Source organism: Lynx canadensis, chromosome X (assembly GCF_007474595.2).
Source record: "Lynx canadensis isolate LIC74 chromosome X, mLynCan4.pri.v2, whole genome shotgun sequence".
Lineage (NCBI taxonomy): Eukaryota > Metazoa > Chordata > Mammalia > Carnivora > Felidae > Lynx > Lynx canadensis.
The window spans coordinates 63,778,192-63,850,280 of record NC_044321.2 but is presented as its reverse complement, the minus strand read 5'-3'; the positions used below and the strand labels follow the sequence as shown (position 1 = coordinate 63,850,280).

At 37.8% G+C, this 72,089-nt stretch overlaps 1 protein-coding gene across 1 annotated transcript; it reads left to right on the top strand.

Moving 5' to 3' along the window:
* Positions 1 to 44,264: 44,264 nt before the first annotated feature.
* Positions 44,265 to 69,268, top strand: LOC115506808 (charged multivesicular body protein 1b-2-like; the record flags this gene model as incomplete). The annotated part of the gene is made up of 6 exons (XM_030304817.1): positions 44,265 to 44,375; positions 51,531 to 51,677; positions 52,050 to 52,118; positions 52,196 to 52,284; positions 59,471 to 59,597; positions 66,667 to 69,268. Coding segments are annotated over 5 exons (444 nt in total), but the record flags the coding sequence as incomplete, so codon positions are not given.
* Between the last annotated feature and the right edge of the window lie 2,821 nt (positions 69,269 to 72,089).

The window sequence follows — 72,089 nt, the reverse complement described above, 5'->3', positions numbered from 1 at the left end:
CAGGGTTTAGGGAATGGGAGAAGGGCAGGGGCTGGTGACCTTTTAGGTCTAGTTGTGGAAGGATGGGGGCACTGATGCTGGTTGATAGGCGCCTGTAACTTTTGTTTGTTGTTGCTGTTGTTTTCCTGGTAGCCGCCTTTATCCAGGAAGCGGGACTGCTTTGGCGAGAGTCAGAGGAGTAGGGGGACTGGCTTGAAATGATTCTTGAGCGTGAACCCTTGTCGTTCAGGGCTGCTGTCACCTGTCCTTTCAGTTACTTTATCTGCTTCTTAGAAATTGAGGGGGAGTTGTATGGAAAAAGGCAGCAGGAGTTTGCCAGAGGTTTAGAGCAGAGGTATAGGTTTTGAATGCAATACGAGGGCAAATAGTTTTTGTGGAATTTCTTCGTTTTTCTGGGTTTAGGTGACTGGTAATGAGGTGAAGTCCTTAATAGCGGCCCCGCAAACTAAATAGAGTGAGTGCTTGTTGTTAATAATTTGATTCAGCACATGAGGAAACTCATAGTTCCCCAAAGCTATAAAAGTTCATCAGTTGCACCTGTGTTTCCACTTAAGCACTAAGGTCAGGTGAGGGTTAGGAACCAAGCTGTGTGACACCCTGAATTGAAGGATGAAATCGTTTTTTACAACTGAAATACCATCACAGGATTTTCATTTCTCTGTAATTTCGCCTTCTTCCAGGAGTTGGCATTGTAGAAAATAGAGTAGCTTGGTATTCTGCCACTGAATGAAACTTGGCAAAATGACAAAATGTGGGTAATTGTTATTGTTTGATAGCTCATGTTAAAGCTCTTTTGTTTTCATTACTTTGTAAATCTGATAAAAAGGAAGACTTCTGCTGGGAGGATAAAAATATGTAAGCCAGACTGAGAATATTGATAACCTATTCTGTGCAGACTGATCAAGATAAACCAATAATAAAATGATCTATTTCATGAACAGAGTAGATAACAGAAAGGTCCAGTTATCACTGCAGTTTAAAGGATATGAGTTATGGAAGATGTGTTAGATGATTGTTTTTAAAAGCAGCATCATAAAGGAAAGAGCACGGGACTATGAGTCAGAAGATGAATTTCTAATCCCAGTTCTGTCTCTTAAGAAGTGAGTTAGGGCAAGTCATAAAGCCTCTGTAACACAACCTTTACTCATTTGTAAACATACTAACCTGCCAACCTTATAAAGCTACTGTGAAGGTAAAATGAAATGGAAGGGCTTATAAATTGTAAAGTTTTGAACATACAGTTAAGTATTATGAAATAGAGCACAAATTGCTATCTCTTTCCCCAGAACTTAGGGAAGGATTTGAGCTAAAAGCTCTAAAATTGCTTTTGTTTCCGACTCGAATAATACAAGTTATTTTTGCTCTTCCTAAGCCCACCTTATGTGATTTCCAATAACAAGATAATTAGTTACTAATTTTCTCTACTGAAAAGCATGTATGCCTGACTATAATTCAAATTAGTAATACTGTTATCAATAGTTTTATACCTAAAATGATCTATTAACTACCCTTCATTCTATCAAAAGAAGTGTAGAATCCAGACCTTTGCCTTATAGAGGAGTAAAATCACATGGACTCAGGCCTGTCTTCCATAAATAAAAGATTTGAGCTGAAACTTGAGTAACATTTGTCACCTATATAAAATGCAAAAATCTCATTACTACAGTATATAGGAAGACCAAATGTGCTAACAGTTGAATTAGCATGGTAATTGTGACTTCTGTTTTCTGTTAAACACACTGAATTTATCGTGGTGGACTAGATTAACTTTCACTTTAAAGAACTTGATGGAATGGCCAAATAATGTGTTGTTGTAAAGATAGTTGTTGTAATGTGTTTGTATAGGTGTTTTACAAGTGTAGAACTAAGAGCAATATGTGTGTAATATTAATACAGGTGTTTCAGTAGTGTTTGAATAACTTACAGGAATGAAAAAATAGAAGAGAAATTAAGGGATACTTCCTACTCCAAGCTGCCCCATTTTTTTTTCCCTTCCTTCTCTAAGTTTCTACCCCTTTTCTGGCATTTTGTTGTTTTTGTTGGACTTGGCTCAAGCATGCTTCATATCCAGGAAGCTTTTGATGTCATCTTAATTTCCTAACTCACCATCCTCAACAAACCTAAAAATCTGTGAGCACCAGTTCCTCTTCTGTACTCCTTTCCCCATCTGTTTTCTCCTCCACTTTAGCATTTTTCCCACTATTGTAATTATAGTTTTACCTATTTATCTCTTACATTGGACTGTGAGTTCCTTGAGGATTGGATCCTTGTCTTTCATCTTTGAATCCTCATTTTCTTGCACAGTATTTGGCTCATAATGGACACAAAATGGGTAAATGACCTTTTGTTAAGAATTAATTATTAACATATATTGAGTCAATACTATGTGCTGAGGAATGCACCCAGCTTTTGATACAGAGGATTGTAAGACTTATTCCTAACTTCTAGCACCTTTTTAAAATACTTACATATTTTGAGAGAGAAAGAGTGAGTGGGGGAGGGGAAGAGAAAGAAGGGGAGAGAGAATCCCTAGCAGGCTCCATGCTGTAAGTGCAGAGCCCAACTCAGGGCTGGAACTTATGAACCGTGAGATCAGAACCTGAGCCAAAATGAAGAGTCTGATGATTAACCTTAAGACAGAGCCATGCAGGAGCCCCTCTACCACCTTTTGATCTGAGTCAGGACCTACATGAGTGGGGATAAATATCAATACAAGGTAGCCCATGCTAACTGAGGTGAATGCCTGAACGGTGATTCTTGATCATATGTGTGCTAAACTTGAAACCGTATGTAAGATTTTCTATGTTAGTATGTGCCTTTTCCTGGGGGAAAATATATGTAGCTGACATCTGTTTTTCCAAGGGGTTCCAACCTGAAAAAGGTTGGTAAGTAATGAAGTAGATAATAGTTACTATAGACATTCTGAGAGTAGAGAAAAATAAGTGAACTGGGACTGGTATCATTGTCTCCTGTTGTAGTCACCCAGAAAGATGAGACTGTGTTACAGGCAAAGAATACCAGCTGCCTTAAGAATGCCTGTTTGCCATTATGAATGGCTTTATATCCTAAAGCAGAACTAATTACATATCAGAATCTCTTGAGGCTTTTATAGTATTGACAAATGTGTTGTGATATTTTTTGGGCTAAATATTAATAATACCTCAAATGTGCTTTGTAAATATCTTTACCTGACATTGGTCTCATAATTTACGGCCTTGCTAGCTAGTAGAATGTTGTGTCTTACAAGAAGTATTGCATGTAAGGATTACTTACGGCTAATCATTTGAGGCCATTTAAGGACCAATTCTGAGTAATTCACTCCGAAAGCTAAAATGCAAAGAGTGAAATAATGAGTTGTGCTGGATTTGGGTTCCTTATTGTTCTTTTATTCAGTAATTACTGCTCAATTATCTAGCTCTAGGCTTTAGTCTTCACATCTGTAACAAGAGGGAAGTTGACAAGTGATTTTTAGGGTTCCTTTCAATTCTGATGATCTCCCTGTATTTCTGGGATCCCAAACTCTACCTACCAGAAGTACACAAGGGATGATCAAAATGCTGGGAGCTGAAAAAGAGGAAAATTGGATTCATAATGCCACATCTTCTCATCAAATGTATGAATAAACAATCTATGGTATTGGTATTACTGCTTTGTTCTAGAGCAGGCAGGTGCTAGTGGAATATTTTTATTTCCTTCCTCTTACCTCCATTTTTTTCCCCATCCTTTACTTCTGTCTGCCCAAAGGACTACATAATCCTACCGTTAACACTTGGAATCAAATAGCTTTCTGCCTTACTGTGTTTGGATAATTTACTTTTACTTGGTGTTGCTCCGCCACTTCAGAGAGGCAGACAGGACGTGAGATTTCTACTATGAAATTCTTCTAGTAAACTGACCATAACAATTTTCTTGAGGTAGCAGATTGAAATCTTAAAGCAAGACTTCATTATGTATGCAAAATGAATATGTTGAACCCTAATGAATCTTATTTATTGAAATTTAAAGCAATAATATATTAAGACACAGTTGATTTTCATTCCTTGCCTGTCAGCAGTGTACTTGCAAATATATTAACTCACATAGAATGTTTTAAATTTTTTTTTTAACGTTTATTTATTTTTGAGACAGAGAGAGACAAAGCATGAACGGGGGAGGGTCAGAGAGAGGGAGACACAGAATCTGAAACAGGCTCCAGGCTCTGAGCTGTCAGCACAGAGCCCGACGCGGGGCTCGAACTCACGGACCGCGAGATCATGACCTGAGCCGAAGTCGGCCGCTTAACCGACTGAGCCACCCAGGTGCCCCTCACATAGAATGTTTTAAAGAGACAATGGAACTTTTTATTCCCTGAATAACCATATTGTCCAATTAAGATATGTGACTTAGTGAGGTGGTAATGAAAATTTATTGAACACCTATAATGTGCTAAATTTTGTGCTAGGGATTTTGTATATATTATCTTAGACTCTCAAAACAACACTGGAAGACAGGTGGTAGTATCATTTTATAGAAGAGGAAATTAAAGCTAAGAAAGCCACATTACTTATAAGCACAGTGTAAAGGATCTGGGCTGGACTCCAGTGTGTCTGTTGTGTTCACTTTAACATGGTACCTCCATATACAGCACAATTCAGTTATGTTTGATGGAATCCTAGGGTTATGCAGAGATACTTTTTCTATATAATGACATTCCACTTGAGATTTTGCTTTAAAAAGAGTTTGAGAGGGGCGCCTGGGTGGCTCAGTCGGTTAAGCGTCCGACTTCGGCTCAGGTCATGATCTCACGGTCCGTGAGTTCGAGCCCCGCGTCGGGCTCTGTGCTGACAGCTCAGAGCCTGGAGCCTGCTTCAGATTCTGCGTCTCCCTCTCTCTCTGCCCCTCCCCTGCTCATGCCCTGTCTCTCTGTCTCAAAAATAAATAAAAACATTAAAAAAAAACACCAAAATTTAATTAAAAATAAATAAATAAATAAATAAATAAATAAATAAATAAAAAGAGTTTGAGAAACCATGAATCTGCACAATTGCTTTAGAGAAGCCTAACCTAGATTGGTCTTGAGGACATATCCTAGTAAAAGATATACCTAGATGAGGTTATGTTTTACATTTTAATTTTGTAGAATTGGAAGGAGGAGAATTACTACTTTCTGAAACTTTGAAATTGAAATGTTGAGATGATTCAATCCCAAGGGCCACACGAGTTTGTTTTTTGTTTTTACATGGATTTAGGCGGTAGGAGGGAAACCTATTGCCATTAATGGAGTTCTTTGAGAACAGTTTCTCAGAGTCAGTGTTATTGTTTATGTTAGCCAAAAAGCAAGCAGGATGGTGTGTCTTAAACCTCATAGGAGTTAAGAGGAACAGGGTAGAAAGGGGAGGAAGAAGGGTAAACTAGGCAAAGGAATTGTATGTAAGGGCAGAGAGGTAACTGGTAACTGGTAGAGGCCAACATCCCTGAAGCACAAGGTGCTGGAGCCTGGGATTACCCAACATCTAGTTTAGGACCTTCTGCATCATTCTGTACACATTAATAAACACATTAATAAACGTTACTGTTCAATCTTTTTTTAAACTTTCAGTCCATTAAAAATAGAGTACTTCAGCCATTGTCTTTCCAGTGGGCAAAGAAAAATAAATGCCGTCTTAATAGCAACTACTTTGCCAAATTGAATTTATGATTAGTCAGTAAAGGAGATTATTCTGCCAATGTTGTTTTTCCAAATAGAAAAATACTCCAGGGATTTATAGTCAACTAAAATATCCGAAGTATTGCACAATATGTCAGCTGGTTCGTAGCTCAATTTAGTAGTTGAATTGATGCCGTTATTTTCCATATCAGCAATCAGTTTCCCCCACTCAATACAGAGGATGTTCACTTATTGTAGTATACACAGAGGGTGACTATTTGAATAGCAGACACCTGAATTTAAGGATCTCATACCCTGCCTGTAGAAAGTATCTAGGTGTTAGAGGCAAGGGATGACCCAGGGATGTCTTGATTTCCAGCCTTGGGCAAAAAGATTCATCATCAAGAAAACACTGGTGTTAAAAGTTGCCTGGGTTATGTAGACATATATGAATATATTTGGCAATGATGGCAGTCTAAGATACGTAGTTCTCTGTGGATTCATGTGCGTATATTTATATGTATTTAAAGTGTACGAAAACTATTGGTAGTCTTGTCTATCAGAGTATGATGTAAGACTGAGGTTAGGAAATTCATCTCCTTATTCATTTCTGAATGTATAGAACAATTTGGAATAAGAACTGGTAAAAATTCACATGCCCTAAATGTTAGCCTCATGTTAGTTAATGTTTTTTAAATTGAAATTTAAAATTTTTTAAATTGAAAAGAACTTGACTGTAGAATGTGTGTGTGTGTGTGTGTGTGTGTGTGTGTGTAGACACATGCATTTTCTGCTTTTGTGGGACAGAGTTGTTACTCTGAATTTACTAAAATAAGTAATGAAATAATAAGTAATAATTTAGTAATTGTTTATATAATTAATAGTCTCATGCTTTATTTTACTAGTCGTTGAATTGCATGAAGTAATTCTCATAGTTAAAATATTCCTCCTGACAACTAAAATTACTTTTTAAATTATTTGAGCTGTTTTAAAACTTGATTTATAAGTACTCAAGGATATAGACTATTTACTAAGCTCCATATGCTTTCAAAAACAAAATATTCCTGATAAGAATTAAAAATAATTTGATTATACAGGAAAATAACTCTTTACATAGAGTGCCTTTCCAAAAAGAAACATTTAAATATTGGCTTATGTCTCCTTAAGTACTTTTATGCTTTTAAAGTGTGAACATTTTATTTTTTTAACCTGATGCTTTTATTTATTTATTTTTTATATTAAATATAATTTATTGTCAAATTGGTTTCCATGTAACACCCAGTGCTCATCCCAACAGGTGACCTCCTCAATGCCCATCACCAACTTTCCCCTCTCCCCCACCCCACCCATCAATCCTCACTTTGTTCTTAGTATTTAAGAGCCTCTTATGGTTTGCCTCCCTCCCACTCTGTAACTTTTTTTTCCCCTTCCCCTCCCCCATGGTCTTCTGTTAAGTTTCTGAAGATCCACATAAGAGTGAAAACATATGGTATCTGTCTTCCTCTGTATGACTTATTTCACTTAGCATAATACCATCCAGTTCCATCCACACTGCTGCAAATGGCCAGATTTCATTCTTCCTCATTGCCAAGTAGTACTCCATTATATATATATAAACCACATCTTCTTTATCCATTTGTCAGTTGATGGACATTTAGGCTCTTTCCATAATTTGGCTATTGTTGAAAGTGCTGCTGTAAACATTGGGGTACAAGTGCCCCTATGCATCAGCACTGCTGTATCCCCTAGGTAAATTCCTAGCAGCGCTATTGCTGGGTCATAAGGTAGATCTATTTTTAACTTTTTGAGGAACCTCCACACTGTTTTCCAGAGAAGCTGCACCAGTTTGCATTCCCACCAACAGTGCAAGAGGATTCCCATTTCTCTACATCCTTGCCAGCATCTATAGTCTCCTGATGTGTTCATTTTAGCCACTCTGACCTGCGTGAGGTCGTATCTCAGTGTGGTTTTGATTTGTATTTCCCTCATGAGGAGTGATGTTGAGCATCTTTTCATGTGTCTGTTGGCCATCTGGTTGTCTTTGGAAAACTGTCTATTCATGTCTTCTGCCCATTTCTTCACTGTGTTATTTGTTTTTCGGGTGTGGAGTTGGTGAGCTCTTTATAGATTTTGGATACTAGCCCTTTGTCCGATGTGTCATTTTCAAGTATCTTTTCTCATTCCATCAGTTGCCTTTTAGTTTTGTTGATTGTTTCCTTTGCAGTGCAGAAGCTTTTTATCTTCATGAGGTCCCAATAGTTCATTTTTACTTTTTAATTCCCTTGCTTTTGGAGATGTGTCAAGTAAGAAATTGCTGTGGCTGAGGTCAAGGAGGTTTTTTTCCTGCTTTCTCCTCTAGGGTTTTAATGGTTTCCTGTCTCACATTCAGGTCCTTCATCCATTTTGAGTTTATTTTTCTGAATGGTGTAGGAAAGTGGTCTAATTTCATCCTTCTGCATGTTGCTGTCCAGTTCTAGCAGCACCATTTGTTAAAGAGACTGTCTTTTTTTTCCATTGGATACTCTTCCCTGCTTGTCAAAGATTAGTTGGTCATACATTTGTGGGTCCAATTATGGGGTCTCTATTCTATTCCATTGGTCTATGTGTCTGTTTTTGTGCCAATACCATACTGTCTTGATGATTACAGCCTTGTAGTGGAGGCTAAAGTCTGGGATTGTGATGCCTCCTGCTTTATTTATCTTCTTTATTCCTTTGGCTATTTGGGGTCTTTCGGGGTTCCATACAAATTTTAAAATTGCTTGTTCTAGCTTCGAGAAGAATGCTAGTGCAATTTTGATTGGGGTTGCATTGAATGTGTAGATTGCTTTGGGTAGTATTGACATTTTAACAATATTTATTCTTCCAATCCATGAGCATGGAATGTTTTTCCATTTCTTTGTATCTTCTTCAATTTCCCTCATAAGTTTTCTATAGTTTTCAGCATACAGATCTTTTACATCATTGGTTAGGTTTTGTCATTGGTGGTTTATGCTTCTTGGTGCAATTGTGAATGGGATCAGTTTCTTTACTTCTCTTTTTGTTGCTTCATTATTGGTGTATAAAAATGCAACCAATTTCTGTACATTGATTTTGTACCCTGTGACTTTGCTGAATTCATGTATCAGTTCTAGCAGACTTTGGTGAAGTCTGTCAGGTTTTACATATAGAGTATCATGTTGTCTGCGAAAAGTGAAAGCTTGACTTCATCTTTGCCAATTTTGATGCCTTTGATTTCCTTTTGTTGTCCCATTGCTGATGCTAGGACTTCCAACACTACGTTAAACGACAGCAGTGAGCGTGGACATCCCTGTCGTCTTCCTGATCTCGGGGGAAAGCTCTCAGTTTTTCCCCATTGAGGATGATATCAGCTGTGGCCTTTTCATAAATGGCTTCTATGAGGTTTAAGTATGTGCCTTCTATCCTGACTTTCTCGAGGGTTTTTATTAAGAAAGGATGCTATATTTTGTCAAATGCTTTTTCTGCATCCATTGGCGGGATCCTGTGGTTCTTATCTTTTCTTTTATTCATGTGATGTATCACGTTGATTGATTTGCGAATATTGAACCAGCTCTATAGCCCAGGAATGAATCCCACTTGATCCTAGTGAATAATTCTTTTTATATGGTATTGAATTCCATTTACTAGTATCTTGTTGAGAATTTTTGCTTCCATGTTCATCAGACATATTGGCCTGTAGTTCTCTTTTTTTGCTGGGTCTCTGTCTGGTTTAGGAATCAAAGTAATGCTGGCTTCATAGAATGAATCTGGAACTTTTCCTTCCCTTTCTATTTTTTGGAACAGCTTGAGAAGGATAGGTATTATCTCTGCTTTAAAGTATGGTAGAATTCCCCAGGGAAGCCATCTGGTCTAGGACTCTTATTTGTTGGGAGATTTTTGATAACTGATTCAATTTCTTCACTAGTTATGGGTCTGGTCAAATTTTCTATTTCTTCCTGTTTGAGTTTTGGTAGTGTGTGGGTGTTTAGGAATTTGTCCATATCTTCCAGGTTGTCCAGTTTGTTGGCATATAATTTTTCATAGTATTCCCTGATAATTGCTTGTATTTCTGAGGAATAGGTTATAATAATTGCATTGTCATTCATGATTTTATCTATATGGGTAATCTCCCTTTTCTTTTTGAGAAGCCTGGCTAGAGGTTTATCAATTTTGCTTATTTTTTCAAAAAACCAACTCTTAGTTTCATTGATCTGCTTTACTGTGGTTTTAGATTCTATATTGCTTATTTATGCTCTGATCTTTATTATTTCTCTTCTTCTGGGCTTGGGGTGTCTTTGCTGTTCTGCTTCTATTTCTTTAGGTGTGCTGTTAGATTTTGTATTTGGGATTTTTCTTGTTTCTTGAGATAGGCCTGGATTGCAATGTATTTTCCTCTTAGGACTGCCTTTGCTGCAACCAAAGGGTTTGAGTTGTTGTGTTTTCATTTTCATTTGTTTCCATATATTTTTTAATTTCTCTAATTGCCTGGTTGACCCATTCATTCTTTAGTAGGATGTTCTTTAACCTTCATGCTTTTGGAGGTTTTCCAGACTTTTTCCTGTGGTTGATTTCAAGTTTCATAGCAATGTGATCTGAAAGTGTGCATGGTATTATCTCAATTCTTTTCTATTTATTCAGGGCTGTTTTGTGACCCAGTATGTGATCTTTTTGGAGAGTTCCCTGTGCACTCACGAAGAAAGTATATTCTGTTGCTTTGGGATGCAGAGTTCTAAATATAACTGTCAAGTCCATTTGATCCAATGTATCATTCAGGGCCCTTGTTTCTTTATTGATTCTCTGTCTAGATGATCTATCCACTGTTGTAAATGGAGTATTAAAGTCCCTTGCAATTACCACATTCTTATCAATAAGGTTGCTTATGTTTGTGATTAATTGTTTTATATATTTGGGGGTTTCATATTCGGTGCATAGACATTTATAATTGGTAGCTCTTCCTGATGGACAGACCCTGTAATTATTATATAATGCCCTTCGTCACTTGTTACAGCCTTTAATTTAAACTCTAGTTTGTTTGCTATAAGTATGGCTACTCCAGCTTTCTTTTGACTTTCAGTAGCATGATAGATAGTTCTCCATTCCCTCACTTTCAATCTGAAGGTGTCCTCAGGTCTAAAATGAGTCTCTTATAGACAGCAAATAGATGGGTCTTGGTTTTTTTATCCATTACGATACCTTATGTCTTTTGACTGGAGCATTTAGTCCATTTACATTCAGTGTTACTATTGAAAGATATGGTTTTAGAAGTATTGTGTTATCAGTAGGTTTCATGGTTGTAGTGATGTCTCTGGAACTTTGTGGTCCTTGCAACATTTCACTCACAGAGTTCCCCTAGGGTCTCTTGTAGGGCTGGTTTAGTGGTGATGAATTCCTTCAGTTCTTGTTTGTTTGGGAAAACCTTTATCTCTCCTTCTATTCTGAATGACAGGTTTGCTGGATAAAGAGTTCTTGACTGCATATTTTTCCTGTTCATCACATTGAAGATTTCCTGCCATTCCTTTCTGGCCTGCCAGATTTCAGTAGATAGGTGTGCTACTACCCTTTTTTGTGTACCTTTGTAGGTTAAGGCCCGTTTATCCCTAGCAGCTTTCAGAACTCTCTATTTATCCTTGTATTTTGCCAGTTTCACTATGGTATGTTGTGCAGAAGATTGATTCACGTTACGTACTAAGGGAGTTCTCTGTGCCTCTTGGATTTCAATGCCTGTTTCCTTCCCCAGATCAGGGAAGTTGTCAGCTATGATTTGTTCAAGTGCACCTTCCACTCCTTTCTCTCCTCTCTTCTTCTTCTGGAACTCCTATGATACGGATATCATTCTATTTTTTTGAATCACTTAGTCCTCTAATTCTCCCCTCATGATCCAGAATTTTTTTTATCTCCCTTTTTCTCATCTTCATATTTTTCCATAATTTTATGTTCTAAATCACCTATTCTTCCCTCTGCCTCTTGATTCCATGCTGTGACTGGCTCCATTTTATTTTGCACCTCATTTATAGTATTTTTTCATTAATCATGACTATTTTATAGTTCTTTGCTCTCTGCAGGAATAGATTCTCTGCTGTCTTCTGTTTTTTTCAAGCCCAGTGATTAATCTTATGACTATTATTCAAAATCTTGTTCAGTTATATTACTTATTTCTGTTTGATCAGTTCTTTAGCTGTCACTTCCTGGAATTTCTTTTGAGGAAAATTCTTCCATTTCATCATTTTGGGTAGTTTCTTTCCTTTATGTGTTTTAAAAGCTTGTTACATACTCTGCACCTGCAAGCACTGCTATTTTCAAGGAGGGTCATACACCGTCCAGGGCCTGGCCCTTCAGCAGGTGTTTTTTTTGGAGAATGGTACTTGCTGTCTGGTGTTGTTACTTTGGTTATTTTATTTCCATACTTGTAGTGATGTTTTGGACCCCCACCAGGTGTGCTTTGCTTTGTTCCTTGTAGTAGCCCTGGAAAGGAAAATAGACAAACAGATAAGAAAACAAACAAACACATGAAAAAATTTTAAAAATGAAAAAAAAAACAAACTAAAAGGAAAAAAAACAGAAACACCAGCTACAAGTAAAGAGCAGGGTGGAGGCGGTGCTGATGGAATAGCACATACAAAGAGAGAAATGACAGGGGCAGGGAAAAAGAAAAAAATAAACATTGACCAGGCAGAGAGACTAAATGGCTTAATCCAGAGAAAGGAAAATGAAGAAGGAGGTAGGGAAAAAGAAAAGAATATAAAGTTGCCCAGGGAAACTTTGCAGCTTAATGATTACAGAGAGAGAGAAAGGAAAGTAAAGCAGGAGGTGTAGAACATGTATGAAGAGAATGGATTAATGTCTGCTTAAACAAACCAACAATCAGAGTAACCAGACTTGAGGAAGGAAGAGATAAGGAGGAGAAAAGGAAGGAGAAATATATCTATATAACATGAATTGTCTGAGAATTAATCCAGGCAATACACCAGCGCTGGTGTGGAGGAGGGGGCCCTCTGGTGCCTCAGTGTCTATCGGGCTCAGTAGGTATGCAGTTACCAGGTGTGGAGGGGTATGGCTTGGTGTAGGGGGTCCTGCCTCCACTGTGGGCCCAGGGGTCCCATCCCTGAGGCCTCACCTTGGTGGTGGTGGGGAGAAAAATGGCGACCCCCCCCCCAGTCTCTCCTCCACTGACCCGTGTCCCAAATCACTCTGTTCAAGCCATCCTCACTGTGCCACAGGCACAGGAGAGGCAGTCTGTTTCGCTCCACCGATTCCTGTTCCCCAATGCTTGGCTGGGATTCAAACTCCCACTCAGTTCACTCCAGTACGGGGGAAGCGCAGCTCTGCACCTGATATGTGGTCCTGGGCCAAGCTTTGTCCTGTCCCACACCACTCTAGGGAGGGGATCGCTTTCTCCTCTGCGTTGTGCCCCTGACCTAGCCACTGAGACTGGGGCTGGCTACCCTCCTCCCTAGGTCTGTGAACAGGCAGCCAGCCCGCCCCAGTCCAGTGAAAGCCCCGCAGTTAGAGATTGGATCTTTCTCCATCCGGGACCAAGGTTTTTCTCTTGTTCAGATACAGTCTTTTGCTTCCCCAGCCTCTCTTTCTCTTCCTTTTGTCTCTCCCCAGAAGGGGATTCCTCCTCTCCATTCATTTTATCTCTCCCAGTTCTCGATCACACACCTATGGCCCATCAGGTTGTCCTGGTATATCCCTGGTAGTGACTCAGTTTCTTTTCCTCCCAGACTCTTGGGGTTCAAAGTCCTTTGGCTTCAATACTTCTTTGAGAGAGGCAGGAACTTCTCCCTATGGTGGCTCCCTCCCCAAATACATCTCTTCACAATCTTTGTTTTAAAGTCTAGCATATTTGATATAAGTATTGCTACCCCAGCTTTCCTTTCACTTTCATTTGCATGATAAATGTTTTTCCATCCTTTCCTGTTCAATATGCATGTGTGATAGATCTGAAGTGAATCTTTTGTAGGCAGCATATAGATTGTCTATATTTTGTAGCCATTAAGTCATCCTGTAACTTTTGATTGGAGAATTGTACCCTTTTACATTGAAAGTAATTATTGATAGGTATGTAATTACTGCCATTTTGTCACTTGTTTTATGATTATATTTGTAGTTCACTGTTTCTTCCCTTGTGCTCTTTTCTAGTGTTTTTATGGCTTTCTTTAGTGATATACTTGGATTCCTTTCTCTTGATTTTTGCATATGTATTACAGGCATTTGATTTGTGGTTATCATTTTGTTTGTATATAACATCCTTTGCATGTAGCAGTCTATACTAAGTTGATGGTAACTTAATATTTGATCAGTTCTAGAATTCCTAGATGTTTACTCTCCCCATGCACATTTTACATACATGATGTCATACTTTACAACTTTTTATTTTGTGAATCCCTTGACTGATCTTAGTAGATGTAATTGGTTTTACTGTTTTTTTGTTTTTTGTTTTTTTCCTTTAATCTCCGTACTGGTTTTGTAATTAATTAAATTAGTACTTTAATTATGTTTGTATGTACCTGTGAATATTTTTTTTTTCATTGCTTATTTTCTTACTCCTAATTATGGCCTTTTCTTTCTACTCAAAAATTTGCATTAGTGTTTCTTAGAAGGTTTATTTAATGCAGATGAACTCATTTAACCTTTGGGAAATTCTCTGTTTCTCCTTCTGTTCTGAATGATAGCCTTGCTGGATAGAGTTTTCGTGGTTGCAGGTTTTTTTTTTTTTTTTTTTTCCTTTTGCACTTTGAATGTATCATGCCATTCCCTTCTGGCCTTCAACATTTTTGGTGAAAAATCAGCTGATAGCCTTATGGAATTTTCCTTGTATATAATTTCTTTCTTTTCTCTTGCTGCTTTTAAAATTCTGTGTCACTACTTTTTGCCATCTTAATATGTGTCTTTGTGTGGACTTCCTTGGGTTGATTTTGGGGGGGGGCTCTCTCTGCTTCCTGCATCTAGATGTCTGTTTGCTTCCCCAGATTTAGAAGTCATCAGCTATTATTTCTTCAAATACATTTTCTTCCCCCTTTTCTCTCTCTCCTTCTGAGATCCTTATAATGTGAATATTATTATTATTGATTTTGTTGCTGAGTTCCCTTAACCTATTTTCATTTGTTTTTTTTTTCTTTTTCCTATTCAGCTTGGTTGCATTCTGTCACTGTTTTCCAGATCACTAGTCTGTTCTTTTTATTCATTTACTCTTCTATTAATTTTTACATTAATGCCGGTATTATTAACATAGTGTTATATTAGTTTCATGTGTACAATATACTGATTCTATATGTTAGTGATCATCAAGATAAGTGTACTCCTTAATCCCCATTACCTATTTTGCCAATTCCCCATCCCACCTCTCCTCAGGCAACCATTATTTTGTTCTCTGTAGTTAAGAGTGTGTTGGGTTTCTCTCCCTCTCCCTCCCTTCCTCTACTGTTTTCCCCCTTAGCTCAGTTGTTTTGTTTCTTAAACTCCACATATGAGTGAAATCATATGGTGTTTGTTTTTCTCTGACTTATTTCCCTTAGTATTATATTCTTCAGCTCTATATTGTCAAAAATGGCAAGATTACATTCTTTCTTATGGATGAATAATGTTTAATTGTGTGTACATATACCACGTCTTTATACATTCATCAATTGATGGACACTTGGACTAATTCTATAATTTGGTTACTGTTGATAATGCTGCTATAAACATACAAATGTATGTATCCTGTTGGTAACCTAAATGTGTTTTTGTATTCTTTGGGCAAATACCCTGTAGTGTGATTGCTGGATCATGGGGTAGTTCTATTTTTAACTTTTTGAAGAATCTCCATATTCTTTTCCACAATGGCTGCATCAATGTGCATTCCCACCAACAGTGCAAAATGGTTGCTTTTTCTTGATTACATCTGTGCCAACACTTGTTTTTTGGTTTTGATTTTAGCCATTGTGACAGGGGTGAGGTGATATCTCACTGTAGTTTTGAGTTGCATTTCTCTAATGATGTGTGATGTTGAGCATCTTTCATGTGTCTGATGGCCATCTGGATGTTGTCTTTGGAGAAATGTCTGTTCATGTCTTCTGCCCAATTTTTAATTGGATTATTTTTTTTTTTGGACTTACAGTTGTATCACTTATTTATACATCTTTGATTCCAACCCTTTATTGAATAGGTCATTTGTAATATCTTCTCCCACTCATTAGGTTGCCTTTTAATTTTGTTGTTTCCTTTGCTGTACACAAACTATTTATATGTAGTCCCCATAGTTTACTTTTACTTTTATTTCCCTTGCCTCAGATGAAATATGTAGAATAATGTTGCCATGGCCAATGTCAGAGAAGTTACTGCCTGAGCTCTCTTCTATGATTTTGATGATTTCTAGTATTATATTTAGGTTTGTAATCCATTTTGAGTTTGCTTTTGTGTATGGTGTAAGGAAGTGGTCTACTTTCATTCTTTTGCATGTAACTGTCCAGTTTACTCAACACCATTTGTTGAAGAGACTGTATTTTTCCCCTTGCATATTCTTTCTTCCTTTGTTAAATATTAATTGATCATAAAATTGTGGGTTTATTTCTAGGTTTTCTCTTTTGTTCCATTTGATCTATTTATCTGTATTTGTGCCAGCACTGTACTGTTTTAATTACTATAGCTTTCTAATATAACTTGAAGTCTGGAATTATGATACTTGCAGTTTTGTTTTTCCTTGTCAAAAGTGCTTTGGCTATTGAGGATCTTTTCTGTTTCCATACAGATTTCAGGATTATTTCATGTAGTTCTGTGAAAATCCTGTTGGTGTTATGATAGGGATTACATTAAATCTGTTGATTGCTTTTCAGTAGTGTAGACATTTTAACAATATTTTTCCAATTCATGAACATGGAATGTCTTTCCATTTCTTTTTGTCATCTCATCTTGAATTTCTTTCATAAGTGTCTTAGAATTTTCAGAATTCTAAGAATTAACCTCTTTGCTTAAGTTCTTTGCTAGGTATCTTGTTATTCATTGTGCAAATGAATTTTTTTATTTAATTTAATTTTTTTTTAATTTTATTTTTTATTTAATTTTATTTTTTTAGAGAGATAACACGAATCGGTGAGGGCAGTAGAGGGGGGGAGAGAGACAGAGAGAGAGAGAGAGAGAGAGAGAGAGAATCTAAAGCAAGCTCCACGCTCAGTGTGGAGCCCAGCACTGGGCTCAATCCCACAATCCTGGGATCATGACCTGAGCCAAAATCAAGAGTTGGATGCTCAACCAATTGAGTCACCGAGGCACCCCTCATTGTGCAATTTTAAACAAGATTTTTTTTCTTAATTTCCCTTTCTGCTGCTTCATTATTAGTGTATAGAAATACAACAGATTTATCTTCATTGATTTTTGTATCCTGCAACTTTAGTGAATTCATTTATTGGTACTAGTAGTTTTTTGGTGGAGTCTTTAGGGTTTTCTAAATGTAGTATCATATCCTGGACTTTTGTTCTTTGGGAGCTTTTTGATTACTGATTCAATCTCCTTGCTTATTATCAGTCTATTTAAATTTTCTACCTCTTGCTGCTTCAGATTTTGGTAAATTTTATGTTGTAGGAATTTATCCTTTTCATCTAGGTCATGCAATTTTTGTCATATAGATTTTCATATTGTCTTACAATTGTATTTCTGGGGAGTTTGTTGTTATTTTTCCTTTTTCATTTGTAATTTCATTTATTTTAGTCCTTTCTCTTTGTTTGCTTTTTTTTTATTGAGTCTGGCTAGAGGTTTATTAATTTTGTTTTTTCAAACATAGGCTCCTGTTTTCATTTATCTGTTCTGTTTATTTAGTTTCTATATCATTTGTTTATAGTATAATCTTTGTTATTTCCTCCCTTCTTCTGGTTTTAGGTTTTGTTTGTTCTTTTTCTACCTCTCTTAGGTGTAAGGGTAGGTTGTTTATTTGAATTTTTTCTTGCTTCTCATAGTAGGTTTATATTGCTATGATCTTCCCTTTTAGAACCACTTTTGCTACATCTCCAAAATTTTGAAACATTATGTTTTCATTTGTTTCATGTTATTTTTGATTTCCTGTTTGATTTCTTGGTTGACCCATTCATTGTTTAGGATCATGTTATTTAGCCTCCATGTATATGTGTTCTTTCCAGATCTTTTTGTGGTTTATTTCTAGTTTTCATGTTATGTTTAGAAATGATGCATGGTATGACTTCAGTGTTTTTGAATTTGTTGAGACTTGTTTCCTGGCCTATGGGTGATCTGCTCTGGAGAATATTCCATGTGCATTTGACAAGAATCTTTATTTTTCTGTATTAGGAAGATATGTTGTGGGTTTATCTGTTAAATCCATCTGTTCCTATGTGTCATTCAAAGCCACCATTTCCTTGTTGATTTTCTGTTTGAATTATCTGTCCATTGATGTAAATGGAGTAGTAATGTTTCCTACTATTATCATGTTACTATTGATTATTTTATCATGTTTGTTTTAACTGCCTTATGTATTTGGGTCCTCCCATGTTGGGTGCATAAATATACAAGTGTTATTATATCTTCTTGTTGGAATGTCTCTTTTCTTATTATATAGTGTACTTCTTTGTCTCTTGTTACAGTCTTTATTTTAAAGTGTATTTTGTCTGCAATAAGTTTTGCTATCCTGAGTTTCTTTTGACCTCCGTTTGCCTGATAAATGTTTCTCCATCTCCTCACTTTCGACCTGCAGGTGTCTTTACATCTAAAATCACCTTTATTAAGCAGCATGTAGATCGAGCTTCGTTTTTATCTTCTCTGTCACCATATGTCTTTTGATTGGAGCATTTACTCCATTACGGTCAAATTAGTTGTCAATAGATATATATTCATTGCAATTTTCTTTCTTATTTTATGGTTGTTTTAAAGTTTTCTCTGATCATTCTATTGCTCTCATTCATGTTTTTTTTTAATTTAGTTTCTTTACTGATACACTACACTTGGATTCTTTTTTCTTTATTCTTTGCATATCATTGGTTTTTTATTTGTGGTTAACATTTGGTTTGTGTATAACACCTTCTGCATATAACAGTCTATGTTGATTGTCACTTAAGTTGGAATTCATTCTTTACTCCTCTCTTCCCTATATTTTAGGTGTGTGGTGTCAAATTTTACATCCTTTTAGTTTGTGAATCCCTTGGCTGATTTTTACAGATGTATGCATATTTTTACTGCTTTCATGATTCCTACTTTTCACACTCTTAACTCATGTTCTTTCCTTTCCACTCCAAATGTCCCCTTTAATATTTCTCTTTGGGCTAGTTTAGTGGACATTAATTCTTTCAGTTTATATTTGTCTGAGAAACTCTTTTTCTTTCCTTCTATTCTGAATAGTAGCCTTCCTGGACAGAGTATTTTTGGCTGCAGATTTTTCCCATTCAGTTCTTTGACTATATCATGCCACTTCCTTTCTTGTCTTCAAAGTTTCTGCTGAAAAATCCCCTGATAATATTAAGGGTTTTCCCTTTATGCAACTGGCTTCTTTGCTCTTGCTGCTTAAAATTTTTTTTTCTTTATCATGCTTTACAGAGAATTCCATCAGATACATTTCTGAACAATGTTGCCATGGTTGAGACATGCCAAGAGGCAGCCATAGGCCAGTGCATGCTCTAAATAAATATAAACTTTCGGATGACATATTAAAGGGTATAGAATTGTTAAGACAAGTGTATAATGAGCAGTTAATACAACTTATTAGGGCCTCAGAATCATTCCAAACTATCTGTCCTTTTAATAGTCCTTTTAATAGTACATATGGGAAAGGGACACAAGCCCGTATGTACCGGGTACTATTGACCGTGAAGGATAAAGTAGAAATATTGCTGGAGCTGTTTTTATAATATGTGCCCTTCCGGGTACATAAAGGGTGGAGGGCAGCAGTTAATTTTCATAAGTGCTTTTGTAACGGTCCTTGTTGTAAATGAGGACTAGGCACAGAAAATCCCCCACTGTGCCAAACAATTGAGCCATTAGCAGTGGTGCTTGATAGTATGATTATGAACACACCATCGTAGATTTTGTAACAAACGTTTAAGGCAAGCTGAGACCATAGAGCTCCAATAAATGATGCTTCCATAGGAAGTATTTAAAAGAACTCACCCTATCTCCCCTCTACATGCTTCCCAAGTCACCCATCCATCCCATTCTGACAATATCCGAGTAGCACAAGACAGAAGCATTGGAGGAGTGTCATTAATTGTAATATTGGAGCCAATCAGAGAATGGACTGATAGTAAGAAAATATGTTTGTGCTGGGTCCCATTTTTAATAATAGATAGCCATGCTTGAGGCTTACTTTTGAGGCAATGTTTCCCATAACCAAAACATATAGGAGGACCTTCAATCCCTATAGTATAATTATCCATAACAGTACCTTCTTCATTTGGTCTGTGTGGTCCTCTGCTGTCAAATGGCCCAGGTGTCTATTCAGTGTCATTTGTATATACCAGCATGGGGGAGTTATACCAGTTTATGCCCTGATTGAGAGGTGGATGAGGGATATAAGCCTAGTAAGTATAGTTATTGGCACTTACCATAATAGTGATAACCGCGAGCATCGCAAGGGAAAGGTGAGCAGGAGTTTGTGGGCTGCAAGTTCGCATCAATATTTTTTCAGCATCACGCGTCAGCCTCTTAACTTGTCCCCAGGTAGGAGGTTAAGTGGTCCTAGTGTGCCTCGGAATAGGGCGTGGCACATTGGGCACAATTATCTGTTTCTGGATGGACATTCTGTGAAACTCTTTGATTGGTGGGGTCATGTCGAACCGAGGTTGCTTGGATCGGCTCAAGCCTGGGTTTTGACCAGCGACTGGGTAACAACTGGTAGCCTTGATCTGTAGAGACATAAGCATACCCTTTGCCTCACACAACAACCTCTCCCTTTTCCCAGTGTCCCTTCTCATCTTTCCAATATACCAGCTGATGAACAGGGGTGACCTTTTGCTTGTGCCAGTGTACCTCAGCAGAAGAACATGTATGGGGACCTCATATGTCTAAGAAGTTTAAAGTATATAAAGCATGATGTAATTGTTCTCATGGTGTAGGTCTAAATCCTTATTTTCCCCCTTTTTGTTTAATTAACATGTTTTTAAGTACCTGATGAGTGTGTTCTACGATCCCTTGACCTTGATGGTTACAGGGAATGCCAGTAAGATAAGTAATTTTTTGGGTTGCAAAGAAGCGGGCTACCTTATGAGATATATATGCAGGGCCATTATCAGTTTTAATGTGTTGTGGGATACCTAGAGTTGCAAAGGTTTAAAGAAAATGAGCAATAACGTGCATAGCCTTTTCTCCAGTACATGTTGTGGCCAAGATATATCTGGAGAAGGTATCCACAGTAACATGCACATAAGAGAGCTTACCAAAAACAGGGATATGGGTAACATCATATTGCCAAAGTTCATTTGCCTGTAGTCCACGAGGATTCACTCCGGATGTGTATGGAGCCACAGTGAGGGGCTCGAAAGGACAGGCACTAACAATGTCTTTTGACTGAGTATGTGTTATATAGTGTGCTTATGGGCAAGTCCTCAAGCATTAGTATGGTGAAGCATATGTTCCTGTTGTGCCATTTGTAAGGTACCTTGTAATAAATCATCAGCAATGGAATTTCCTAAGGCTAATGGGCCAGAAAGGTTAGAATGACTGTGAATATGAGTGATATATAAAGGGTGTTGCCTATGCCATATTAATTTTTGTAAATCCAAAAACATGATGTAATTCATTTTGTGGAACAGTATGTGCGGTTTCAATATTTAGGACTGTGAACCAACCATACACATTGTGAATCTGTCACAATATTGAGGGAGGCAGGTACAATATGCAACAATTTTATAATGCAACATTATAATTTTATAATGGCCGCTAATTCAGCTTTTTGAGTAGATGTATAGGGTGTCTGCCAGGCCTTAGAAATAGTACCATGTATAGAAGCTTTACTATGACCATTTTCATCTGTAAAATATGTGTCAGCATCTGCCAAACGCCAGTCTCAAATTATTTGGCCAAATCCATGATGTAACCTTGAGAAATGACAAAATTTTGTCTCTCGGATAGTGATTGTCTAATTTTCCTACGTAATCGGATAAAGCTATTTGCCATTGTATATTAGTTTGGAAAGCCATATCAATTTGTTGATATGATAAGGGAATAATTATAGAGGAGGGATCATAACCATTAAGCATATGTAATTGGGATTGGCCTCTCTAAATTGTATTTCTAATTTTATCCAGATATATGGTAAGAATTTTAGTGTCCTTACTTGGTAAAAACAGCCATTAAATGATTCCCCCATCCTGCCATAAGACCACAGTTGGAGAATGTGGAGTAGGAAAAATCAATAATTGAATAGGAATATTAAGTTGAATACGAGTGAGCTGACAATTTTGAATATGATTTTTAATCCATTGTAATTTAGCTTTTGTCTCTTTTGTGAGGACCCTAGGGCTGTTAAGGTTGGGATCACTGGCTAATGTTTGGAAAAGATGAGATGAGGTATAAGTTGGGATTCCCAAAGCAGGTTGCAACCAATTTATATCTCTTAATAATTTCTGGAAATCATTTAAAGTTTTTAAATTATCTTAGCGAATCTGTCCTTTTTGGGGAATGATGGTTGCCTTGTGAATTTTTGCACCAAGATAAAGGAAGAGATCTTGGGTTTGTACTTTATCCTCTGTTATTATTAGGTCGTATTTGGGTAACAATAATCTAGTGGCCTGATAAAGATCTTCTACCTGTGTAGGCATTTCTGCAGCAAAAAGAATATCATCTATGTAATGGATAATCCGTGCCTGTGGGAACTAAATATGTAATTGTGACAGCAGCTGATTAACAGAATGCTGACACATAGTAGGGCTATTAAGCATATATACCTTGTGGAAGCATTTTCCATTGATAGCGTTGCACAGGAACCATATGATTGTATGAAGGTATAGAAAAAGCAAATTTTTCTCTATCCTCTGGCTGTAGGAGAATTGTGAAAAAAACAATCTTGTAAATCTATAATTAATGACCAGTTCTGAGGAAGCATAGTAGGAGATGGGAGCCTAGGTTGCAAAGGTCCCATAGGTTGTATAACCTCGTTTACCTTCCTTAAGTCAGTTAATATTCTCCATTTCCCAGATTTTTGCTTTATCACAAACACAGGAGAATTCCATGGACTGGTGGACATTTCTATATGACCTGCATCCAGTTGTTCTTGCACTAATAAAAGCCTCTAATTTCTCTTTCAGAAGGTGCCACTGTTCTACCCACACCGGGGCAGTTGTTAACCATTTTAATGGTAAGGCATAATGTTGTTCAGGAACAGTGGCCCTTACATTAAATTTGAATTCTGTACAGGATATCCAAGTCCCATATAAGGAGGCCGCATTTCAGCAGTAATTGGCTCCATATGTCCATTTTTTTGGTCGTCCAAGCCCTTTTAATGGATTATAATTTATTTTGGACATAATATTGATTGCAGCAGGAGAAACATAAGGAATATTAATATATGCTCCCCATTGACTTAATAGGTCTCTTTCCCACAGATTAATAGCTATACTAGTAACATAAGGCTAGATAGTGGCAGCCTGGCCTTCAGGCCCTTTACATAGAAAAAATTCAACACTCTGTTGGATATCAGTAGCTTTTCCTACACCTGTAAAGACTGCGGATACAGGTCGAAGTGGCCAATTCTTAGGCCAAAACTTAGAAGCAATGATGGTGACATGAGCTCCTGAGTCTGCCAGGCCAGTAAACAATTTTCCATTAATTTGTAAGGTCATCTCAGGCCTTCTGTCCTTTAGAAATGTTTGCCAAAGTACCTGTTTGCCAGTAGATCCAAACCCTCCCTGTCGTTTTATCAGTGGGGAACTTAAAGCAATGTAAGGCAACAACAATAGTTGAGCAATCCGATCTCCTGCCATGACATGGTAAGGAGAAGAAGTACTAATCATTATTAAAATTTTATGTTTAAAACCAGCATCTATGATTCCTAAGTGGACATGGTTCCCTGGCCGGGAATCAAAGCCAGGCCATGGCGGTGAGAGCACCGAATCCTAACCATTAGACCACCAGGGAGCTTGAGTTGTGACTATCTCTGGGCCATTAACCCAGGACCCTGTACATTTCCATTCCTCCAGTGGTGGGGATAGGGGCTCGGGCTCTGAGTCCTCATTATCCACAAGCTCATGATCACTTTCAGCCAGTGAGGGATTGTGAGGACCAATACCCCCTTCTTCCCCTGATTCTGACTGCAAGGGCTGTAAAGCTAGGGAAATTAAATTACATAAAGACCATACAGAGAGAGGGATTACTTCTCCTTGTTGATGAGCATGACACAAAGCATGTAAAACCAAATTCCATTGTTTCTAATTCAAAGAATTTTTGCCAGAGGGCGTAAACCAATGACAATGTTTCTTTACTAAATAAAACAAATTCTCAAATGCAGAATGTTTCACTTTTACCCCTGAGCTCTTTAATAAAGTCTGCAAGAGCTAAATATATGAGTTATAACTAGATGAGTTATAACTAGTTGAGTTATAACTAGAGGTGGAATTCTCCATACTTACCCTGCAGAAATCCCGAAGGATGAGCTTCCCCAGCTCTAAAGTTCCCTTCGGTTCCCTCGGCACTTCTTCAGCGGTGTTACACACTTCCACCTTCAAGTTCCTGTTTGGGCACCAGCTGTAGAGAGACAGGTCCTAAAGATGTGGGGACTAGAGAATTGGAAAGCAGGGGACAAAGACTCTCCAGGAGCTGAAGCATCGGTCCCCTGGCTCAGGCCTCTTTTATTTTTGCAAATTGTCTGATAACAGAAAGCACATACAACATATTATTTGGCATCTTGACAGGTCATGCACCTGCAGTGTATTTCAAACTGGATCATGAGTACATTTGGCGCCAGACAAAACAATCTTATCCCCAGGCCTGGAGCCCGTGTGATGTCCTTCTGGAGAGAACGAGCAGTCCTGGCAGCCTTCCGTCCTGGGAATGAAACTTCTTTTAGTTTCTTGCTGCTCTGTCCCTTTCCTTCAGGACATTCTTATGGTGCTTCCAGCTTCTTGTTCTCCAACACATTGCACATACCATCTGTTTTTCATATATGGCCTTTGTTATTTTGAGTTACATTTCCTCTAAACTTACTTGGTTGAGGGTTTTTATCAAGAATTGATGATGTACTTTGTCAAATGTTTTTTTCTGCATTTATTTGGAGGATCATATGGTTCTTATCCTTAATATAATGTGTCACATCGTTTTGTGAATATTGAACTACACTTGCAACTCAGGTGGTGGATGATGGTGGATTGATGGTGGTGGAAAATTTTTTAATGTATTGTTGGATTTGGTTTGCTAGTATTTTATTGAGAATATTTGCATCTATGTTCATCAGGGATATTGGCCTATGGTTCTGTTTTTTAGTGGATTCTTTTTTAGGTTTTTTTTTTTTATGTTTGTTTACTTTTGAGAGAGAGAGAGCATAAGCAGAGGCAGAGAGAGAGGGAGACACAGAATCTGAAGCAGGCTCCAGGCTCCGAGCTATCAGCACAGAGCCTGACATGGGGTTCAAACCCACAAACTGTGAGATCATGACCTGAGCTGAAGTTGGATGCCCAACCGACTGAGCCACCCAGGCACCCCTTTAGTGGATTCTTAATCTGGTTTTGGAATCAGGGTAATGCTGACTTCATAGAGTGAATTTGAAAATTTTCCTTCCTTTTCTATTTTGGAATACTTGGAGAAGCATAGCCAATAATTCTTCTTTCAATATTGGGCAGAATTCGCCTGTGAAGCCATCTGGTCCTACACTTTCTTTTGCTGGGAGTATTTTGAGTAATGATACAATATCTTTGCTGGTATTGGTGTATTTACATTTTCTATTTCTTCCTTTTTCAAATTTGGTGGTTTATATGTCTGTGCAAATTTATTCATTTATGCCAGGTTGTCCAATTTGTTGGCATATACTTTTTCATAATCTCATAATTTCAGTTCTGTCATTTTGCTTGTTATACTCATTTGTGATTTGTATTTATTTGGGTTTCTTTTCATTTGATAAGTTTGGATAGAGTTTTATCAATTTTGTTAAATTTTTAAAGAACCAGCTCCTTGTTTCATTTATCTGTTCTATTTTTTTAGTTTCTATGTAATTTATTTCTGCTCTAATCTTTCTTATTTCCTTCCTTCTATTGGCTTTAGACTTCATTTATATTCTTTTTCTAGCTCCTCTAGGTACAATGTTAGGCTGTTTATTTTAGATTTTTCTTCCTTCTTGATATAGGCCTGTATTGCTATATAATTTCCTCTTAGAACTGCTTTTGCTGAATCCTAAATATTTTGGTCCATTTTTTTTTAATTTTTTTTAATGTTTATTATTGACAGAGAGAGAGAGACAGAGCATAAGTGGGGGAGGGGCAGAGAGAGAGGGAGACACAGAATCTGAAACAGGCTTCAGGCTCTGAGCTGTCAGCACAGAGCCCGATGCGGGGCTCAGACTCATGGACAGCAAGATCATGACCTGAACCGAAGTCGGACGCTCAATCAACTGAGCCACCCAAGCGCCCCTTTTTTTGTTTTCATTTTCATTTATTTCCATGTATTCTTTTTATTTCTTCTTTGATTTCTTGTTTGACCCATTCGTTATTTGTTGTCATGATGTTTAACCTTCATGTATTTGTGGTCTTTCCAAATTTTTTTTTTCTGTGACTTCTAGTTTCATAGCGTTGTGGTTGGAAAATATACATGGTATGATCTCAGTTTTTTTTTTTTTGTATTTGCAGGGGCCTGATTTTTTATTTAATATATAATATATACTGGAAAATGTCCCATGTACTCTTGAAGAGAGTGTGTATTCTCCTGTTTTAGGATAGAATGTTCTGAATATAGCTGTTAAGTCCATATGGTCCAGTGTGTCATTCAAAATCATTGTTTCCTTATTTTCTATTTAGATGATCTATCCATTGATTTAACTGTGGTGTTAAAATCCCCTCATATTATTGTATTATTATCAGTTAGTCCCATTATGTTTGTCATTGTTTTATATATTTTGTTGCTCTATGTCAGGTACATATATATTTACAATTGTTATATCTTCATGTGGGATTGTCTCTTTTATTATGATATAGTTCCTTTTTTGTCTCTCTTTGTCTCTTGTCACAGTCTTTGTTTTATTTTTTATTTTTTTTCAAGTTTAATATCCTTTAATGCACAAAGGTTCTTAGTGAACTGTTAACAGAAAGGAACTTCTTTAATTTGACAAAGTGTATCTAAATATCCTACAACAAGCATTATGTTTTGTTTTTTTTCAATATATGAAGTTTATTGTCAAATTGGTTTCCATACAACACCCAGTGCTCATCCCAAAAGGTGCCCTCCTCAATACCCATCACCCACCCTCCCCTCCCTCCCAACCCCCCCATCAACCCTCAGTTCTCTGTTTTTAAGAGTCTCTTAGGCTTTGGCTCTCTTCCACTCTAACCTCTTTTTTTTTTTCCCTTCCCTTCCCCCATGGGTTTCTGTTAAGTTTCTCAGGATCCACATAAGAGTGAAAACATATGGTGTCTGTCTTTCTCTGTATGGTTTATTTCACTTAGCATAACACTCTCCAGTTCCATCCACGTTGCTACAAAGGGCCATATTTCATTCTTTCTCATTGCCACGTAGTACTCCATTGTGTATATAAACCACAATTTCTTTATCCATTCATCAGTTGATGGACATTTGGGCTCTTTCCATAATTTGGCTATTGTTGAGAGTGCTGCTATAATCATTGGGGTACAAGTGCCCCTATTCGTCAGTACTCCTGTATCCTTTGGGTAAATTTCCTAGCAGTGCTATTGCTGGGTCATAGGATAGGTCTATTTTTAATTTTTTGAGGAACCTCCACACTGCTTTCCAGAGTGGCTGCACCAGTTTGCATTCCCACCAAGAGTGCAAGAGGGTTCCCGTTTCTCCACATCCTCTCCAGCATCTATAGTCTCCTGATTTGTTCATTTTGGCCACTCTGACTGGCCATGAGGTGATATCTGAGTGTGGTTTTGATTTGTATTTCCCTGATGAGGAGCAACGTTGAACATCTTTTCATGTGCCTGTTGGCCATCCAGATGTCTTCTTTAGACAAGTGTCTATTTATGTTTTCTGCCCATTTCTTCACTGGGTTATTTGTTTTTCAGGTGTGGAGTTTGGTGAGCTCTTTATAGATTTTGGACACTAGCCCTTTGTCCGATATGTCATTTGCAAATATCTTTTCCCATTCCGTTGGTTGCCTTTTAGTTTTGTTGGTTGTTTCCTTTGCTGTGCAGAAGCTTCTTATCTTCATAAGGTCCCAGTAGTTCATTTTTGCTTTTAATTCCCTGGCCTTTGGGGATGTGTCAAGTAAGAAATTGCTACAGCTGAGGTCAGAGAGGTCTTTTCCTGCTTTCTCCTCTAGGGTTTTGATGGTTTCCCATCTCATATTCAGGTCCTTTATCCATTTTGAGTTTATTTTTGTGAATGGTGTGAGAAAGTGGTCTAGTTTCAATCTTCTGCATGTTGCTGTCCAGTTCTCCCAGCACCATTTGTTAAAGAGACTGTCTTTTTTCCATTGGATGTTCTTTCCTGCTTTGTCAAAGATGAGTTGGCCATACATTTGTGGGTCTAGTTCTGGGGTTTCTATTCTATTCCATTGGTCTATGTGTCTGTTTTTGTGCCAATACCATACTGTCTTGATGATTACAGCTTTGCAGTAGAGGCTAAAGTCTGTGATTGTGATGCCTCCTGCTTTGGTCTTCTTCAAAATTACTTTGGCTATTCGGGGCCTTTTGTGGTTCCATATGAATTTTAGGATGGCTTGTTCTAGTTTCGAGAAGCATGCTGGTGCAATTTTGATTGGGATTGCATTGAATGTGTAGATAGCTTTGGGTATTGTTGATATTTTAACAATATTTATTCTTCCAATCGATGAGCACGGAATGTTTTTCCATTTCTTTATATCTTCTTCAATTTCCTTCATAAGCTTTCTATAGTTTTCAGCATACAGATATTTTACATCTTTGGTTAGATTTATTCCTTGGTATTTTATGCTTCTTGGTGCAATTGTGAATGGGATCAGTTTCTTTATTTGTCTTTCTGTTGCTTCATTATTAGTGTATAAGAATGCAACTGATTTCTGTACATTGATTTTGTATCCTGCAACTTTGCTAAATTCATGTATCAGTTCTAGCAGACTTCTGGTGGAGTCTATCGGATTTTACATATATAGTATCATGTCATCTTCAAAAAGTGAAAGCTTAACTTTGCCAATTTGGATGCCTTTGATTTCCTTTTGTTTTCTGATTGCTGATGCTAGAACTTCCAACACTATGTTAAACAACAGTGGTGAGAGTGGACATCCCTGTCGTGTTCCTGATCTCAAGGAAAAAGCTCTCAGTTTTTCCCCATTGAGGATGATGTTAGCTGTGGGCTTTTCATAAATGGCTTTTATGATCTTTAAGTACGTTCCTTCTATCCCGACTTTCTCGAGGGTTTTTATTAAAAAAGATTGCTGAATTTTGTCAAAGGCCTTTTCTGCATCGATTGACAGGATCATATGGTTCTTATCTTTTCTTTTATTAATGTGATGTATCACATTGATTTGCGAATTTTGAACCAGCCCTGCATCTCAGGAATAAATCCCACTTGATCATGGTGAATAATTCTTTTTACATGCTGTTGAATTCCATTTGCTAGTATCTTATTGAGAATTTTTGCATCCATATTCATCAGGGATATTGGCCTGTAGTTCTCTTTCTTTACTGGGTCTCTGTCTGGTTTAGGAATCAAGTAATGCTGGCTTCATAGAATGAGTCTGGAAGTTTTCCTTCCCTTTCTATTTCTTGGAATAGCTTGAGAAGGATAGGTATTATCTCTGCTTTAAACGTCTGGTAGAACTCCCCTGGGAAGCCATCTGGTCCTGGACTCCTATTTGTTGGGAGATTTTTGATAACCGATTCAATTTCTTCGCTGGTTATGGGTCTGTTCAAGCTTTCTATTTCCTCCTGATTGAGTTTTGGAAGAGTGTGGGTGTTCAGGAATTTGTCCATTTCTTCCAGGTTGTCCAATTTGTTGGCATATAATTTTTCATAGTATTCCCTGATAATTGTTTGTATCTCTGAGGGATTGGTTGTCATAATTCCATTTTCATTCATGATTTTATATATTTTGGTCATATCCCTTTTCTTTTTGAGAAGCCTGGCTAGAGGTTTATCAATTTTGTTTATTTTTTCAAAAAACCAACTCTTGGTTTCGTTGATCTGCTCTACAGTTTTTTTAGATTCTATATTGTTTATTTCTGCTCTGATCTTTATTATTTCTCTTCTTCTGCTGGGTTTAGGCTGCCTTTGCTGTTCTGCTTCTAGTTCCTTTAGGTGTGCTGTTAGATTTTGTATTTGGGATTTTTCTTGTTTCTTGAGATCGGCCTGGATTGCAATGTATTTTCCTCTCAGGACTGTCTTCGCTGCATCCCAAAGTGTTTGGATTGTTGTGTTTTCATTTTCATTTGTTTCCATATATTTTTTAATTTCTTCTCTAATTGCTTGGTTGACCCACTCATTCTTTAGTAGGGTGTTCTTTAACCTCCATGCTTTTGGAGGTTTTCCAGGCTTTTTCCTGTGGTTGATTTCAAGCTTCATAGCATTCTGGTCTGAAATTATGCATGGTATGATCTCAATTCTTGTATACTTATGAAGGTCTGTTTTGTGACCCAGTATGTGATCCATCTTGGAGAATGTTCCATGTGCACTCGAGAAAAAAGTATATTATGTTGCTTTGGGATGCAGAGTTCTAAATATATCTGTCAAGTCCATCTGATCCAATGTATCATTCAGGGTCCTTGTTTCTTTATTGACCGTGTGTCTAGATGATCTATCCATTTCTGTAAGTGGAGTGTTAAAGTCCCCTGCAGTTACCACATTCTTATCAGTAAGGTTTCTTATGTTTTTGAGTAATTGTTTTATATATTTGGGGGCTCCCATATTCGGCGCATAGACACTTATAATTGTTAGCTCTTCCTGATGGATAGACCCTGTGATTATTATATAATGCCCTTCTTCATCTCTTGTTACTGGCTTTAATTTAAAGTCTAGTTTGTCTGATATAAGTATGCCTACTCCAGCTTTCTTTTGCCTTCCAGTGGCATGATAAATAATTCTCCATCCTCTCACTCTCAATCTGAAGGTGTCCTCAGGTCTAAAATGAGTCTCTTGTAGACAGCAAATAGATGGGTCTTGTTTTTTTATCCATTCTGATACCCTATGTCTTTTGGTTGGCACATTTACTCCATTTACATTCAGTGTTATTATAGAAAGATATGGGTTTAGAGTCATTGTGATCTGTGTAGGTTTCATGCTTGTAGTGATGTCTCTGCTACTTTGTCTCACAGGATCCCTCTTAGGATCTCTTGTAGGGCTGGTTTAGTGGTGATGAATTCCTTCAGTTTTTGTTTTTTTGGGAAGACCTTTATCTCTCCTTCTATTCTAAATGACAGACTTGCTGGATAAAGGATTCTCGGCTGCATATTTTTTCTGTTGATCATATTGAAGATCTCCTGCCATTCCTTTCTGGCCTGCCAAGTTTCAGTAGAGAGATCAGTCACGAGCCTTATAGGTCTCCCTTTATTTGTTAGAGCACGTTTATCTCTAGCTGCTTTCAGAATTTTCTCTTTATCCTTGTATTTTGCCAGTTTCACTATGATATGTTGTGCAGAAGATCGATTCAAGTTAAGTCTGAAGGGAATTCTCTGTGTCTCTTGGATTTCAATGCCTTTCTCCTTCCTCAGATCAGGGAAGTTCTCACCTATTGTTTCTTCAAGTACACCTTCAGCACCTTTCCCTCTCTCTTCATCCTCTGGAATACCAATTATGCATAGATTATTTCTGTTTAGTACATCATTTAGTTCTCTAATTTTCCCCTCATACTCCTGGATTTTCTTATCTCTCTTTTTCTCAGCTTCCTCTTTTCCATAATTTTATCTTCTAGTTCACCTATTCTCTCCTCTGCCTCTTCAGTCTGAGCTGTAGTTGTCTCCATTTCATTTTGCAGCTTATTGATAGCATTTTTTAGCTCCTCCTGGCTGTTCCTTAGTCCCTTGATCTCTGTAGCAAGAGATTCTCTGCTGTCCTTTATACTGTTTTCAAGCCCAGCGATTAATTTTATGACTACTATTCTAAATTCACTTTCTGTTATATTGTTTAAATCATTTTTTATCTGTTTGTTAGCTGTTGTTATTTCCTGGACGTTTTTCTGAGGGGAATTCTTCCGTTTGGTCATTTTGGAGAGTCCCTTTAGTGGTGTGGAACTGCAGGGCACTTCCCCTGTACTGTCTCGAATAAATTGTATTGGTGGGCAGGGCCGCAGTCAGCCCCGATGTCTGCCCCCAGCCCACTGCTGGGGCCACAGACTGGTGTGTGTGTCTTCTCTTCCCCTCTCCTAGGGGCGGGATTCACTGTGGGCTGGTGTGGCCCATCTGGGCTACTTGCACACTGCCAAGCTTGTGGTGCTGGGGATCTGGCAGATTAGCTGGGGTGGATCTGGCGTATTAGCTGGGGTGGTTCTGCAAGGTGCACAGGGGCGGGAGGGGCTGGCTCAGCTCACTTTTCCTTCGGAGATCCGCTTAGGGAGGGGCCCTGCGGCACCAGGAGGGAGTCAGACCCGCCGGAGGGATGGATCCGCAGAAGCACAGCATTGGGTGTTTGCTTGGTGCAAGCAAGTTCCCTGGCGGGAACTGGTTCCCTTTGGGATTTTGGCTGGGGGAAGGGCGAGGGAGATGGCACTGGCAAGCGCCTTTGTTCCCCGCCAAGCTGAGCTCTGTGGTCCAGGGCTCAACAACTCTCCCTCCCGTTGTCCTCCAGCCCTCCCTTTCTCCGAGCAGAGCTGTTAGCTTATAACCTTCCAGATGTCAAGTCCCACTTGCTGTCGGAACACACTCCGTCTGGCCCCTCCGCTTTTGCAAGCCCAACTCGGGGGTTCTGCTTGGCCGGCGGGCCACCCCTCTGCCCAGGCTCCCTCCCGCCAGTCCGTGGAGCACGCCCTGCCTTGCCGCCCTTCCCACCCTCTTCCATGGACCTCTCATCTGCCCTTGGCTCCAGAGACTCTGTTCTGCTAATCCTCTGGCAGTTTTCTGGGTTATTTAGGCAGGTGTAGGTGGAATCTAAGTGATCAGCAGGACGCGCGGTGAGCCCAGTGTCCTACGCCACCATCTTCCCACGATCCACAGTCTTTGTTTTAAAGTCTACTTTGTCTGATATAAGTATTGGCAATCTGGCTTTCTTTTGACATTCATTCGTGTGATACATCATTCTCCCTTCCCCTCACTTTCAGTCTGCAGGTGTCTTTAGGTGTAAAATGGGTCTCTTCTAGGTAGCATGTAGGCGAGTCTTGATTTTTTATCTGCTCTGACACCCTATGTCTTTGGAATGCTTAGTCTGTTTACATTCCAAGTAATTACTGATAGAGATATATTTAGTGCCATTTTATTGTTTTGTTGTTCTTTCTGGAGGTTTCTCTGTTTTGTTTTTTTTTTCCTGGTCTTTTTAATTTTTGCTCTCTCCTTTGCACTCAAAGAGTCTCCTTTAATATTTCCTCCAAGTCTTGATTCATGGTCACAATATCCTTTAGTTTTTGTTTGGGTAGGTCTTTATATCTCTTTCTATTTTTACTTTATATCTCTTTCCATTCTATTCTAGCCTTGCTAACTCGAAGATTCTTGCCTCCATATTTTTTCCATTCGACATTTTGCCTATTTGACACAAGCCCTTCTGGCTTGCTAAGTTTCTGTTGAGAAGTCTCCATCTAGCCTTACAAGATTTTCCTCATAAGTTAAGGACTTCTTTTGTCTTGATGCTTTTAAGATTTTTTTCTTTATAACTCTGTGTTGCCAATTTAATTATAATATGTCTTGATATTGGCCTGCTTTTTTTGATTTTGGTCAGACTTCTCTGTGCCACCTGGTTCTGGATGTCTGTTTCCTTCCCCAAACTGGGGAAGGTTTCAGCTGTTATTTCTTCAAATAAATTTTCTACCCCTTTTTTACTCTCTCCTTCTTCTAGAATTCCTATAATACATACGTATTGTTTGATGGAGTCATTTAGTTGCCTTAGTCTATTTTTGATTTTCATAATTCTTCTTTCTCTCTTTTGTTCAGCCTCATTATTTTCCATTTTTTCTGCTGGGTCACCAATTTGTTCCTCTGCTTCTTCTAGCCTGGTGTTCATTGCATCAGGCCTATTTCCAATCTCATTTATTTCATTCCTTATCTCTGGTTTATTCTTTTTAACTCTTATATTTCTGTGGTAAGGGTCTCATTCATGTCATCTATTCTTTTCTTAAGCCCAGTGAGCATCCTTATGATTGTTGCTTTAAATTCTCCATCAGGCATGTTATTTATATATTTTTTTGCTTAGATCTCTAGATGTGGACTTATCTTGTTCTTTCATTTGAGATAAATTTTTCTGTCGTGGCATTTTGTCTAAGTCTCTATCTTTCTCTCTGTGTTATAAAAGCCACTTATGTTTCCTGCACCTGAAAGGAATGGCCTTGTGAAAAAGAGGTCATATAATGCCCATGGCCTGGCACCTCAGGGTGTGTCTCTGGTGTCCTGTGTATGCTCTGATACTGTGCTGATCTACTCTTCAGGCCAGTCATCTGCAGAAGCTCTCCTTGACTGCTATGGGCAGTATTTTTTCCCTGGGCTGAATGTGGTGAGTTTTAACTAGGTGTGCTCTAGTCTGATTATGAAATGAGACCTGACACCTCTCCCACCAGAACTGAGGCCCTGTAGCACTCTGTGGTCAGGAACATGGTGTGGGCAGGGGTTTGTGTTGGTCTTCTAGGGGAGGGGCCCTCCACACTGGGATTGAGGTAAGCTTCACTGAGAAGGGAAATCCCATCAGGGTACAGTAGAGTGGGTCTTGGTGTAGTCAACCATTGTTGGTGCTGTGCTGCTGCCTGCAGGTGGCTCTGTGCTTATGCTGAGGGGCGAGGAAGGCAAACGGTGCTAGCCAGCTCCTATTTTCCCAGAGATGAGTCTTCATGAATGCTGCCTTTTATGGATGTGCTCCAAGAAGAAAAAAAATAATCTACCCTCTGTGTGGCCCAGGAATTCTTCAGATTGCTGTTTCCACACTATATGACTGGGGTTTTTTGCCTGCCTTCTCTTTAGGAGCAGCGCAATGTCTACTGGGCTCTGTCCACACCAAGCCTGCTGACCTTTAAAACTATACACTTTAAGCCCCAGTGGTTGCAAGAAATGACAAAATTCAGCCCCTCTCATTTTCCATTCAAATGGTTTGGGGAAATGTTCTCCTTGTATGTTCTCCTGTGTGCTCCCCTATCTCTCTCTCTCCCTTCTCTGTGACCATGGCTCCCTCCCCTCCACATCATCCATGATCTGTTTCTCCCCTAAACCATGTCTCCATACTTCCTTCCTCCTTCAGTGTGGCCTTTTCTCTCCCTTTAGTTGTGGAGTTTGTTCTCTCAGTCTTCAGGTTGATTTCTGGGTTATTTAGGATGATTCAATAGTTAACTAGTTGTATTCATGGGTTGAAACAAGCCCAGCGTCCTCATATTCCAACACCATCTTCCTTTCCTACCCTTCCTCCTGATTTAGATGTGGTTTCCTCTCTAGGATTAACTATGGAAGCCAGTCCTGTTTTCTGGGTTAGTTTCACTGATTGAGCTCTTATCTAGGTATATCCTTGGGAGAAGGTGAGCATAAGATCCTTCTACTACACCATCTTCCCAGTATCCCTTTCCAGTGTGAATTTTTAAGTCTAGAAAATTCCTTCTGATCATGATTTATTACTTGATCATGGTGAGTAATTCTTTTAATATACTGTGAAATTTGATTTGCTAGTATCTTTTTGAGAATTTTTACATCCATATTCATTAGGGATATTGGCCTTTGATTCTCCTTTTTAGTGGGGTTTTTGTCTGATTTTGGAATCAAGGTAATACTGGCTTCATAGAATGAGTTTGGAAGCTTCCCTTCTGTTTCTATTTTTGGGAACATTTTGAGAAGAATAAGTATTAACTCTGCTTTATATGTCTGGTAGAATTCCCTGGGAAGCCATCTGGCATAGGATTCTTATTTTTTGGGAGATTTTTGATAACTGATACAATTTGTTTGCTGGTTATGGTTCCACTGAAATTTTCTATTTTTTTTCAATTTTTTTTCGACGTTTATTTATTTTTTTGGGACAGAGAGAGACAGAGCATGAACGGGGGAGGGGCAGAGAGAGAGGGAGACACGGAATCGGAAACAGGCTCCAGGCTCCGAGCCATCAGCCCAGAGCCTGACGCGGGGCTCGAACTCACGGACCGCGAGATCGTGACCTGGCTGAAGTCGGACGCTTAACCGACTGCGCCACCCAGGCGCCCCGAAATTTTCTATTTTTTAATAAAGATTTTTTTAAATATATTTGAGTGAGGAAGACAGAGTGTGAGCAGGGAAGGGGCAGAGAGAGAGAGACACAGAATCCGAAACAGGCTCCAGGCTCTGAGCAGTTAGCAGGGCTCGAACACATGAACTACAAGATAATGATTTGAGCCCAAGTCAGATGCTTAACTGACTGAGCCACCCAGGCGCTTTGCAAATTTTCTGTTTCTTCCTGTTTGAGTCTTGGAGTGTGTGTCTAGGAATTTATGCATTTCTTCCAGATTTTCCGGTTTGTGGGCATATAATTTTTCATAAGTATTCTCTTATAATTGTTTGTATTTCTGTGGTGTTGGTTGTGATCTCTCCTCTTTGATTCATGATTTTATCTATTTGGTTCCTCTTTTTGAGAAGTCTGGCTAGGGATTTATTAATTTTGTTTATCCATTCAAAAAAAAAACAAGCTCTTAGTTTTATTGATTGTTCTGCTGTGTTTTTGGATTCTATATCATTTATTTCTTCTCTAATATTTTTTATTTCCCTTCTGCTGGCATTGTGCTTCATTTGCTTCTGCTTTTCTGGCTCCTTCAGGTATAAGGTTAGGTTGCGTATTTGGGACCTTTCTTGCTTCTTGAGATAGGCCTGAATTGCAAAGTACTTTCCTCTTAGGACTGCCTTTGCTGCGTCCCAAAGGGTTAGGACTATCATGGCTTTTTAATTTCATTTGCTTCTATATATGTTTTTTATTTCTTCTTTAATTTCTTTATTAACTCAGTCATTCTCTAGTAGGATCCTCTAGTAGGATGTACTTTAACTTCCATGTATTTGAGGGCTTTCTAAATATTTTCTTGTGGTTGATTTCATGTTTCATAACATTGTTATCTGAAATATGCATGGTATGATCTCAGTCATTCTGTATCTCTTGAGGGCTGATTTGTGACCAAGTATGTGATCTTCTCTAGAAAACGTTCCATGTGCACTTGAGAAGAATGTGTATTTTGCTGCTTTAGGAAGAAAAGTTCTGAATATATCTGTTAATTTCACCTAGTCCATTGTGTCATTCACAGCCAATGTTTCCTTATTGATTTTCTGCCTAGATGATCTGTCCATTGTTATAGGTGGAATATTAGTCTCCTACAATATGGTATTATTATTGAAACATTTCCTTATGTTTGAGGTTAAATTTTTTATATATTTGGGTTCTTCCACTTTGGGAGCACACATATTTACAATTCTTAGCTCTTCTTGATGGATGTACTCCTTAATTATGATATACTGCCAGTCTTCATCTCTTTTTGTAGTATTTGTTTTAAAATCCAGTTTTTCTAATATAAGTATGGCAACTTCAGATTTCTTTTGTTTTCCATTGGCATCCAAAACAGGCTCCAGGCTTTGAGCTTTCAGCACAGAGCCCAATAATGGGCTTGAACCCACAAACCATGAGATCATGATCTGAGCTGAAGTTGGACCCTTAACCAACTAGTCACTTAGGTGCTCCTGTTTTTGTTGATTGTCAAGGGAGTTCTCTGTGCGTTTTGGACTTGAATGCCTGTTTCCTTCCCAAATTAGGGAAGTTCTCAGTCATAATTTGTTCAAATAAACTGTCTGCCCCTTTCTCTCTACTTTCTTCTTCTGGGACTTCTACAATACGTATATTATTTCATTTCATTGAATCACTTAGCTCTCTAATTCTCCCTTTGTGATCTAGTAATTTCCTTTCCCTCTTTTTTTCAGCTTCATTATTTTCCATAAGTTTATCTTCCACTTGTTCTCACCTCTGCTTCTTCCATCCTCTCTATCACTGTATATATTTTATTTTGCATCTTAATTATGGCATTTTTTTTTCAACGTTTTTTTAATTTATTTTTGGGACAGAGAGAGACAGAGCATGAATGGGGGAGGGGCAGAGAGAGAGGGAGACACAGAATCGGAAACAGGCTCCAGGCTCTGAGCCATCAGCCCAGAGCCTGACGCGGGGCTTGAACTCACGGACCGCGAGATCATGACCTGGCTGAAGTCGGACGCCTAACCGACTGCGCCACCCAGGCGCCCCGATTATGGCATTTTTTATTCATTGTGATTAGATCTCTGCAGCAATAGATTCTCTGTTGTGTCTATGCTTTTTTCAAACCCAGCTATTAGTCTTATGATTTTTATTCTAAATTCTTATTCAGATATATTGTTTATATCTGTTTTGAGCAATACTCTGTGATTTCTTCTTGAGCTCTCTTTTGGAGAGAATTACTCTGTCTTGTGATTTTGGCTAAGTTTCTGTCTTTCACATATTTTAAAAGCTTGTTATGTGTCCTGCACCTGAGAGTACTATTATATTAAAACGAGGTCATACAGTGTCCAGAGCCTGACACTTCAGGGAGTGTTCTTGGTGTATGTTGTGTGCACTCTGTTGTTGCATTTTGGCTGCTCCATCCCACTGGTCAGTCCTATGCAGAGCTCCTCCTTGCTTGTGGTGGTGGAGTGTTTGGACCTTCAACCACCTGTGCTTTGATTTGTTTTTTGAAGTAACTCTGGGAAAAAAAAAAAAAGGAAAAGGGTGGAGAACCTTGATCCCATAAAAAGAGAAAAATGAAAAGGGAGAAAAGAAGACTAAACAGAGAATCAAAAAACTATGAGGCTGGAATGCCTAGGTGTCTCAGTCAGTGAAGCATCTGACTTCAGGTCGGGTCATGATCTAATGGTTCATGAGTTTAAGCCTCGCATCAGGCTCTGTGCTGATGGCTGGGAGCCTGGAGCCTGCTAGGGATTCTGTGTCTCCCTCTCTGCCCCTTCCCTGCTCACGCTCTGCTGTCTCTCTCTCTCTCAAAAATAAATAATAAAAGCATTTAAAAAACTAAGGCTAAATGCAGAGAAAGAAAGGAAAATGAAGAAGGAAAAAGAGAAAAGGTGGAAAAAGAATAGAATAAAAATGCCTGATCAAACAACATATATGTTTTTGTTTATATGTTTCATATATATATATATAAGAATTGACATATATATATATATAAGAATTGACCAAAAACAAATCAGAAACTATGGCCCTGATTCCAAAAGAGAAAAAGAACAACAAAGAATGAAAAACAAAGCAAAACGTTGTCTTTTGGTGCCTGGGACTGGTGCTGTGCTGGTCTGGAGGAGAGGATGCCTGCATTGGGCCAGTCTTCCTCCTGTAGATAAGCAGTTGCGAGGCTGGGAGTGGCAGCATTTGGTGTCCTGCTTCCACTGGGATCGCTGAGCTGCTGTGTGAAATCCCACTGTGTTTGTGGGGGCAGGAAAATGGCGATACCCCAATCTCTTCTTTTCCAACTGGGTATATCAACCCACACTGTTTAGGCAGCCCTCACAGAATAGTGAGGGTGGTCAATTTGCCCTTCTCCACAGTTCTGCCTTGCCTTCTAGGCACTCAGCTGGGATTCAAAACCCAAAGTCCTTTTGTTTTTAAACATTTATTCATTCCTGAGAGAGAGAGAGAGAGAGAGAGAGATCAAAAGTGTGAGTGGGGGAGGGGCAGAGAGAGGGAGACACAGAATCCCAAGGAGGCTCCGGGCTCAGCTGGCAGTACAGAGTCTGATGCGGGGCTGGAACTCATGAATTCTGAGATCATGACCTGAGCCGAAGTCAGACACTTAAACTGACTGAGCCCTCCAGGTGCCCCCAAAACCCTAAGTCTTAAAGGACCCAGATCAGTGTGGCTCCTCTCTCCTGTTCCAAAGTAGAGTCACTCAACCCTGCTGATAAAAGGCCGTTGGCTCGCACCTGCAAGGTTTTGTTTTGTTTTGTCCTTGAAAGGCAATAAACCCTCTTCCCATATTATTCCTGGAAGGGGACTGTCTCTCCTAGTGTGCCCCTGAGTTCGCTACACTGTGGTATGCACTCCAGGGCAGGATCTCTCCTCCCCAGGAGGGTGCCCCAAGGCTCTTGGCTTCACTCAAGAGAAAGTTGGGCACTTTCAGAACTTCAGAGTTACAGCTCCTAAGGCTGTTTTCAAAAAAAGAAATATACTTTACATATTTTTTGTTCCCTTTTCATGGTTCAGAGAGGTTTTCCTCTTGTGCTAACATGATGGTGCCCTTTCACAACCCCTCTCTCTTTCTCTCCCTTGTGTCTTTCCACAGAAAGTGTTCCCTCCCCTCCATGCCTATGCTGTTTTATCTCCCCCAGTTCACATACATGCACCTCAATCCTGCCAAGCTGTCTCCCTCCAGCTGTGGTTATCTTTCTGTCACTCCACAGATTGATTTCCTGTAATCTGTAATCCAAGTAATCTGACCTCGATACAGCTGTGTTTGAGGGAGGAGGAAAATCCTGGTCCCCCTACTGCTTGCTCCACCATCTTAACTCTCTCTCCATAAGAGACTCCTAAAGATAGAGAACAAAATGAGGATTGATGGAGGGAAGTGGGTGGGGAATGGGCTAAATGAGTGGTGGGTATTAAGGAGGCACGTGTTTTGAGGATCACTGGGTCTTATATATAACTGATGAATCAGTAAACTCTACTCCTGAAAAATGTATTATACTGTATGTTAACTAGAATTTATTTTTTTTTTTAAATTTTTTTTTTCAACGTTTATTTATTTTTGGGACAGAGAGAGACAGAGCATGAACGGGGGAGGGGCAGAGAGAGAGGGAGACACAGAATCGGAAACAGGCTCCAGGCTCTGAGCCATCAGCCCAGAGCCCGACGCGGGGCTCGAACTCCCGGACCGCGAGATCATGACCTGGCTGAAGTCGGACGCTTAACTGACTGCGCCACCCAGGCGCCCCAAGAATTTAAATAAAAATTCAGAAAAAATGATTCACTCATATGTGCAATTTAAGAAACAAAACAAACTAGCAAAGGCATGAGAAAAAAGAGAGAAACAATGCAAATGAAGAAACAGACTCTTAATTATAGATAACAAACTGATGGTTACCAGAAGGGAGGTGGGTGGGGGTATGGGTTAAATAGATGATGGGGATTAACTCATGCACTTGTGATGAGCACTGGGTGTTGTATGGAAGTTTTGAATCACTATGTTGTACACCTGAAACTAATATTACACTGGTATATTACCTGGAATTTAAATAAAGACTTAAAAATGGAAACACACATAAAACAAGGTTATATATTAATAGGTTGATGAAAATGATATGACTAGAGCCTTGCAGAAACCCAATCCTGTATTTTCCCTTAGAGCAGTGGTTCTGTACTTGCTAAATCAGTGTTTGAAGTCATTTCATGATACATACATAATGATTGTGAATAATGTGAATCCATTGTGTATCCTTTGGAAATTAATGTTCTTTTTGAAAATTCTCAGTCTGATTTTAGGCTTTTGTAAGTAATCTGAATTTTCACACTATCTCTTTTAAGGTTATTTTAGTCTTTGATACTCTGAGGTTTACTAAATTGTATCTAAGTGTGGATTACTTTGTATGCATCTGTTTTGGGACTCCTCTTTGTCCTTTCTGAATCTAAAAAAAATTATTCCTCTCATGAGTTATGGGAGACTCTCAGGCATTATTTCTTTGAATATAACCTTTCCCACATTACCTTTATGATATGGAAACTTCGTGAGATTTCAGATATTAGAACTTTTTATTCTGTTTTCTTCATTTCTAAGCCTCTCTTCCATATTACCATTACTTTTCACTCTACATTCAGATCTATATTTAGTTTGCTAATTCTCTCAGCTCTATCTAATTTTCTTTATCTAGTTTGCTCTATCCCCAGCTGTGATCAAGGCCCATAATGACCATTACTTTGTCAATTCCTCTTCTTTTAGCTGGCTGATAAGACTTTTCTTTCCCACACTTATGCTAATATTGTAGCCTTCAGATGTTCTAGCTTTATTCAGAAAGTTCAGTTTAAGCACCTCATCTTGTGTGGGCCCAATGGGGGTTTTGCTTAGGTGCTTACCTACTATTGATAGTTTCTTCTTTCACTTTGGTTCTTTCCCCTGATGATTTTACTTTTTTTTCTTTTTTTGCCAGCTAAACTCTGTATTTAAAAAGACATTTGTAGTTCTTCTAGTATTTCAAGGTGTTTTCCTAAATCTATGGGCTTCCATGTATAGGAAGGGGTTCATGTCTTTTTAGGATGAAGGGGAAAAACGCTTTGTTGCATTAAATTTTCTTTTGTGATAGATCCTCTATATTTTTGGCCAATATTTTATACCATGATCAGTTTTAACTATTGACATTAAATAAAGGTTGGCTATTATAGGCATAGTCTATCTTCAGTTTTTGCAGTTTATAATAAATTTCACGTTTAAGGGAAGCTGAAATCATTCTCTAAAAGCAACAAAGAATATATTAATGAAATGAAATCATCTAAAATAATTGGCTTCTTAATTTAGTTTTAGCTATAGTGATTTTTTTTTGCAGAGATAATTCTATATGGAAGATGATTTGGTGAATGAAAAATTCATTCTTTTTTTTCTTTATTTCCATCTATATCAGTGATTCAGATTCTCAGCAGGGTTTGGTTTTTTTCCTCTCCCAGGTGACACTTGACAATGGCTGGAGACATTTTTGGTTGTTGCATTTGGGTGTTAGTGTCATATAGTGGCACAGCCCAGGGATGCTGATAAACTTCCTAGAATTCACAGGATGGCCACCACAACAAAATATCAGTCTGATATTATCTGACCTAAAATATCAATTGTGCTTAGGTTAAGAAACCCTATTTATAAAAGGAACTATAACTTTCTCAGCTAGCTGAAATTAATCTTACTTATAAATGTAAAGTATATTTTACATTAAAATTACCCACAAATTCATACACATTTACGTACTTTCTTAATTCCAGGATTATCTGCTAATGAAAAATACTCAGGGTAGCCACTTCATTCCTATCATTATCCATAAAGGAGGTGTTAAATTAGAACCATAAAAACATTGAGAGATGAATAAGGTTGCTTACTTGATGTTTTAGCTTTGGTAAATAAAACAATCAAATAATTCCTATTTACTGATAGTGATATAATCAATCAAAAAATAATTCCTTTAAACTATATGGTGTATGTGTACCTTTAAAAAAATTCTACATCTTTTTTGTAGATGTCCTGAAGAAATACAGAATCAAGATTAAAAAATGTATTTTACCTTTTTCTAAAGAACAGGGTCACCTGGGTGGCTCAGTCGGTTGGGCGTCTGACTTCGGCTCAGGTCATGATCTCATGATTTGTGAGTTTGAGCCCCGCATTGGGCTCTGTACTGACAGCTCAGAGCCTGGAACCTGCTTGGGGTTCTGTGTCTCATTCTCTTTCTGCCCCTCCCCCACTTGTGCTCTGTCTCTCTCTCTGTCTCTCAAAAATAAATAAATGTAAAAAAAGAAATTAAAGAGCAGAAAACACATAGAATCTTTCTAAGTAGGAATTTAATCTACACAAACCAGTTGTTTTGAAATAATCCACATTGATTTGTCATATTAATGTGCATATACTTCATATTTGGTTTTTTTTGGGTGTGTCATGAAAATAAAAGATTTATAGTATTGCTTATTGGGATCTTGTTGAACAGAGTACTTTTCTTTCCATCGTATTTTTTTCTTTTTTAATTTAGAGTTTTTAATCTTAAAATAGTTTTAGGCTATTTTTCAAAAGAAAATTGCAAAAATAGCAAAGTTCCTATATACCAGTTACCAAGCTTCTCCTAGTGTTAACATCTTATATAACCATAGTATAAACAAGAGGAAAAAATCACGACAATATTATTAACTAAACTATAGATCTTACTTGGATTTCACCAATTTTTCCACTAATGTTCTTTTTTCTGTTTTAGGATCCAATCCAGGATTCCATATTATATTTAGTTAGTATGTCTCCTTAGTCTTCTCTACTGTATGACATTTCTTCAGCATTTTATGAATGTGACATTTGAAGAGTACACTGGTCACTTACATCATGGAATGTTTCTCAGTTCAGAATTACCTGATGTTTTCTCTTGAGTACATTGAGAGTATGTTTCGGCAACAACATAATAATGCCACCATAGAGGTGATGGTGTACCTTCTCAGTTTATCATTTCAGAAGATAAATAATGTTGAAATATCTTATTACTGGTGATGTTATCCTTGGAAAGGTGGTGTCTGACAGGTTTCTCTACCATAAAGTTGCTATTATATCTTTCTTGCCATATCATTAAGTTTTTTAATAGAAAACAAATGTGAAAGACATAAAAAATATTCAGTTTCTGCACTTTGTAATTAGTTGGTTTAAATAACATAATTTTATCTGATAATTTTTTTGATTTTAATATCTTGTTTGCAGGTAGTTAGGCTGGGAAATCAACTTTTTTGAATAGCCTTAATATGTATTATCAAAACATCTATTTAACTTGAAGTTTGCTGCAAAAGAACTTAATAGGAATGCCAAGAAATGTGGTAAAGAAGGAAAGACTGAAAAGACCAAGATTAAAAAGGCAAGTCATTTTTACATTTTTCCTTTTTTTAAACTCATGAAGTGGTCACAGTCATGTGAGAGTATTTGAATCATTTTATTTTATATTGAGGAAAGATTACCAGCCTTAGCGTTCTAAACCAAATTCTATTTACATAATTATTTACTATCCAACAGTAAGAAATAAAAAGTAACCATTATTATTTATATGTGCAAGTATGCCTCACAAGACAGAGTGTAACTGTTCAGTTACCTATAGCTGAAGACTATCCTTTGGTTTGTAGCCAAAACTACTCTTACTGAAAAGTATAAAGCCTATATGCAAGAATAATCTTTATATAGCATTAATGCTAAATAGCTAAAATAGCATTAATTTATATAGCAAGAATAATCTTTACATAGCATTAATGTATGTTTTGGTTTATGTATTGTGTATTTGCTAGGAAAATTTGTAGGACTCAGCATATAGTTGTGCTCATGGCTGTGATGTATTACCCTAAAAGGATACAACCCAAAATCAATAAAGGGAAAAGGCATATGGGGCAAAGTCTGGAGGAATCTGGGCTCAAGCTTTCAAGAATTCTCTCTAGTGGAGTCACACAGGACAAGTTTAATTCTTCTATCAACAAAGTGTGACAACATGTGTGTAATTTTCTCTGCCAGGAAGGAGAGTTTTCCTGTGCCTAGAAGTCTAACACTTTTTTTTTTAATTTTTAACATTTATTTATTATTGAGAGACAGAGAATGAGCAGGGGAGGGGCAGAGAGAGAGGGAGACACAGAATCTGAAGCAGGCTCCAGGCTCTGAGCTGCCAGCACAGAGCCCGACATGAGGCCTGAACTCACAAACCGCCGCACAAACTGCAAGATCATGACCTAAGCCAAAGTTGGATGCTTAACCGACTGAGTCACCCAGGTGCCCCTAGAAGTCTAACACTTTTATTAGTAGTCATGGAGGCATTCTCTGCCTAGCACACACCGAAATTTTAGTTTCCCAGAAGGATATCCAGTGTTTGACATAAACCACACTGTATGTATAGTTTAGATAGAGCAAGCCACTCTTAACCGTTCTGGGAATGATGTGAACCCACCTCAAATCCAAGTTCTTAGGTGCCAGCCAAGTGCCAAACTTGCAATTAGACTTGTCCAAGGATAGCATTTTCAGGTTTTCTATGTTAACTCTTTTATGCACATGTGTATTTATATATTTTAAAATATTTAAATGCCTTAGACATTTATTTTTAATTTTTTTAACTTTATTTTTTTTCTATTTTAAGAGGGAGAGTGAGAGAATATAAGCAGAGGAGGGCAAGAGAGAGAATCCTAAGCAGGCTCCACTTTGACAGAGTGGATCCCAATGTGGGGCTCGAACTCATGAACCCTGAGATCATGACCTTAGCCAAAACCAAGAGTCAGACGCTTAACCGACTGAGCCACCCAGGCACCCCATTGTTTTAGATATTTAGATCTTTAGTAATAGCATATATTCAAGCCGTAAATTGAGTCACTTTATGTATTTTTTTATGCTCTTTTTAAAAAATGTTTATTATTTTAGAGAGAGAGAGAGAGAATGGCAGGCAGGAGCAGAGAGAGAGGGAGACACAGAATCTGAAGCAGACTCCAGGCTCCAAAATGTCAGCAGAGAGCCTAATGCAAGGCTTGAACCCACCGAGTGTGAGATCATGACCTGAGCTGAAGTCAGACACTTAACTGACTGAGCTATCCGGGTACCTATTTATACTATTAATAGAGACAACTTTTAAGGGAAGAAAACTTTCAGAAAAGAAGATAGAAGTAATTAAGCTGAGTTAGAAGAAAAAGGAAATTTAAAATTGACATATTAGGATTATCCTTTTCTAAAAACATAAGCCCAACAACTACAGGAAAAAGAAAGCATGTCTCTGGAGGCAAGGGAAATAAAAGCAAAAATGAACTTTTGGGACCTCATTAAGATAAAAAGCTTCTGCACAGCAAAGGAAATAATCAACAAAACTGAAAGGTAACCGACAGAAGGGGAGAAGATATTTGAAAATGACATATCTGATAAAGGGTTAGTATCCAAAATATAAAGAACTTATGAAGCTCAGTAACCAAAAAAATAAATAATCCAGTGAAGAAATGGGCAGGAGATATGAATAGATGCTTTTCCAAAGAAGACATCCAGATGGCTAACAAACACATGAAAAGATTATCAATATCACTCATCATCAGAGAAATACAAATCAAAATCAGAAGGAGGTACCACCTCACACCTGTCAGAATGGCTAAAAATTAACTCAGGAAACAACATATATTGGTGAGGATGTGGAGAAAGGGGAACACTTTTACACTGTTGGTGGGAATGTAAACTGGTGCAGCCACCCTGGAAAACAGTATGGAGGTTCCTCAAAAAAATTTAAAAAGCTACCCCATGACCCAGCAATTGCACTAGGAATTTATCTAAAGGATACAGGAGTGCTGATTTGAAGGGGCACATGCACCCCAATGTTTATAGCTGCACTATTGACAATAGCCACAGTATGGAAAGAGCCCAAATGTCCATTGACTGATGAACGGATAAAGAAGATGTGGTATGTATATATACAATGGAATATTACTCGGCGATGAAAAAGAATGAAATCTTGCCATTTGCAACAATATGGATGGAACTAAAGGGTATTATGCTAAGTGAAATAAATCAGTCAGAGAAAAATAAATATCCTGTGATTTCACTTGTGTGTAGAATTTAAGAAACAAGACAGATGTATATAGGGGAAGGGAAGAAAAAATAAGATAAACACCGAGGGAGGCAAACCATAAAAGACTCTTTGTTTTTAAGTGTTTGTTTATTTTTAGAGAGAGAGCAAGAGAGCACATGTGGGGGAGGGTCAGACAGAAACCAAGGAGGGATCTGAGCTTTCAGTTCAGAACCTGACATGGGACTTGAACTCATGAACTGTGAGTTCATGACCTGAGCCAAAATCAAGAGTCATATGCTTAACTGACTGAGCCACCCAGGTGTCCCAAGAGACTCTTAAGTACAGAGAACAAACTGAGGGTTGCTGGAGGGGAGGTGGTTGGGGTAATGGGCTAAATAGGTGATGGGCATTAAGGAGGCCACTTGTTGGGATAACCACTGGGTGTTATATGTAAGTGATGAATCACTAAATTCTACTCCTGAAACCAATACTATACTGTATGTTAACTAACTTGAACTTAAATGAATAAATAATTAATTAATTTAAGAAATGAAAGCATGAAAAGAAATTTAGTTTGATATTTTTGTATATTGAGAACAAAAATGAGTTTTGAAGTTTCAGATCTCACACAAACACAGCAGTATTAAAATATGCAAATTCACAACAAAGTCCAGGACCAACTGTTTTCACTGCTGAATTATACCAAACATTTAAGAAACAATCCCAATCCGTCTCAAATTCTTCCAAAGAATAGAAGAAGCGGGAACACTTCAGACTCATTTTACAAAGCCAGCATTACCCTGATACCAAAACCAGACAAGGAAACTATAAGAAATAAAATTACAGGCCAATCTCCCTGATGAACATACATGCAAAAATCCTCAACAAAATATTAAAACACCACATTTCATAATACATGAAACATTTTTTTTTTAATTTTAGAGAGCATAAACAAGGGAGAGGGTCAGAGGGAGAGTGAGAGAGAACTTTAAGCAGGCTCCACACTCCACGCAGAGCCCAACATGAGGCTCGATCCCACAACACTTGGATCATGACCTGAGCTGAAATCAAGAGTAAAATGGTCAACTGACTGAGCCACCCAGGTGCCCCGAGGATCCTGTGCCCATTTTTAAATGAGATTTTTTCTGTTTGTTATTCAGTTGCATGAGTGCTTTATATATTTTGGATATTAAAACCTTACCAGTTACACAATTTGCAAATATTTTCTCCCATTCTATAGGTTGCCTTTTCATTTTGTTAATGTTTCCTTTGCTGTGAAAAACTTTTTAGTTTGATGTAGTTACACTCATTTATTTTTGCTTTTCTTGCCTTTGGCTTTAGTGTCAAATCCAAAAAATTAATACCAAGACCAATGTCAAGGAGCATATTGCCTATGCTTTCTTATGTTCAAGTCTTCAATCCGTTTTGACATTTGTTGTGTATGGTGTGACAGCAATCCAATCTCATTCTTTTGCATGTGAATGTCCAGTTATTCCAGTACTATTTATTAAAGAGACTGTCCTTTCCTCATTGTATATTTTTGGGTCCTTTGTCATAAATTAATTTACTATATGTGCATGGATTTATTTCTGGATCTCCTTATTCTGTTCCATTGATTTATATGTCTGTTTTTATACCAGTACCAAATTTCTGATTACTACAGCTTGGTGATATAGTTTGAAGTCAAGAAGCATGATGTCTCCATCTTAGTTCTTCTTTTTCAAGTTTGCTCTGGCTATTTGGGGTCTTTTGTGTTTTCATATGAATTTCAGGATTGTTTGTTCTGGTTAAAATGCCAATGGAATTATGATAGAGATTGAACCAAATATATAGATTGCTTTGGGTCATATGTACATTTAAAAATATTATTCCAATCCATGAGCATAGAATATCTTTCCCTTAATTTGTGTCTCTTTCAATTTAACAAAGTCTTATAGCTGTCAGTATATAGGTCTTGAACTTACTTGGTTAAATGTATTCTTAGGTATTTTATTATTTTTGATGCAACTGTAAATGGGAATGTTTTCTTCATTTCTTTTCCTAATAGTTCATTAGAAGTATGTGAAAACACAATTTTTGTATGTTGGTTTTTATCCTGCAAATTTACTGAATTCATTTATTCTAACAGTTTTTTGGTGGCATCTTTAAGGTTTTCTCTATGTAACATCATGCCACCTACAAATAGAGACAGTTTTACTTCTTCCTTTCTGATTTCAATGCCTTTCATTTCTTTGTCTTGCCTCATTGATCTGGGTAGGACTTGCCACAGTATGTTGAATAGAAGTGATGATAGTGGGCATCCTTGTCTTGTTCCTGAACTTAAAGGAAAAGCTTTCAACTTTTCACCATTGAGGGTGATGTTAGCTGTGGGTTTTTCATATGTGGCATTCATTACATTGAGGTATAGTGTTTCTGTATCTACTTTGTTGAGAATTGTTATAAATGGATGCTGAGTTCTGTCAAATTCCAATTTCATGTCTATTGAGATATTATGATTTTTAGACTTCATTTGATTAATGTGTTGTATCATATTATTTGATTTGTGTGTTGAACCATCGTTGCATCCCTGGACTAAATCCCATTTGATCATAGTGTATTATCCTTGTAATGTATTGTTGATGGGCACCTTTCTTGACTTATTTCACTTGGCATAATGCCCTCAAAGTACACCATGATCCCAGGACTGTGGGATCAAGCCCTGCTTTGGGCTCTGCAAGGAGCATGCTGCCTGCTTGAGATTCTCTCTCTCTCTCTCTCTCTCTCTCTCTCTCTCCCCCCCCCCCTTTGTCCCTCTCCCCTGCTTGTACTCTCTGTCTAAAAAAAATTTTAAAATTAAAAAAAGGGCACAGGATCCAAATAGACATTTTTTTTCCCAAAGAACACATACAGATGTCCAAGAGACACATGAAAAGGTTCTCAGCATCACTCATCATCATGGAAATGCAAATAAAAACCACAGTAAATTATCAAGTCACACCTATTAGAATGACTATTAACAAAAAGACAAGAAAACAGGTGTAGGAAAGGATGTGGAGAAAAGTGAAACCTGTAAAATGTTGGTAGAAATGTAAATTGGTGCAGCCACTGTTGAAAACAAAATGGAGTTTCCTCAAGTAATTAAAAAAAAAACCCTGCCATATGACCCAGGAATTCTACTTCTGGGTATTTATCCAAAGGAAATAAAACCACTAAGTCAAAAAGATATCTTTACCCTAATGTTCATTGCAGCATTATTTACAATAGCCAAGACATGAAAACAACCTGTGCCCATTGATGGATGAATGGGAAAATCAAATGTAGAATGCATGTACAATGGAATCTTATTCAGCCACAAAGAAAGAAGGAAGTCCTGCCATTTTCCACAACATGGATGTACTTTGAGGTCATTAAAACTTAGCAGTGAAATAAGTCAGAGAAAAGCAAATACTATATAATCTCACTTATGTTTATGTGGAATCTTAAAAAAAATGCTCATATATACAGAGAACAGATTGGTGATTGCCAGAGGTGGGATGTTGGGAGGGGGGTAGGCAAAATGGGGAAGGTGGTGAAAAGGTACAAAATTTTGGTTATAAAATAAGTCCTAGAGATGTAATGCACACCATGGTGCCTATAGGTAATAATACTGTATTGTATATTTGAAAGTTCTTAAGAGAGTAGATCTTACATGTTCTCATTGCAAGAAAAAAATGTGTAGCTGTGTGGTTATGGATGTTAACTAGTAAAAAAAAACTTGGAAAGTGTGTGAGATTGCATATACTAGTATATCACATTGGTGTTTATATTATTGAAGAATTAGAAACAAACTAAATACCCAGCAATCATGGATATTAACTGATCCGTGTTCTCAAACTTCAGTCACTTCTGTATCTTCTCTGTTTTGCTCTATTGGAAGACCACGTGAACTATTTCATATTTTTCTATAAATTTACATTTAACTTTAGCCCTGGCCAAAGCTATTATAGCAAGAAAAGTGTGAACCCATAATTAAAATGAAGATACTTATGTGTGTGTTACATCTAAAATCATTTTATGTATTATGAGGAACATAGGAAAGCCCTGTTTAATGGTACATACAACACAGCATTCAGAAATGATGATGCAGTTATGTATTTAATGAATTAAGCTGTTTTTATTTTTCAAAATACTGGGTAAAAACACAGTATACACATGTACTTTTGTAGTAAAGTTATATTGTAATATATTATTTACTTGGAATACTATACGCTATAATGTGGCTCAATGATGTAATTATGGGCAAATTTTAAACTTCATTCTAATTTCCTAACATATTAATCATGTTTTCTAATTATAATTTAAAAAGTAAAGTATAAATTATTTTATTTCTTAAAAAATAATTATAAAAGCTCTTAAATAATGTTAAAATAGGTTAATTGGGGAAACTTTTTAAAATGGCTGTACTTTTGCTCCCTTTCTTTGCCAATATTTACTCTTGCTCTTTGTCTTTGCCACTATATAATTTTGCTCTGTTTAAAACAGGCCATTCAGAGAGGCAATATAGAAGTTGCAAGAATACATGCTGAAGATGCAATCCTCCAGAGGAACCAAGCAATTAATTTTTTGAGAATGAGTGCTAGAGTTGATGCTGTGGCAGCCAGAGTTCAAATTGCGGTAACAATGGGCAAGGTAAGGCTTAATATTTGTAAATAATAGGAACTATTGATTTACGTTCAATGTGTATTTTGAGTTGTCAGATAGCTACATCTATTACAGCGTGCTGATAAAGGCCTTCATAGTCAGGAGAGACATAGTCAAAGTGGTTAGTGAGGAAAATGATTTTGAAAGTGGCTTTTAAAAACTAAGGTCTAATTAATTGTCTTCCAATGAAGAGTCAATAAAAGATGGTCAGTGCCAGACAAGAAATACATATTGTATTTTTACTGTTAAGGAAAGGGTAGACAAATTTCATAAGTTGATCTGTAAGTAATATATTTAAAAGACTGAATAAATTTTGAGACCACTTATAGGATGCTCAATCTTTTTTTACACTCCCAATAGGTAACTAAGTCTATGGCAGGTGTAGTCAAGTCTATTGATGCTACATTGAGGAGTATGAATCTTGAAAAGGTAAAAAAAAATCATTTGATGTTAAGATAGCATCTTTTCAGTGTAAGTTTTTCTTATGACCATATTTCTATTTACAGATTTCTGCCCTGATGGACAAATTTGAACACCAGTTTGAAACACTTTATGTTCAAACACAACAAATGGAAGACACAATGAGTAGCACCAGGTAAGAAGACTTTCTCTACTTAGGATAACTTTTTAAAATAACCCAACATAAAAATATAAAGGCTTTTGAGCCTAAATCATCTCCAGAATGTGCGCTAAACGTAGTGTCTCCCCAAAATGTAAGTAAGAAAAGTACGCTCTGCTCCAGATTCCTGAGGACATGTTGGAAGATGACATCCCTTATCCTGTTTTGAAATTCTAAGAATTATATTAGATCAGCTGTCTCAAAAGTATAGGACTTGGTTCTACCTTGCTTCCAGTGGTATTTTTTGGTGAAGGCATTGCATTAGAGGCTCATTGAGGCTAGTGGGTATTAGGTATTATCCTAATCCTCAGCTAATTAATCTCATTGCAAATACTCTTCTGCTTCCTTATGTACTTTTTTGGAGTGTTATTTATGCACAAGTCACAGGTGACCAAATAATAAATTGCAAGATCAATTATTTGTCATAAAGCCAGGATATTTTCAAAACCTGCAACTTAGAGATGTGCTACAAAAAAATTAAAATTTGAAACTAGTTTCCATGTGACACGAGCAAGCAACAAAGTTTTGTGAAATTTAAATATCCATATAGAAAATTTATTTCATTATCCCTTTTTTTTTTATCCCAGCACCTATCACATAGTCAATCAAATGAACAAAGAACTTGTTACCATTACTTCGTTTGCTAACATGGAAACAATATTAAAAATCTAGTAAATTTAGGGGCACCTGGGTGGCTCAGTCGGTTAAGCATTCGAATTCGGCTCAGGTCATGATCTCTAGGTCCATGAGTTCAAGTCCCGCATCGGGCTCTGTGCATACAGCTCGGAGCCTGGAGCCTGCTTCAGATTTGTATCTCCCTCTCTCTCTGCCCCTCCCGCGCTCATGCTGTCTGTCAAAAATAAGTAAACATAAAAAAAAAATTTAAATCTTGTAAATTTACAAGACATATTAGGAAGAAATCAACAACCATCCATCAAAATTTTATTCTATATAACTCTTTTCACAGAGGTAAATAATAAGAGAACATGCCTATATTTAGGTTTTAGAGTTAAGAAAAAGAAAGAATTCATGTGTATATGTTATAGTGAGTATATATTTAGACATTTTATATGTCTAAAGCCTTGTTCCCCCAAGTGTGGTTCAAGAATTAGGAACATCTGTATCATCTGGGACCTCTTTAGGAATGTAGAAATTCAGACCCTATCCACAGATGTATTGAATCAGAATTAGTTTAACAAGATTCTCAGTGATTTTTATGCACCAAGTTTTGGAAGCACTGTCCTAGAGTTTCTGATTCTTATTCAAGTTCCTTGAGTTGATCTGCAGATGAGTTTATGATCAGTCAAGTTTAGGAAACACAAGTGAATTGGAAAAATGACTTGGAAGTCAGGACACTTGGATTTCTGATCCCTATTCTACCACTAATTAACTTTGGGACCTTAAGATAGATACTCAGTACCTTGGGCTTCAGTTTCCTTAGCTATAAAATGTAGGGGTTGGATATGATGATATATAAATGCCTTTTAGCTCTAAAAAATCTTGAGATTCATTCACCCAACATTTGCTAAGCACCTTCACCTGCTTCAGGTACTGTGCTAGGTACTGGGGACATTCAAATATATACAAAACATTCTTCATAAAAACTCAACCAAAACTTACAAAGGAAATAGAGATATGATGGAACACACTTAGTTGCCCAAATTCTCATACCATGCTAATGAGTAGTTACAATTTAAATTGGCATAACCACTTTGGAAAGCAATTTAGTAATATCTACAGTCTGCTCTTGACATAGCAGAGTGATCCTATTAAAACAGGTCAGATCATGTCATTCTTATGCTCAAAACGTTCCCATTGCTCCACATCTGATTCAAATTAAAAGCCAAATTCCTTGCAATGGCCTATAATACCCTATGGGATCTGCCTCACCCCCTTTTTCTGACCTTATCTTCTACTGGATCTGCCTCACCCCCTTTTTCTGAACTTATCTTCTATTACTGCTTATTACTGTACTTAGGGACTTGGCTTCCTTGTTATTTTCCAAACACACCAAGTACATTTTTGTCTAAAATCCATTTCATGTGCCAGTCTGAATGTTTTTCCTCCATCTTGTAGATATCCTCATTGCCCACTCTCCTTTCAGTTCTTTATTCTGATGTCATTTTTTTTTGATGTCTTTCCTGATCATCCTACTTAAAAGTGCATCAACAGCGTACCCACATGCTCTGTACTCCCTATCTGCCATCCCTGCTTTATTTTTCACCATAGTACATATCACCTTTCTAATATACCATATTGATGCATTAAAAAGCAGCAACTGGCATAAAATATAGGTGCTCAATTAGTATTTCTTTTTTTTTAAATGGTAAAGATTATTTATTTGAAACAAAAATTAAATTTTTCACTTGTAAAATTCTTTTTTATTAATTGTATTTTTATTTTTATTTCTTAAATTTATTAAGTTAGCTGACATACATTGTAGTCTTGGCTTCAGTAGATTCGTGTGATTCATCACTTACATACAACACCCAGTGCTCACCCAACAAGTTCCTCAATGCCCATCACCCATTTTCCCCACCCCAACCCCCCATCCCCATCAACCATCAATTCCCTGTATTTAAGAGTCTCTTATGATTTACCTCCCTCTCTGTGTTTATCTTATTTTTCCTTCCCTTCCCCTACGGTCATCTGTTACATTTCTCAAATTCCACATATGAGTGAAATCATATTATATCTGTCTTTCTCTGACTGACTTCTCTTACCATAATGCCCTTCAGTTCCATCCACGTTGTTGCAAATGGCGAGATTTCATTCTTTTTCATCGCTGAGTAGTATTCCATTATGTATATATACCACATCTTCTTTATCCATTCATCATAGATGGACATTTGGGCACTTTCCATGATTTGGCTATTGTTGATAGTGCTGCTATAAACATTGGAGTATATGTGCCCCTTCAAATCAGCACTCCTGAATCCTTTGGATAAATTCCTAGTAGTGCTATTGCTGGGTCATAAGGTAATTCTATTTTTAATTTTTTGAGGAACACCCACACTGTTTTCTAGAATAGCCGCACCAGTTTTCATTTCCACCAATAGTGCAAGAGGGCTCCCCTTTCTCCACATCCTCACCAACATCTGATGTTTCCTGAGTTGTTATTGTGGACATTCTGACAGGTGTGAGGTGGTATCTCATTGTGGTTTTGATTTATATTTCCCTAATGATGAGCAATGTTGAGCATCTTTCCATTTTTTGTTTGCCATCTGGATGTCTTCTTTGGGAAAGTGTCTATTCATGTCTTCCACCCATTTCTTCACAGGGTTATTTGCTTTTTGTGTGTTGAGTTTGGTAAATTCTTTATAGATTTTTGATACTAACCCTTTATCCGATATGTCATTTGTAAATATCTTCTCCCATGCCGTTGGTGTTGTTGATTGTTTCCTTCACTGTACAGAGCTTTTTATCTTGATGAGGTCCCAATAATTCATTTTTGCTTTTATTTCCCTTGCCTCTGGAGATTTGTTTAGTAAGAAGTTGCTGCCACTGAGGTCATAGAGTTTGCTGCCTGTTTTTTCTTATAGGATTTTGGTGGTTTCCTGTCTCACATTTAGGTTTTTCATCTATTTTGAATTTATTTTTGTGTATGGTGTGAGAAAGTGGTACAGTTTCATTCTTCTGCATGTTGCTGTCTAGGTCTCCCAGCACCATTTGCTGAAGAGATAGTCTTTTTTTTCCATTGGATACTATTTCCTTCTTGATTGAAGATTAGTTGGCCATATATTTGTGGGTCCAGTTCTGGATTCTATATTCTATTCCATTGGTCTTATGTGTCTGTTTTTGTGCCAGTACCATACTATCTTGATGATTACAGCTTTGTAATACAGGTTAAAGTCCAAGATTATGATTCCTCCAGCTTGGGTTTTCATTTTCCACATTACTTTGGCTTTTCAGTGTCTTTTGTGGTTCCATGCAAATTTTAGGATTGTTTGTTCTATTTCTGTGAAAAATACTGGTGCTATTTTGATTAGGATTGCACCAAATGTATAGATTGCTTTGGATAGTATCAAAAATTTTAATGATGTTTGTTCTTCTCATCCATGAACATGGAATGTTTTTCCATTTCTTTGTATCTTCTTCAGTTTCTTTTACAAGCTTTCTATAGTTTTGAGCATACAGATCTTTTACCTATTTGGTTAGCTTTATTCCTAGGTATTTTATGGTTTTTGGTACAGTTGTAAATAGGATTGATCCCATGATATCTCTTTCTGTTGCTTCATTATTGGTGTTTAGAAATGCAACAGATTTCTGTACATTGATTCTATATCCTGCAACTTTGCTAAATTCATGTATCAGTTCTAGCAGCTTTTTGGTGGAGTCTTCCAGGTTTTCCACATAGAGTATCATGTCATCTGCAAAAAGTCAAAGTTTGACTTCTTCTTTGCCAATTTAGATGCCTTTTATTTCATTTTGTTGTCTGATTGCTGAGGCCAGGACTTCAAACACTATGTTAAACAGCAGTGGTGAGAGTGGACATCTCTATTGTGTTCCTGATCTCAGGGGGAAAGCTCTCAGTTTCTCCTCATTGAGGATGATATTAGGTGTGGGCTTTTCATATATGGCTTTTATGATGTGAACGTATGTTCCTTATATCCTGCCTTTCTTGAGGGTTTTTATTAAGAAAGGATGCTGTATTTTGTCAAATGCTTTTTCTGCATCTATTGACAGGATCACATGGTTCTTATCCTTTCTTCTATTAATGTGATGTATCATGTTGTTTTATTTGCAAATATGGGACTAGCCCTGCAGCCTGGGAATGAATCCCATTTGACCATAGTGAATTATTCTTTTAATATGGTGTTGAATTAGATTTGCTAGTATCTTGTTGAGAATTTTTACATCCATGTTCATCAGGGAGATTGGCTTGTGATTGTCCTTTTTAGTGGGGTCTTTGTGTGGTTTTAGAATCAAAGTAATGCTGGATTCATAGAATGAACTTGTCAGCTTTCCTTCCACTTCTGTTTTTTAGAACAGCTTCAGAAGAATAGGTATTAACTCTGCTTTAAATATCTTATAGAATTCTCCTGGGAAGCTATCTGGTCCAGGAGTCTTATTTGTTGGGAGATTTTGGATAATCGATTCAATTTGTTTGCTCATTATGGGTTTGTTCAAATTTTATTTCTTTCCATTTGACTTTTTTTTTAATGTTTATTTTTGAGAAAGAGAAAGAGAGACAGAGCGTGAGCAAGGGAGGGGCACAGAGAGAGGGAGATACAGAATCCGAAGCCGACTCCAGGCTCTGAGCTGTCAGTACAGAGCCTGATGAAGGGCTTGAGCCCACAGACCACGAGAGCATGACCTGAGCCAAAGTCAGACACCTAACCAAGTCATCTAGGTGTCCCCATTTGAGTTTTGATAGTATGTGAGTGTCTAGGACTTTGTCCATTTCTTCCAAATTGTCCAGCTTGGTGTCATGAAATTTTTCATACTATTCTCTAATTGTATTTCTGTGTTATTGGTTGTGATTTCTCCTCTTTGATTCCTGGTTTGATTTATCTGTTTGGGTCCTCTTTTCTTTTTGAGAAATCTGGCTAAGGGTTTATCAGTTTTGTTTATTATTTCAAAAAACAAGCTCTTGGATTTGTTAATCTGTTCTTTTTTTTATGGATTCTGTATTGTTTATTTCTGCTCTACTCTTTATTATTTCCCTTCTTCTGCTGGCTTTGGGCTGTCTTTGCTGCTGCCTTTCTAGTTCCTTTAGGTGTGAGTTTAGGTTATATATTTGGTTCCTTTCTTGCTTCTTGAGATAGGCCTGAACTGCAATGTATTTTTCTCTTAGGACTGCCTTTTTCTGCATCCCAAAGGGTTTGGACTATTGTGTCTTCATTTTCATTTCCTTCCATATATTTTTTTAAACTTCTTCCTTAATATCCTATTTTGACCCATTCATTCGTTAGTAGGATGTTCTCTAATCTCCCTCTTTAACCTCTTTAACACGTCCTCAAAGCCATTGGCTGGAAAAATAAGAGAAAATCAGCATTTTCATGAGTTTTTGCCACCAGTGGGGCTCAAAGACTGGAATTTGGGAGGTCTGAGGGCCCATCTGCGATACAGTTGTGAGGGTGCAGCCCTGCTCCTGGGGAGAAGACAGTCAAGCATCTCCAGGGCAAATAGCACAACCTGCAGATTGCTTGGGGAACTGGAAAGGAGACTATTCCCTCTTCTTGCAGTACATCTATGAGAAGTGTCATTGCCTCTAGGGACAAGGGAGTCAGTGGGTGCCATTTCACTCCCCTGCCCCTCAGCATAGGCTCACAGACACTTGCTAAGTGCAGTTAACCTAGACACAGGCTGTTTATCCTGCTTTGCTTCAAATCCCATGCCTCTCTCCTCTGGCATGTCTGCCCTTCTGGATCTAACCTGTATCACTCCCAGCATGGCTAGACCCTCTACAAGAAGATCAGCACAGGTTTCTGGAACACCAGGTCCCTTAAGTTTGGCATTTTGAAAGTCATCAGGCTTGGCTATGATAGAGCCCAAAGCCCTAGCGCACTATGCTGCACTAGGTAGGCAAGCAACCTGGAGACAGTGCGAAAACAGCAATTGAAAAATACAGGATACACAAAGGAAAATTATTCGCTATTCTGGGAGGGCTTCCCTGAGAGCAGCGAGCACAGATTCCCATCTCTGCAGGTAAAGGAGCTGGCTGATGCCATTTCCCTTCCCCACTTACTCAGCACAAACCAATTTCAGTAAATAGCAAAGCACTGTAAAATCGCTGCCTAACCTGCTTACACCAAGTCCTGCCACCTGCAGTCTGCTGATACTGCTTTTCTTAGGCAGATGTTCCTAAGGATGAACAGAACAGGCATCTTCCCCAGAAGACCAGCAAAATCCCCTCACTCTCATACCATACAGCCTCCTGACTGTACATTTCTGCAGTGCTTCAGTTCTAGTGGAAATAACATCAAGTCTCATTTATCAAGCTGACCAGAACACACCTAGTTAAAACTCATCACACTCTGGCCAAGGTGTAAACGCTGTCCACTGTAGGCAAGAAGAGCCTCTACAGACAACTGGCTTGAGGGATAGAGCACCTGAAACACAGCATCAGTTTGCACACAGCACATACCACAGACACATGCTGAAATGCCAGGCCCTGGACATTATATGACCTGACCTCTTCTAAATACCTTCTTCACAGGAGCAGGAAACATAACAGGCTTTTCTAACACAGAAGGAGTCAGAGACATAGAAAAAATGCTGAGGTGGAAGAATTCATCCCCCAAAAAAACAAGAAAAGGTCACAGCCAGAGATTTAATCAAAACAGGTAAGTAATATGCCTCATGTATAATTTAAAGCAACAATCATAAAGATACTTTCTGGGCTTGAGAAAAGAATGGAAGACATCAGAAAGACCCTAACTGTAGAGATGAAAGAAGTAAAAAAAAAAAAAAAAAAACAGGCAGAAATGCAAAATGTTCAATCTGAGATTCAAAACCGTGTGAATGTAATGACCACAAGGATGGAAGAAGCAGAAAAATGAATAAGTGATATACAAGATAGAAGGGCGCCTGGGTGGCTCGGCTAGTTAAGCATCCGACTTCAGTTCATGTCATGATCTCATGGTTCGTGAGTTCAAGCCCCATATCAGGCTCTGTGCTGACAGCTCAGAGCCTGAAGCGTGCTTCTGATTCTGTGTCTCCCTCTCTCTGTGCCCCTCCCCTAGTCATTCTCATTCATTCATTCATTCTCTCTCTCTCAAAAATATTTTTAAAAAGTGATATAGAATATAGAATTATAGAAAATAATGAAAATGAACAAAAGGGATAAAAAAGAGTGATGGATCATGAGAGTAAACTTAGAAAACTCAGTGACTCCATAAAATGTAATAACATTCATATCATAGGAGTCTCGGAAGAAGAAGAGAGAACTAAGGGAGCAAAAGGTTTAGTTGTTGAAATAATAGCTTACAACTTAACTAATATGCGAAAGGAAACAAACATCCAAATCCAGGAGGCACAGAGAACTCCCATAAAAATCAACAAATGCAGACCAACACAAACACATATTGCAATTAAGTTTGCAATATATAGTGATAAAAAATTCCTAATAGCAAGATAGAGGAAGTTCCTAACATACAGGGGAAGACCCCTTAGGCTAACAGCAAATCTCCTACAGAAACTTGACAAGCTAGGAGTGAGTGGCATGATATATTCAATGTGTTGAATGGGGGAAAATCTGCAGCCAGCATTACTTTATCCAGCTAGGCCATCATTCAGAATAGAAGGAGAGATGAAGCATTTCCCAGATAAACAAATACTAAAGAAGTTCATGAACACTAAACCAACCCTGCAAGAAATATTAAAGGGTCCTCTTTGAATGGGAAGGAAAGATCAAAAATGACAAAAGACTAGAAAGGAACAGAGAGAATTTCCAGAAACAATGACAAAACAAGTAATAAAATGGCAATAAATACATACCTATTCGTAATAACTCTGAATGTAAATGGACTAAATGCTCCAATAGAAAGACTTTGGGTGTCAGAATGGATAGAAAAACAAGACCCATCTATTTGCTGCCTACAAGAGATTCACTTTAGACCTAAAGATATCTGCATATTGAAAGTGAGGGGATGGAGAACTATTTACCATGCTAATGGATGTCAAAAGAAAGCTAGAGTAGGTATACTTTTATCAGACAAATGAGATTTTAAACCAAACACTGTAAGAAGAGATGAAGGGTACTGTATCATAATAAAGGGGACTATCTAGCAAGAAGATCTAACAATTGTAAATATTTATGCCCCCAGCATGAAACGCCCAAATATATAAAACAATAACAAACATAAAGGTACTCATTGATAAAAATACAATAATAGTAGGGGACTTTAACACCCCACTTACATAGATCATCTAAGGATAAAATCAAGAAAACAAAAGCTTGGGGCGCCTGGGTGGCGCAGTCGGTTAAGCGTCCGACTTCAGCCAGGTCACGATCTCACGGTCCGGGAGTTCGAGCGCCGCGTCAGGCTCTGGGCTGATGGCTCAGAGCCTGGAGCCTGCTTCCGATTCTGTGTCTCCCTCTCTCTCTGCCCCTCCCCCGTTCATGCTCTGTCTCTCTCTGTCGCAAAAATAAATAAACGTTGAAAAAGAAATTTAAAAAAAAAAAAAAAAAAAAAAAAAAAAAAGAAAACAAAAGCTTTCAGTGACACTCTGGACCAGATGGACTTAACAAATATATTCAGAATATTTCATCCTAAAGCAGCAGAATACACATTCTTTTCAAGTGCACATGGGACATTCTCCAGAATATATCACATACTAGCTCACAAATCAGGCCTCAACAAATACAAAAGTTTGAGGTCATACCATACATATTTTCTGCCCACAACTCTATGAAATTTGAAGTAAACCATTAAAAAATTTTGGTAAGACCACAAATACATGGAAGATAAACAACATGCTACTAAAGAATGGACTAATCAGTAAATTAAAGAAGATTTATAAAAATGGAAGCAAATGGAAATGAAAACACAATGGTCCAAACCTTTGGGATGTAATAAAATGGTAATAAGAGGAAAGTATATAGTAATACAGACCTATCTCAAGAAGCAAGAAAATTCTCAACCTCACACCTAAAGGAGCTAGAAAAAGAATGACAAATGAGGCCTAAAGACAGCAGAAGTGAAATAATAAAATTAGAGCAGAAATAAATGACATAGACGCTAAAAAACAGTAGAAGAGATCAATGAAACCAACAGTTGGCTCTTTTAAAATATTAATGACAAACCCACAGTGACATTTATCAAAAAGAAACAGAAAGGACCCAAGTAAGTAAAGTTACAAATGAGATGGGAGAAATAACCAAAACCACAGAAATACAATTATAAGAGAATGTTATGAAAAATTATATGCAACCAGAACAGACAACCTAGAAGAAATGGATAAATTCTTAGAAACATATATGCTACCAAAACTGAAACAGGAAGAAATAGAAAATTTGAAGAGACCAATAGCCTGCAAAGAAATTAAATCAGTAATCAAAAATCGCCCAACAAACAAAAGCCCAGGGCCAGATGGCTACACAGGGGAATTCTACCAAACATTTAAGGAAGAGTTAATACATATTCTTCTCAAATTACTCCAAAAAAAAAAAAAAAGAAATAGAAGGAAAACTTCAAAACTCATTCTATGAAGCCAGCATTACCCTTATTCCAAAACCAAAGACTCCACTAAAAAAGCATTATGGGACAATATCCCTGATGAACATGGATGCAAAAATTCTCAATAAGATACTAGCAAATCAAATCCAGCAGTACATTAAAACAATCATTCACCATGATCAAGTGGAATTTATTCTTGGGCTGCAAGGTGTTTCAATATTCACAAATTAATCTGTGAGATGTACCACATTAATAAAAGAAAGGATATGAACTATACAATAGATGCAAAAACTGCATTTGACAAAGTACAACACTCATTCTTGATAAAAACCCTCAAAAAAGTTGGGAAAGATGAGACATACCTCAGTGTCATAAAGGCCATATACGAAAAGCTCAGAGCTAATATCCTCAATGAGGAAAAACTGAGACCTTTTCCTCTATGGTCAGGAACAACACAGGAATGTCCACTCTCACCATGATTATGTATGACAGTATTAGAAGTCCTAGCCTTAGCAATCAGACAACAAAAAGGTATCCAAATAAAGGAAGAAATCAAACTTTTACTTATTGCATATGACATGAAATCATCTATATAGAAAACCCAAAAGACCACCAAAAAGTTGTTCAAACTGATACACGAATTCAGTAAAGTATCAGGATATAAAGTCAATGTACAGAAATCTGTTGCATTTCTCTACGCCAATAATGAAGCAGCAAAAAGAGAAATCAAGGAATCAATACCATCTACAATTGCACTAAAAACCATAAGATGCTGAGGAATCATCCAAAGAGGTAAAAGATCTCTACTCTGGAAACTAAAACACTGATGATACAAATTGAAGGGGAAACAAAGAAATGGAAAGACATTCCATGCCCATGGATTGGAAGAATATTGTTAAAATGTTTATACTATCCAAAGCAGTCAACACATTTATTGCAATCCCTATGAAAATACCACCGGCAGTTTTCACAGAGCTAGAACAAACAATATTGATATTTGTATGGAACCACAAAAGACGCCAAACAGCCAACACAATTTTGAAAAAGAAAAGCAAAGCTGGAGGCATCGCAAATGTGGACATCAAGTTATATTACAAAGCTGTAGTGATCAAGACAGTATGGTACTGGAAAAAAAAAACCAGACATAGATCAATGGAAACGAATAGAAAACCTAGAAATGGACCCACAAATATATGGTGAACTAATCTTCAGCTAAGGAAAAAATACCCAATGGGGAAAAGAGTTTCTTTTTTTAAAAATTTTTTTATGTTTATTCATTTTTAAAAGAGAGCACACGCAGGGGTGGGGCGGAGAGAGAGGGGGACACAGAATCCAAAGCAGGATCCAGGCTCTGAGCTGTCAGCAACAGAGCCCAACATGGGACTTGAACTCACGAACTGCAAGATCATGACCTGAGCCAAAGTCAGATGTTCAACCGACTGAGCCACCCAGGCGCCCCGGAAAAGAGTTTCTGTAACAAATGGTGTTGGGAAAACTGGACAATAACATGGAAAAGAATGAAACTGGACCACTTTCTCACACCATATGCAAAAATAAATTCAAAATGAATGAATTACTTAAATATGAGGCAGGGAAATCATCAAAACCCTAGAGGAGAACACAGCCAGTAACCTCTATGACATTGGCTGTAGCAAGTTCTTACTAGATAGATCTCCTGAGGCAAAGGAACCAAAAGAAAAAATAAACTATTTGAACTTCATCAAGATGAACAGCTTCAGCATATCAAAGGAAACAATGAAAAAACTATAAGGCAACCTTTGGAATGTGAGAAGATATTTGACATTGACATATCTGATAGAAAAACTTGTAAAACCCAAAACCCAGAAAACAAATAATATAGTTAATAAATAGGCTGAAGACATGTATACACATTTCTTCAAAGGAATGTCACAGATGGCTAACAGAGACATGAAAAGATACTCAACATCACTCATCATTAGGAAAATGCAAATCAAAGCTACAATGAGATATCACCTCACACCTGTTAGAATGGCTAAAATTAACAACCAGGAAACAACATAGGTTGGCAAGGATGCAGAGAAAAGGGAACCCTCTTACACTGTTCCTGGGATGCAAAATAGTGAAGCCACTCTGGAAAACAGTATGAAGTTTCCTCAAAAAGTTAGAACTACCCTACAACCTAGCAATTGCACTACTAGGTATTTACCCAAGAGATACAAAAGTACTGATTCAAAGTGATACATGCATCCAGATATTTAGAGCAGCATTATCAACCCTAGCCAAATTATGGAAGGAGTCCAAATGCCCATCAACTGATGAATGGATAAAGATGTGGTATATATACAATGGAATATTACTCATCCATAAAAAAAAAAAAAACAATAAAATCTTGTGTTTTGCAATGTTGTGGATGTAGTTAGGGAGTGTCATGCTAAGTGAAATGTCAGACATAGACAAATACTGTATGATTTCACTCATTTGTAGTATTTAGAAACAAAACAGATGAACATAGGGGGAAATAAAAATAAGAGTGACAGACCTGAAAGTGGATTCTCAACTGTTGAGAACAAACTGAGGGTTACTGGAGGAGAGGTGGGCAGTTTCATGCTCTAACTGATTTAGTTAGTACGGGGGAGGGCATTTGTTGTGATGAATGCTGGCTGTTTTATGTAGGTGCTGAATATCTAAATTCTTCACCTGAAGGTAATATACTTGTTAACTAACTTGAATTTAAATAAAAACTTGAAAAAAGAAAAAAAGACAGGTAAATTGGGCTAGAACAGAGCTTAAGAAACTGATTCACTGCATTAAAGAGAGCTACATTACTCAGATTAAAATTATAAAGTGAACATCATTGCTGATATTTTTCACATAACCTCATAGTTGAAGGCTTTATAATTTTAACATTATTGAGAGAACTAAATTATTTTCTGAAGTAATTTAGCTCCCTCTGGTGGTAAAAAAATATATTTTTTTAAACTTTCTTTTAAAAATTGTATACCAGGTCCCTGAGTGGCTCAGTTGGTTAAGAGTCTGACTTTGGCTCGAATCATGATCTCACGGTTTGTGGGTTCAAGCCCCTCTTTGGGCTCTGTGCTGACAGGTCAGAGCCTGGAGCCTGCTTCGGATTCTTTGTCTCTCTGCCCCTCTCTCTCTGCCCCTCCCTCACTCAGGCTTTGTCTCTCTTCTCAGAAATAAACAAACATTAAAAAAATTGTAGACTAGTTCTGCTGCTGCTGCTGCTGCTTCTGCTGCTCAGCTTCAGCTTCTAGTGCTTCTTCTGTTTCTGCTTCTGTTGCTTCTTCCACTGCTGCTGCTTTTACTGTTGCTGCTGTTGCTTCTGCCGCCGCTGCTGCTGCTGATTCTCCTCCTGCTCCTGCCCCTCCTGATCCTCCTGCTGCTGCTGCTTCTGCTGTTGCTGCTGCTGCTTCTCATGCTCCTTATCCTGCTCCTTCTGCTGCTGCTGCTGCTTCTGATGCTTCTTCTGCTGGTTCTGCTGTTGCTGTTGCTGCTGCTGGTTCTGCTGTTGCTGCTGCTCGTTCTGCTGCTTCTCATGCTCCTTCCGCTCCTTCTTCTTCTGCTGCTGCTGCTTCTGTTTATGGTGTTTCTTCTGCTTCTGCTGCTGTTTCTTCTGCTGCTGCTGCTTCTGCTCCTCCTCCTGCTCCTCTCCTGGTCCCTTCCTTTTCAACTTAGTTGACATACAGTACAGTCTTGGCTTCAGGAGTAGAACCCAGTGATTCATCTTTTATATATGATACCCAGTGCTCATCCCTAAAAGTGCCCTCCTTAATGCCCATCATCCATTTAACCCACCCCCACAATCCTCAGTTCTCTGCATTTAAGAGTCTCTTATAGTTTGATTCCCTCTCTGTTTTTATCTTACTTTTCCTTCCCTTCCCCTGTTCATTTGTTGAATTTCTCAGATTCCACATATGAGTGAAATCATATGGTATCTGTCTTTCTCTGATTTCTTTTGCTTATCCAAATACCCTCTAGTTCCATCTACATTGTTGCAAAGCAGTGCTATCAACAAAAGCCAAATTATGGAAAGAGCCCAAGTGTCCATCAACTGATGAATGGATAAAGAAGATGTGGTGTGTGCGTGCATGCATGTGTGTGTGTGTATAATGGAATACTACTCAGCGGTAAAAATGAATTTTTGTCATTTGCAGTTCTTTTTTTAAAGCAAAATCATAAAAACCATGTAAAATGTGATACCATTAAAATACAAGTTCTCATTTTCTTATTCCAGAACCAAGTGGCTATGCTGCTTCAAGAAATGGCAGATGAAGCTGGGTAAGAAATTATTCGAGTGCTTTTGGATAATGTTGATTTAATATCTTTGGGTCTAAAATTATATAATGCAAATAAAGATATTTGTCTTTATGAGAAATAGAGTTAGATTTTTGACCCTAGAATTTATTGTTGGAAGATCCTTTGAAGCAGTCATCCAACATTTTGCCATGCTCATAAAATGTGGCTCTGCTTAGATCATCCTAATATCTTCTTAACAATCTCTGGAGATGCATTCATTTAGTTGTTGATAAGAAATGGAGGAAGGTAACTGAGGAGGGCAGGAGTTTTTAAACATTTCCTCAGTACCTTCAGTATCTTCTGTGTTCAACATGTATCAAATGTTTGGATTTTTTAAACTAGATCTTCCAAAACAATTTTGCTGTGATTGGGCCATTAAGTTTTAAGCCCAGTTTGAGTCCTGAAATCTGAGAAATATGTGCAAAATATTCAAGGGGTTCAAAAGATGTCAACATTACATCATTGCAGATGGTCTTTTTTAAAAATGTAAATGACACCCTTTCAGGTACTGCTATTAGAAATAGAGTTTGTGTTAATGGGATGTTTATTTCAGGTCCTTCATGTTTGAGGGGAATAAGTTGATCATGATAATATCTATGCTATAGAAGTCATGTTATATCATTAGTCTCTGGTATATTATTTACTTCAAGAAAACATTGTATTAAAGAATAAAAATACATTTTTCAAACACATAGAGTAAAACTGGGTGATACTAAATTTTATACTTTATCGTCAAAGGTAGAGTAATAGATTGAAATATAGTTTATGTACTCTATTATTTTCTCCTGGGAAGAGAAGACTTGAAGACAGGTGGAAAATTTAATTGATGAATATTATTCTAGTGTCTAATACCTGATTAATATGAACAATTAAGTTTATCGGCTCTTTATATCACTAATGAATCTTTAGTAAAATTAAAACACAGGTTAGTAAATCAGGTTTGCAGTATTTGAGAACAGAGTTGGGGGTTAGGTAGTACAGTATTTGGCTTTGTTAGTATCCTGATGTAGTCCACATATTGACAGGCAGGTAGCAGGAATGGTGACTTTTGTTAAGTATTATAAAAGATACCAAGGTATTGAGTATCAGAAGACTCCATCTTAGTAGTATGAGGCTAAGGACTTGTTTCTGTTCCTACCAAAGACTAAATAAGAAGATTGGGCTTGAAAATACAGCAAGAGAGGTATTGTAAAAGGGACATTGCCACATTATAGCTTTCCTGACCTTCAGTGGAACACCAAGTTTAACAGACAACTTTTTGATAAGATTTAGAGAAGGATTTCTCAACCTCAACACTATTGACATTTTGGGCTAGATGTTCTGTGAATTTGTAGGATGTTTGGTAGCATCACTGTTCTCTACCCACAAGATAAAAGTAGCAGTATTGGCAGTATAAAATGTCTCCAGACATTGTCAAATGTTCCTTAGGGGCGGGAGGTCAAAATTAAAAGAGATGAGATATATCCATAATGGGTGATGACTGGAGCAGTAGAAACAGGTAGACCACTGATGTCAAAATACTAATGCCCATCCTTAAAGATGTTTAAGTATCCAAATTTTGTTTCTTTGTGATTCCCTCAACAAAATTTAGCATAGCATATCTTTATCTTTTAAATAATAATCTGTCTGTAGAATCTCCTAATGACTGCTAAAGTTACTCTATTTTCAGTAGTGTTTTCAAATTGGTTTGCATACAGTGGTCCAGATACAGACAGAAAGGCTAGTTTATATCCTGGAGGAGGAGTATAATAGAGATTAAAATCATGGGCCTTGGAGGCAGACAAACCTGGGTTCAGATCCTATCTGTCATTAGAGCAATCTTGGACAAGTGTACTTAACTTGTCTAAACCTCAGTTCTATAGGTAGATGCAATTAATGATTCCAATTAACTTGAAGATAGTTCAGATATTAGGTATGAAACCTGAAGCTATATTTGTCTAGCCTGTTTTATCTTTTTTAGGTATATTAATTTTCCTTCATAGTAGGAGATATATAGTAATCTCCAGTAAATTAAATACATTGAATGACTATTGTGTATGTCTTTTATTCAAATGACCAGATGATTATCCTCTTTGTTGGCTTTTTTATCGTAAGATTATCATCCACATGGGATACCATTAGGGCTTAAGAAAAATGCTTTATAATTTATAAATTCATTTATCCTAAGGTGGACATTCAGAAGATGTTTGAGTGCTGTTTACATTTATAAAATTGAATCAGTTCTCTTTTTTTATTTAAATTAAGGTACAATGTTATGTGGAATATTCAAATTTGCAATAAGCCTATTTTATTGCTTATCATAATAAGATAAAGAGGAAAATGCCTATATTAACATTAATTTATGCTAATAACTTTTAAATTGTGGCCTTGATCTCAATATGGAACTACCACAGGGTCAAACAGGTTCTGTTGGTACAGGTGTTGCTTCCATGGAATAAGTAAAGAAGTTGGATTTTATCTTGATTGGTATGAATATGTGTATGAATTAAATATATTTATTTATATATAAATATATACACGTTTTTATTTTATGAATAGTATTTTCCTACTATAATATGACATCATAAATTAGCAAAATGTGGTTAACTTTTTAATTTAAATTTTAGTCAACATACAGTGCAATACTGGCTTCAGGAGTAGAAGTCAGTGATTCATCACTTACATACAACAACCAGTGCTCATCACCGCAAGTGCCCTCCCTAATACCCATCACCCATCCAGCCCAAGTCCCACCCTACACCTTCTGTCAACTCTCAGTTTGTTCTCTGTCATTAAGAGTATCTTACAATTTATTTCCATCTCTTCTCTTTTTTCCCTTCCCATGTGTTCATCTGTTTTGTTTCTTAAACTGCACATATGAATGAAATCATATGGTATTTGTCTTTCTTTGATTAACTTATTTCACTAAGCATAAGTACATTCTAGCTCCATTCACATAATTGTAAATGGCAAGATTTTGTTATTTTTGATGGCTGAGTAATAACTCTTAACTCTGTAATGATGGACATTTCTGTTTGCATGCACGTTTCATTTAGAGATTGAATTCACTTCCCTTTGTAGCTTCTGTTCTGTTAAGTTCTCCATTTATTCCAGAATGTTTAAAAAAGTAAAGTTGCAGTGTTGGTTTTTGTGTGAAGATGTGAGGCAAGATTTTAAATCTTATTTAAAATGTGAGCTATTTAAAATATTAGTGACTTAAATCTGAGGAGAGAAGATGGTGTAGGAGGATGCTGGGCCCACCGTCCCTGCTGATCACATAGATTCCACCCACATCTGCCTAAATAACCCAGAAAACCGCCAGAAGACTAACAGAATGGACTCTCTGGAGCCAAGCGTAGACAAGAGGCCTATGGAAGAGGGTAGGAAGGGTGGAGAGGTGGTGTGCGCTACACAGACTGGTGGGAGGGAGCCGGGGCGGAGGGGCAGCCCACCAGCAAAGCAAAGCAGAGCCCCCTAGTCTGGCTTTGCAAAACGGAGGGCCCAGACTCCTTGAGTTTTGACAGCAGGCGGGACTTAACATCTGGAATGTTATAAGTCAACAGCTCTGCTCCAAGAGCGGGAGGGCTAGAGGACAATGGGAGGGAGAGTTGTGGAGCCCCGGAGGACAGAGCTCAGTTTGGCAGGGAACAAAGGCCCTCGCCAGCGCCATCTACTTGCCCATCCCCCAGCCAAAATCCCAAAGGGAACCAGCCCCCGTCACCAAACTTGCTTGCACCTCGCAAACACCCAGCGCTGTGCTTCTGTGGATCCATCCCTCCGACAGGTCTGCCTGCCTCCCTCCCCTCCCACAGGAGACCACAAATGGCAAAGCAATCTAAGCATGCCCTTCCTGCTCCTCTGCACCTTGCGGATCCACTCCCGCTAATACGCCAGATCCCATCAAAGCAGCACCACAAGCCTGGCAGTGTGCAAGTAGCCCAGACAGGGGCCACACCACTCCACAGTGAGTCCTGCCCCTGGGAGAGGGTACACACCAGTCTGACTGTGTGTGTGGTACACATAAGTGGTACATATGTGACGCATATGTCGTACACCATAAGGTACACACCAGTCTGACTGGCCCCAGCGGTGGGCTGGGGACAGACATCGGGGCTGACTGCGGCCCCGCCCACCAACACAAGTTACTCCAGACAGCACAGGGGAAGTGTCCTGCAGTTCTGCGCCACTCCAGGGACTATCCAAAATGACAAAATGGAAGAATTCTCCTCAAAAGCAACTCCAGGAGGTAGTGACAGCTAAAGAATTGATCAAAAACGATTTAAGCAATATAACAGAACAAGAATTTAGAATAATAGTCATAAAATTAATTGCTGGGCTTGAAAAAAGTATACAGAACAGCAGAGAATCTGTTGCTACAGATATCAAGGGACTAAGAAACAGTCATGAGAAGCTAAAACATGTTATAAATGAGGCGCAAAACAAAATGGAGGCGACCACAGCTCGGATGGAAGAGGCAGAGTAGAGAATAGGTGAGTTAGAAGATAAAATTATGGAAAAAGAGGAAGCTGAGAAAAAGAGAAAAAAATCTAGGAAAATGAGGGGAGAATTAGAGAACTAAGTGATGCAATCAAGTGCAATAATATATGTATAATAGGAATTCCAGAAGAGGAAGAGAGAGAGAAAGGGGGCTGAAGGCATACTTGAAAAATCATAGCTGAGAACTTCCCTGATCTGGGGAAGGAACAAGGCATTGAAATCCAAGAGGAACAGAGAACTCCCTTCAGACGTAACTTGAATCAAACTTCTGCACCACATATCATAGTGAAACTGGCAAAATACAAGGATAAAGAGAAAATTCTGAAAGCAGCTAGGGATAAACAGGCTCTTACTTATAAAGGGAGACCAATAAGACTAGTGACGGTTCTATCTACTAAAACATGGCAGGCTAGAAAGGAATGACAAGACATCTTCAATGTGATGAATAGAAAAAAAAATGCAGCCGAGAATCCTTTATCCAGCAAGTCTGTCATTCAGAATAGAAGGAGAGATAAAGGTTTTCCCAAACAAAACTGAAGGAATTTATCACCACTAAACCAGCCCTACAAGAGATCCTAAGGGGGATTCTATGAGTGAAATGTTGCAAGGACCACAAAGTACCAGAGACATTACTACAAGGAGGAAACCTACATACGTCATAATGACTATAAACCCATATCTTTCTATAATAACACTGAATGTAAATAGACTAAATGCTCCAACCAAAAGACACAGGGTATCAGAATGGATAAAAAAACAAGACCCATCTATTTGCTGTCTACAAGAGACTCATTTTAGACCTGAGGACACTTTCAGATTGAAAGTGAGGGGATGGAGAACTATCTATCATGCTACTGAAAGTCAAAAGAAAGGTGTAGTAGCCAT